This window comes from Megalobrama amblycephala, linkage group LG7 (genome assembly GCF_018812025.1).
Source record: "Megalobrama amblycephala isolate DHTTF-2021 linkage group LG7, ASM1881202v1, whole genome shotgun sequence".
Taxonomy (NCBI): Eukaryota; Metazoa; Chordata; class Actinopteri; order Cypriniformes; family Xenocyprididae; genus Megalobrama; species Megalobrama amblycephala.
The window spans coordinates 42805518-42866465 of NC_063050.1; the positions used below are offsets into that span (position 1 = coordinate 42805518).

Consider the following 60948-nt stretch of genomic DNA (forward strand, 5'->3'; position numbering starts at 1 on the left):
ACTATGTCATGGCATCAATATGAAGAGAATATTGCTGAGCAAGTTAGTTTAGCTACACTGTGTTTAGTGTTTGCATACATTGTACTTAAATTTATAGCAACTTACCTGAACAATAACATATCCAATTTCATGTTAGACATTTGAGGTTTGTTACTGCCAGACCAACGCAAGACTCCACGTCAAGTAGCTATTCAAACGAACCGCGAGATTTGGCCAAGTTTCGGTCGTAACGCATCCAGTTTAATGTCAGTGTCATTTCAATTTAAAGGTACAATATGTAATAATTTTGTCCGCTAGAGGTCGCTAGAGGTGTATTCAAAACAAAGGCGTAGCTTGATGATGCCAAGTTTGAGCGTGGAATCTTGGGACATGTGGTCTCCATCTCAACGGACGGTGCAAAAGAATAGGGATTGGAATCGGGAAGAAATCATGTTCATGGATGCGATTATTAACGTTACTGTAGTATGAAGCAGAGCAGGACCGAGTGTTGTGGGAGCTGAACGAGGCCGCTGGAGCGATTGCGCAACACACGCCTCACAAGCAGCGTAACTTTTATTATGCCACAGTCGTCGGCGCCACTTCCGCTTTTCCGGTCATGAGTATGAGGTAACACAGCTCTGTTTATCATATTAGATACATTTGAGTGTGTTGAAAATGTTCTAACGTTACTTTGTGTGTTCGCTCAGCGGCTGCTGTGAGACACTGTTGCACACTGCAGTAAGATAGATTGATTTTAGAATATCATATTAAATACTGGATGGCTTGTGTTGATAAATGGCATACAATTAATTTTAAAACATATTGTATGATGGATAAAATTATGTATAACTGTTAATAAAAATAAAGCTGCATCTGATTATTCTATGTTAGCTATTTGACAAAATAGTGTTTTTCTCTGAGGCATGGTAGTAAAGCATGGTAAATCGAAAAAAAAAGACTAAACGTTGAGCTACATAACAATAATTAGTTTTCTGTTTATAAACATAACCAAACAGTTGTTCCCTTGTCTATTAAAACATGTAAATATTAAAGTGTCTTTGGTGTTTCCATGGTTTCTACTAAATAAAACCGGAAACCGAGGGTAACGCGGGTATGACGCAATTAACAGGCGACTCCTCACACGTCCTGGAGCCTTGGGCTGCGTCCGAAAACTGGAAAATGCTGCCTTCTGAGGACACATTTCAAGGTAGTAAGGCATCAAGGCACGTCCGAATCCAATGTTAGCTTCACTTCCTGTCTCATGAGATACCTTCCTCAGATCGATTTTTGAAGGAAGCATAGATGTATCCTTAGCTGCCTTTGATATCCCACAATCCTGTGCTTTCCATTCTGTGACAGTTGAGCTAGAAAAATAAAGATGGCGTCCGAAAGTTGCGTTTGCTGCTCAGTTTGTGTATAAATGTACGATTTTGACCAAAATATTAAAATTTTGATATCATTTCTATCGAGAAATTACTACTGTAATAATTAAATATTTGTTTAGTTCTCACCAAAGCTCGCGCTATATTGCTGTAGATCATTAAACTGTTAGGCTGCCTCAGAAGTCTGTCCGAAATTAATTTCGTGAGGTACCTTCATGCACAAACGCTGCCGTACAAGTCATTTTCTTATAAGACAGCGAGGCAGCAAGACAGCTACCTAGGTTTTCGGACGCAGCCTTGGATAAAATGGCAATTATCTCACGATTTACAAATAGTTGGAAACATTTGGGATATTGTAAGTACTCAAATGAACAAAATATATAACACTGGCTTAGTGGGTTTTGGATATTTTACTGCAAAAATATTACATATTGCACCTTTAACTCTATCGCCCCCCTGAGCAATGAGGTTTGTTTGCCGCTAGATCAACACAAAAGGACACGTCAAATATTCAACCAGAGTCCCGGGCCAAACTCTGTATGCATTGCACTTGCATTCAAGTGTTTATGTGAAGCATGTTTACATTTATATTTTCATTTAGGTACATGACTTTGGCCTTAGGGGTTAGGGAATAGAAAATATAATTAGCTCATTATAAAAAAAAAACAATAGCAAATGTCATAGACCTCACCAAGATTGAATTAACAAACATGCATGTTACAACTGAGGGACAGTTTTATCATTGTGATGTCTTTGCCACTATATTGTGTAAAAAAATAAAAATTATATGGTGTATAATTGATAGTGAGAGCAATTTCGTGTGCATGCGTGTTGCATATTTTATTAACTCTCCCCCCCTCCTGTAGGCTGTTTGACTCAACCTTGAGTCACTGGTGTAATCACAGGGTGACTCTTTTAGATGATAACAGCAAATGGTCTATCAGCTGAAATAAAGCAGTGTCATCTAAATGCACAGCAAAATAGTAGTAGTATTTTTTTTCCACGCACTCATTCTCAGTATTGCTGAGGTTTACATCAGAAAGGCTGCCCTTCAATAATTCATGAGCGTGGACATGAGATACAGTTATGAGAGTTAATGAATGGAGAACAGGGCACCAGAACTGAAACAGAAGATAAGCGCCTGGCTTCATCGGACTGTACAGTACACCGTGTTATGCGGGTGAGTTTTACTGTAGATCTGATGGTCTGTTGCATTTATAAATCAACAGTGCCACCTGCTGTTTGCAATGAAATACTACTACCACATAGAGTTCCTATAGGACCCGGACCCCCACTCCCCTAATAACAGAAATGTACAAACACTAGGAGTCACTCCTAATAAATAAGTATATATATATATATATATATATATATATATATATATATATATATATATATATATATATATATATATATATATATATGCTGTAATCATCTAAATAGTCACTAGGATTTTCTAATCAGATTATATTAAAGGAGCTGTAATCAATGTCAGCTGTTTTGTTAATGTTTATTATTTTTCTAAAAGGTCAGCTATAACCTGAACATAAAAGACAGAGCACATTCTGTATTTTGGATATTTTCTGACTGGCTTAAACTCTTTTTTTGGTATTTACAGCAAAGGGTCTAGGTTTGGCATGTCAGCATGTCCCCATTAGCCATTGATGTAATTATACCATCTGGCTGCAAAAACATAATTCTCTATTGCCATTCAAAACTGGCCATGTATTCTGACAATCAGTTTTGTTGTTTTTGCAAGCAACATATTAACAGTAAATATGACACTAAATTGTAATTTGATCATTTTTGAAGAGCTCATTGAAAGTGCAAAGTTCACATATTTTCCGCTGTCTTTGACATCACAGCTCAGAATAGTTGCTAGGGCTTTTGGGCTCTGAACTCTTGTGGTGCCATCAGCCAATCAGTGATGTCATGGCACCTGCAGCTCCAGAGTGATCAGTCACATGGCATTTATGATCAGTCACATGGCATTTACAGCTCTGGTATAGGGTCCTGCCAGCCAAGCAACTGTAATCAAGAGGAATGGAAATGCTAATGAATAGCTTTTCTCTGTTATAGGACTTCTTGTTTTACAGAGCATATAGATTCACTCTAGGTCTGTTAACATAGGACCAAAAAAGTCTGTAAACATAGGACCAATTTACTGTGTTAAAACGAAGGAATTTTCAGTATTTATTTTTCAGGGCTTTTTCCTATATTTTAAAATTATGCAATGCACTGTGTACTATATACACACACACACACACACACACACACACACACTGATGAGCCGACTTTGACAAGGACCAAATAGTTATGGCAAGGCAACTGGGTCAGAATATCTCTTTAATGGCAAGACTTGTGGATTGCTTCTGTCAGCAGTTGTGAGAATTTACCTTAGACTCATCGAAGCACGAGTGCAATGAAAGCTATCCCGTCTGGTCTGAGCCAACAGAAGGTCTACTGTGGCACAAGTCACAAATTTTTAATGATGGTTATGGGAGGAATGAGTCTCACAATGCATCTCATAGCCGCAGACCAAGCAGAGTGCTTATGATGACCCCTGACCATTGTCGAAAGTGAATAAGCACGCGAGCATCGGTACTGGACCTTGGAGCAGTGGAAGAAGGTTGCCTGGTCCTAAGAGTCCCATTTTCTTTTACATCACATAGACGGCCGTGTACTTGTGTGCCATTTACCTGCAGAATGATGGCACCACAATGCACTATGGGATGATGACATGGCAGGTGAGGGCAATGTTCTGTTGGGAAACAATGGGTCTAGCCATTCGTGTGGATGTAAATTTGATATGTGTTGCTGACCAGATGCACCACTTCTTGACAATGGTGTTCCCTGGTGGAAGTGGCCTCTTTCAGCAGGATAATGTACCCTGCACTGCACATACTGTATAGGAATGGTTTGAGTTCAAGGTGTTGCCCTGGAATCCAAATTGACTAGATCTGTGAGATGTGGTGGATCAAGTAGTTCGATCCACAGCAGCTCCACCTCGCAACCTACACGATTTTAAGGATCTGCTGCTAGCATCTTGGTGCCAGATATGTAACACAGGACACCTTCAGGGGTCTTGTACATGTATAGTCCATGCCTATATATAATTTATCAAAAAAAAAAAAAACTGTATTAAAATACTGTATTTTAAAGATCCAAATAAGCTTTACATATCTAAAAGGATTATTGGGAAGGGTTTAAACAATGTTTTTCATGCTTGTTCAGTGAACTATAAACAACTTGCATCTGTGGAACAGTCCTAAAATCACTTTACAGGCAGTAGACAATTAAGGTCACAGTTGCAATAACTTACGACACTAAAGAGACATTTCTACTGACTTAAAAGAAAGATGCTCAAGGTCCCTGCTTTGTTGTTGTTTTTTTATAAAAGCAATATCAGACTCACAGTCTGTTATATGGCTTTATATCAGAATGGCTGTGATTACTTGCTGTATATATAGGTAATATTTGACTATTTTATAGTTTTTAGGGAGCTATGGACTTATCTTTTTACCTGCCCACTGCCTGTTAGGCTTGTCATGGTCAGTAGTGAAGGATTTGAGACTGCATGTTCTTGTGGCGCCATCAGCCAGGCAGTGTTGTCATGTCATTTCCCCTTGACTCTTTAAAGGGATAGTTCACCCAAAAATGAGAATTTGATGTTTATCTCCTTACCCTCAGGGCATCCAAGATGTAGGTGACTTTGTTTCTTCAGTAGAACACAAATGATTATTTTTAACTCCAACTGTTGCAGTCTGTCAGTCATATAATGCATGGCAATGGTACCAAAATCTATGAGAGTAAGAAAAACATGCACAGACAAATCCAAATTAAACCCTGCGGCTCATGACGACACATTGATGTCCTAGGACACGAAACGATCAGTTTGTGTGAGAAACACCTCTCACATCAGTTTGTGTGAGAGGCACCATGTTTAAACTACGCCAGAGCGCTTACACACCTCACGCACTGGATGCTGTGCACAAGGCAGTTGGACATAGTGGTGTATTAGAGGTAAAAAATGATATAAATTCTGTTCGGTTTCTCGCACAAACTGATCGTTTCGTGTCTTAGGACATCAATGTGTCGTCACGAGCCGCAGGGTTTAATTTGGATTTGTCTGTGCGTGTTTTTCTTACTCTCATAGATTTTGTTACCATTGACATGCATTATACGACTGACAGACTGCAATGGTTGGAGTTCAAAATCATCATTTGTGTTCTACTGAAGAAACAAAGTCACCAACATCTTGGATGCCCTGGGGGTAAGCAGATAAACATTAAATTTTAATTTTTGGGTGAACTATCCCTTTAAGTGGTTAGTCTCATTAAATTTACTGCTCAGTAACTGACTCAAAAAGCATGCAAGGTGCCCTGCTTTGTCCCTGACAGGCTGATCAGGTCAGGTTAGGGTTGGGGCCTCATTAGCCTGTCAGGTTAAAACCGGGGCACCTTTCTGCAATGAAGAAGGAGTGTTTCTCAGAACTCTAATTGAAGCTTGTTTCCTTGCTCCTCCGTTTTCGGCCTCTGACCTGGAAATCGATTGAAGTCTGCCACCATGAAGGACATATCAATTCTCTGAACACACTGAGGAGACAATGAGAGAGGAAGCTTCTAAAAGAGCTAAGAGTATCACATCTGAATCTTCTAATCATGCTACATGTTGCCAGAAGCACTCTCCTCTAAAACATAAAATATACAATTCCCTGCAATTTCCAGCTGAAATGAACAATAATGGCAATAAAACATCAACAAATTTTATTCCTTTTCAAAAGATTCATTGTTTCATTATGATTATAGGGGCAGAATATTGATTAATAAAAACTTAATTTTTGCACAGTTCCTTGCAAAATATTATGTTATGATCTCAAAACACTTTTCCATAGGGCATGATATGTTGTACATTTTGACATTTTCATAACATAACCAGCCATATGTATGGCTTTTCTGACTTGCTCGGTAGCTCGCCTGGTACAGCATCGTGTCCGAGTCTCATAAAACACTGTTCTGTCATGACAACTCTGAGTGTTTGGCATGGTTATGACAATGTTGATATGTTTGGTCTTGGCAGAATAGATCTACTACGCTGCTGCTGCTGCTGCTGCAGAGCAAGTATGGGACTGCTAAAACATACACCACACACTGCTGTGAGCAAGTAAGACATGCTGCTGCAGTACAATATTGCGTACATGAATTACCCATAACAGATCTATACAGGTGGAGCTGGGGAAGGTGGAGGGTTTCTGAAAGCACACTGCACTGCTAAGGCAAATGCTACCCATGTATTTAAGTTTGAGCTTACAAGCTTATTGGTTACTGATACAGCAATCAGCTGTGTCCTATAGATAATGATGTGATTACGAGCAGGTTGAGTTAAAGGACCTAGCTATTAGCCTGCTCATGTAGAGTTTCATGAACTTTGTATGTAACAATAAAAGAGCTAAAAAACTTAGCTAAGTAAGCTAAAATGGATTTTAATCTCACATTAACACTATTGGTTAGGTTTAGGGTAGGATTTAGTGCAGGTGGTACATTATCAGGGGTGCGCCAGAAAACATGGAAGGAAGCGCTTTTGAGTACCACCATTTTTGAGGACCGGTTCACAGGGATAAGTTTACTTACTGGAGTAGGATTTTTCTTCATTTCTGGTAAGATAGCAATCATGATGATAAGTGTGTTCTTTAATTATTAGGTGGGTAACAGATCGCAGTTAATCCATGGTCCAACGGTTCAACACGCATGTGATTCGCGGATTAACTGCTAAATTTAACCATCATACACTGCATTCCAAATTATTATGCAAGTGACATATCAGTAAGATTTCAGTAGAATAAACATTTAAATTTTAGTTTTTCTAAGAAAATGTTTGTTTGTTTATTTATCCATGTCTTTTTAGATAACTGTTATCAATCTCAGACAAAATAATTTGCCAGGACTATGGAAACCCTACTCAGAGGTTGTTCCACATTATTAAGCAAGTCACAATTCTCATGAAATATGGGAAGAAAGATCTTTCTGAAGATGAAAAGCATGAAATGGTCCAATGTTGTGCAAAAGGCATGAAAACAACTAATATTGTGTGAAAACTGAATGGAGATTTATCAAAACTCAAATTATCATAAGATTTGTGAGTGATTTAGAGCACAGCAGAACTCGGTCAGAAAAAGGCTTATTAATGAAAGTTCCTGTCAAAAAAAATAATTGTATTAAAAGGGCAGCTATAAAAAAGCCAGTGTTGAGCAGCAAACAGGTATTTGAAGCTTCTGCTGTCTCTGGAGTGTCAAGAAGCTTTCCATGCAGCCTGGCAGTTGTGCGTAAAGATGCATTTTAGCCACCACTAACCAAACCTCACAAAGAGAAACATTTACAGTGGGTGTAGAAATACATTTTCAAACAGTTGTATTGCTGTGGTGTTTTTTTTGCAGCATGGGATAGTCCATAGGGCATTGTATTTCAGAAGGCACTATCCTCCTTTTTATACCATAACAGAAAATGGCCAATTATGAACTCCACATATCTTGCAATAGTCATTTTAATACCCTCAGAGACCCTAAAGGGACCTTCCATCTTACTTCCCAATATTCCAGCCCAAATCATCACCCGCCAGCTCCCTGCTGACGTCTTGTTGGAACGTGGTGGCCATTCACCAATACAGAAATCCATCCATCTAGACCATCCATTGTAGTACGGCATTCGTCAGTGAATAAAACTATTTAAAAATTAGTCTTCAAGTATTTCTAAACCCACTGTAAATGTTTCTCTTTGTGAGCTTTGGCTTGGAGTGGCTGAAATGCATCTTTACGCACAACTGCCAGTCTGCATGGAGAGCTTCTTGAGACTCCAGAGACACCAGAAGCTTCAAATACCTGTTTGCTGCTCAACGCTTTTTTATAGCTGCCTTTTTAATGCAATTAAGTTTTTTGACAGGAACTTTCATTAATAAGCCTTTATCTGACCGAGTTCTGCTGTGCTCTAAATCACTCACAAATCTTATGATAATTTGAAAATCTCCATTCAGTTTTCACACAATATTAGTTGTTTTCATGCCTTTTGCACAACATTGCACCATTTCATGCTTTTCATCTTCAGAAAGATCTTTCTTCCTCCCCATATTGCATGAGAACTGTGACTTGCTTAATAAGGTGGAACAGCCTCTGAGTAGGGTTTCCATAGACCTGACAAATTATTTTGTCTGAGATTGATACCAGTTATCTAAAAAGACATGGATAAATAAACAAACAAACATTTTCTTAGAAAAACTAAAATCTGAATGTTTATTCTACTGAAATCTTACTGATATGTCACTTGCATAATAATTTGGAATGCAGTGTAGAGTGAAAGTTTATCATTTGGACGTGTTTTGTCTCACCAATTAACACATTCAAATGATTTTAAAAGCGGAAGAAGTGGCGAAAATCGGGACTTGCGAGCTGTTATCTGTGCTCACAGCCTCACACCACACTCACACAGAGAGAGAAACAGTGCTCGGACACCAAATTAATTCCTCTTTTGCGTTTACTTGCTCTTGAATGGACACAATATATATCAATGTTATATGTCAAAATACCTGTCTCAGCAAGTATTCTCTCGGTTATGTCATAAGTGTTGACAAAGAGTATAGAACCCAAGAGGCGAAACTCTTATCCTTTTTGGGCAACACCCACTAGATGGCGCTCCGGTAGGCACCTACAGTAAATAACAATATAGATCAGACCTAATGGAATAATAATAGTATCACTCCACTAGGTCTGAATTGAAATATAAATATATATATTATATATATATATATATATATATATATAGGATCACGCTACAAACATAATGATCTTATGATACATGATGCACTGTGTCCGTTATCGCTAGCGGGACTAGCGGGACTAGCGGGCTGGCAGTGGTGACGGCAATAGCGCGTAAGTGTTTTGCTTAATATCTGTTCTGGGTCAGTTGCTTCGTTTATTCTTTGCTGCTAGGAAGGATTTATTTCGTATCTGTGTTTGTCCTATTTTCTACCTTGACTATAATTGTATTTTAATTGTACTTGTTTAGAATAACAGGCTCGTTTGCAGACTTTATTGGTGTTAGTGCCCACACTTAAGCTTTAGTTAGTTTCGGTTTGCAGCCATTCACGGGTTTAGGCTTTTGCAGTGCTAATTTGCAAGGCGGGCCTAGCTCGTTTCAATCACGTGTCAATAAGCAGTATATTAATTGTGTGCGCGCGCTGTCGCGGAAGCGTCAGCGGGAGTGTTCAGCCTCCTTGTGTGAAGACCGACTCGGGTAAAGACCTTCGACTCTACCTGCGCGACTCCACCGAGCAACAACACCGGTAGGCTCTTAAATTTATTCCTTCCTTTCACACTTTTCCTTCTTCCTCAGCATGTGCTTTCAACACATTCCCGTTGTCTCTCAGCAACGCTCCACTAACCCACGTAAAAGGCAGCGCAATGTCTCTAACCTGCGCCCTGTTTACTCCTCTTCTAACACTAACACTCCTCTCTCTGTCTCTGTGGGTCTATGGAATTGTCAGTCAGCAGTTAACAAAGCTGACTTCATTCCAGCCTTTGCTACTAATTCTTCTCTTAATATCTTGACTGAGACCTGGATTCGTCCAGAGAACTCAGCAACCCCTGCTGCTCTCTCTAACAACTTCACCTTCTCTCATACCCCTCGCCAGTCTGGGAGGGGTGGGGGCACAGGTCTTCTCATTTCTGACAATTGGAAATACTCGACTCATTCCTCACTTTGCAGCTACAATTCATTCGAGTTTCATGCTATTACAATCTCAATTCCTGTCAAAATTCATATTGTAGTAATTTATCGCCCCCCCAGGCCAACTGGGTACCTTTGTAGAGGAACTGGACATGCTGCTGTCCTCATTCCCAGAGGATGGTAGCCCACTTGTAGTTTTTGGTGATTTCAACATTCATCTAGAGAAGCCTTATGCTTCAGAATTCCTCTCTCTTGTAGCCTCATTCGATCTCAATCGGCTCATCACCACAAGTACACACAAATCTGGCAACCAACTTGACCTCATTTACACATGCAACTGCATCACTGACAACATTTTGGTAAAACCTCTGCACATCTCCGATCATTTCTTTGTTACTTTTAATCTACAACTGCCCATTTGTTCACCACCAACCCCTCTACAAGTTACCTTCAGACAAAACCTGTGCTCTCTTTCTTCTTCTCATCTTTCCTCTATCGTGTCATCCTCCCTTCCCTCACCCACACAATTCTCATCTCTGGATGTGAATACAGCAACAGACACTTTATGTTCCACCTTAACTTCATCTCTTGATAGTATCTGTCCTCTGTCATCCAGGCCTGCACGTGCTACTCCTTCTAATCCATGGTTATCCGATGTTCTTCGTGAACATCGGACCAAACTCAGGGCTGCAGAGAGGAAATGGCACAAATCAAAAGACCAATCTGACCTAAGTAGCTATCAATCTCTGCTCTCATCCTTTTCTGCTGAAATTCATGCTGCTAAATCTTCCTATTTCCACAACAAAATCAACAGCGCCTCAAACACACGCACACTTTTCAAAACATTCAACTCTCTCCTCTGTCCCCCTCCACCTCCACCCACCTCATCTCTAACTGCTGATAACTTTGCTAACTTTTTCACTGACAAAACATCTACCATCAGCAGTCAGTTCACCGCTCCACACACACAGGAACTCAGACCAACCACACACACAGCTACATACATCCTCTCTTCATTCTCCCCCCTCACTGAGACAGAAGTATCCAAACTTCTCCTCTCCAGTAATCCCACCGCCTGCCCTCTAGATCCCATCCCCTCACACCTTCTACAATCCATCGCTCCTACACTTTTACCAGCACTTACACACATCATCAACATATCTCTCCACACTGGCATTTTCCCTAACACATTCAAGCAGGCTTGGGTAACCCCACTGCTTAAAAAACCCACATTAAACACGTCTCTTGTAGACAGCTACAGATCCGTTTCTCTCCTACCATTCATAGCAAAAACACTTGAACGAGTTGTTTTCAACCAGGTGTCATCTTTCCTCTCACAGAGCAACCAATTGGATGTCAGTCAGTCTGGTTTCAAGAGTGGCCACTCGACTGAGACTGCACTGCTGTCGGTCACTGAATCCTTGCGGATTGCAAAGGCTGATTCCAAATCATCAGTTCTCATTCTGCTCGATCTATCTGCTGCCTTTGACACGGTGAATCATCAGATCCTTCTGTCCACCCTCTCATCACTGGGCATCACAGGTACTCCACTTCTCTGGTTTGAATCCTATCTCACAGGAAGGTCTTTCAGGGTTGCCTGGAGAGGGGAGGTATCCAAAGCTCATCAACTGACCACAGGGGTTCCTCAGGGTTCAGTTCTTGGACCCCTCCTCTTCTCCATTTACACTACATCACTTGGTCCCATCATTCAGGCACATGGTTTCTCCTACCATTGCTATGCTGATGACACACAACTCTTCCTTTCATTCCATCCAGACGATCCCACAGTAGCTGCTCGAATCTCAAGCTGTCTGGCGGACATCTCGGCATGGATGAAAGAACATCATCTACAGCTCAACCTGGCTAAGACTGAGCTTCTCGTCTTCCCTGCCAATCCGAATCTAAATCATGACTTCAGCATCCAGCTAGGTACATCCTCAATTACCCCAGCAAATTCGGCCAGAAATCTTGGAGTAATCCTTGATGACCAACTGACCTTCAAGGACCACATTGCTAAGACAGCTCCGTCATGCAGATTTGCACTTTACAATATCAGGAAAATCAGGCCCTTCCTAACAGAGCATGCAACTCAACTTCTGGTCCAGGCCCTGGTCATTTCTAGGCTTGATTACTGCAATGCTCTTCTGGCTGGACTGCCATCATGCACAATCAAGCCTCTACAAATGATCCAGAACGCTGCAGCACGTCTCATCTTTAACGAGCCCAAAAGAGCCCACATCACACCTCTCTTCATCTCTCTGCACTGGCTACCACTTGCTGCTCGCATCAAATTCAAGGCGTTGACGCTTGCTTACAGATCTACCACAGGCTCAGCACCCTCCTACTTCCACTCACTCTTACGAGTCTACACTCCTACCAGAAGCCTGCGCTCATTAAAGGAGCGAAGGCTTGTGGTACCATCACAGAGAGGCACGAAATCACTCTCCAGAACATTCTCGTTCACTGTTCCTTGCTGGTGGAACGATCTTCCTGCCTCCATCAGGAATGCAGAATCCTTGGCAATATTCAAAAGACAGCTGAAAACTCATCTCTTTCGTGAGCACTTAACCTCATCTTAAAAAAAAAAAAAAAAAAAACACAAATCTTATTCCTATCCTTTCACTTCCTCCAATCCTTCTCTATTGTAGTTTATGATACTCTGAGCACTGCCTAAACTTGTATTGTAAGCACTTCTTGTGTCTATTTGCCTCGTCATGACGACTCGCTTGTTGTATTCCTCACTTGTAAGTCGCTTTGGATAAAAGCGTCTGCCAAATGAATAAATGTAAATGTATCGCATAATTCCCACTTTTGAACACTTTTGCTTTAACATACAACACTGCAAAAACAAGCTGTTATTTTCTATTATAGATTTATTGTCCAACATTCCCAATTTTCTGATGCATGTCCTTGATTTAATTTCATATGTTGGTATTAATTCAGTGTTTATAATGCTAATACTTGAACTTAAAAGAATTTTAGACCAAACTGACTTGGTTTCTAGAGAGCAAAGGTTTTGTGGAAAAAGTGGAAGACTTAAGCACAAAGCCTGTAAAATAAACTGTTAAAAGGATTTGATGATCACTAGTGATAGTATTTTATTCTGTGTTGTCATCATTCAGGTTGGATTTTAGCTTTAATGTACTTTTTTTTTAACAAAGCAGCTGATATTGTCACAGAAACTAGTGGACTGCCGAGTCACTTTCACGCCAAAATGGCGGAAACGAAGATAGTGAGGAGAGCAGTCAGGAGGAAAGTGATGAGGACAGCTTTTAGGATAAGTGTTGCGTAAAGTGTGAGTACCAAGCGACATCTCCAGGTGCTCCCTTGAGAACCAGACCAAAAGTTATGTGCGCCCCTATACATTACTTTCAAGCGTGATAGCATTTAATATATGAACTGCCGTGATAGTATAACAACCAACGTAATAAATGTTGTTAGTTTCACATTAATTTTTAAAATAAAACTGGACATGCTTTTAGCACCACTCATCGGACATTCACTTTGAAAATGTTCCGAAATGTGCAAGAAGCAGTGTAATATGCAGAAATGTCACCACAGGCATGATTTTTCAATGAATTGTGAAACCAGAAAGAGTTTGATTAGGACTAAACAGTCATATAAGACACACACACAATGTATGCTAAACTCTCAGTGAATAATTAAGAGAAAGATGGGATAAAGTGTCAGTTTATCTCTTAATCAACACACACACACACATACACACACACACACACACACACACACACACAGAGTATTTTCAGGATACACACCCATCTAGTGTGACAGTGCTGAAAACATAAGGACAACACCTGATACCTGCCGACCAACTGGCGTGTACTTTTACACTCCCTCATCTCCCACCGCAGTCATCTGTTAACTAAGAAATCAGAAAAATACCCTGCTGTCTTTTTATTGCAAAATGTATTGTTGAAAAAAAAAATATGTTATGTAATATGTATACATTATGAAAAACAATGGGAGAACAAAACACCAGTTTGAAATAAAATCAAAGTGCTTTACCATTTTCACAGGATAGCAGTAGCGAGTTAGCAAAGCATATCAACCTGATAGCACCAAACACACATGCAAGAACATTTTGCATTACGAGGATCATCATTTAGACACAAGTATCAATGAGGTCATGGGAAAAACCGAGACTTCAGGACAGTGGAACTTAACACCACGTATGTGCCCTGTGACTTTCAGACCTGCTCGCTGAATTTCCATTGGTGTTACGGGTGGCAACATCTTTTCTTATCCGTTTACATCACAATCGAGAGAGAATCATCAGATGACAAGAATAAGCAAACAAAATTTTTAATGTTTATTTAGCATTAGTATTTTTGTTTGTCTTTTTATGTACATGATAACACAGACACACGTGAAGTCATTATGAAAAAAAAAAAAAAAAATGGAAAAAAAAGACAACTCCTGCAAGCAGCTTTTAACAACTAATTCTACAAGGACTTAATCAGGAAACAGACTACAAGTGACAAAGAAAGGCATTGATGTACTCAAAGTGAACTGGAACATTGGTTTTAAATTATCAGTATATAAAGTGAAAGCTGGGCACAAATAGGCTCCATTCAAATGTACATGCATACGTTTCACATATGAAATCACAATCTATAACCACTCACACATACACACACAGCCTTTAGTATTAGAGCCCTTCTGCAGCTTTCCTCTGTTGTTAACCATCTAATATTAATACTGAAAATCATACAAAACAAACAACTACAAAATAATTATAATGTTCAAAGTGTGCGAGAGTGCGTCACTGTTTTACCAGTCATAGCTCTGATGCATTTGCAGCCCGTGTATTTTCAAGTATGGACAGTCTAAAACAGTGCTTGGCTGAAGAAATGCTTTAAACCTCATGGTAAAAACAGTTTCCAATTTTTATAACTCCAGTAATTTTTCATTTCAGTTATTTTGATTTGGATTCTTAGAGTTCTTAGGGTGATTTGCCGGTGATGGTGTTTGGTGATCTGGGAAAAATATGGTTTATCTGAACAGTGGTAGAACATGACAGTGCAGTTCTAATGTATTATACAACACTTTTCAAGAACTGACAACCTTTATAATCTCCACATAATGCAAATAACTATGCCTACTGGCTTAAATATGTCCACAATTTCATAGTCATTCATAAAAGCTTCACTGTAACGTATGTACCACTTTGTATTTTGATAAATCAAGTGCGTTTCAAATGTTGCGGTGCATTTAAAACAATTATACATTTCTAAAACAAGACTATTACTGGCAACAGTTCAGTCTATCATTGAGTTGTAAAACCAGCATGTGATTTTATAACAAGTTGTCCAGTGGCATTAAAAAAAAAAAAAAAACTCTGAGGGTGAGAATGCACTTTAACGCACAAATAATTTGCAGAAGTTCTGTTTATTGCCACTTTAAAAACATTTTTTTAAAAGTTGCACAACTAAATGTTAGATTGAAATGTTACCAAAAAAATATTTTGCCTTTCACAGAACGTCCGTTGATGAAAAGAAGCAGTAGAGCACCATGGGATATGTTAATTACAGTACCAAAATCCTCCAGGTCACTCTAGGCCTATTGATCTGTGGGAACATACAAGCAAACAGTCTTTTGCTTCGATAACAACACTAGCCTGATACGCGTTCTAATAAAAATTTAGTTTGTTTGGGACATTTTGAGACACACAGGCACTCACACATAAAAACTACTGTATAACCCTTCCCCTGTTTAAGCATGATTTGCTTAATGAAAGAAACTATACAGTAAAGATGAACTGAGTGCATGACTTAAAAACCTAAACATCCATGAAGCAACAGAATAGTATGGTTAAATGGCTTAATTGAAATAAAATGCATCATTTTGCTCATTTGAACCCAACAAGAGGACTGTGTGAAGGGGTGTTACACATGATCTGCACCCTTCTGAAGAAACTAAAGTTGTGCTATCAATTCATTAAATGACACTAGATGAGAACAACAAAACAAAAGGGGAAAAGTGGTAAAGTAGTGATGTTCTAAGAATGTTAGTATACCAGTATACTGGCTCCAAATCCCAAATTATTGTAAATGGAAGCAAGATTTGAAGTTCAACTATCCTCAACAAAGACTCTATGCATTTTGCATAGCTAGCTAGCAATGTAGCAACTAGCAGCATTAGCTGAGGTTGTAAGTTAGCAAAGCATGCTAGACATAATTAAAGATTAAGGCAAGACTGGCAACATAAACATTAGCAAATATGCTAGCTTGCTAATGTCCAAGAATTAACATTGCTAAAGAAATGAAAATGAAGTAGGGACGGAGTGCGTGAGACATAAATATAGAACATAAATTAAATTCAATGCACAACAGTCAACAGTGCTCTGTGTGCAAAAAGTATGAAATTTCTATAAATAGATAGAGATCTTTGATGTATTTGGATGTAGTGAAACCTGATGCCCCATAATAGCTTCTTGTTAAAACCACAAATTTCTAAACTTCAGAACCATTGCTTTTTCCACAAGGATAAAATCAACATTCAGGACCATTGAACAACTGAACATTAACTCCATTCAATGGGAAAAAAACATCCTCAGGAGTTTTCCATTTATGTTTTCTGGTTTCCTTCCATTCTTCCTTACTTTGGCTTCCTACTTACAGTACATTGTTATAATGGTTGGTTTGTTTCTTTATTGACCCATGTATTTATTTCCTGGATAGGCCCTGCTCTGAGTGAAGAGTAGTTAATTCCTCTCTTTAGTAAAGCGTTAGTGTTGACTTCTCCTAGTGCTTTACTTTAGTTTCTTCTCTGTACTTCTAACATGGCCATTTTTTTTGTGCTTGCCATTTGGAATCCCATTATGACAGTGTCCGTTCACCTTCTCCACTGCAGATGAACCGCGCCCCATGCGTGATTTGATGCACTTGCTTATTCGGTATAGGCAGTAACCAAGGAGAAGCAGGCACGCTCCTATCACCACGGCGACGTCTAATAAGAAATACTGATAGGTGGGGATCTCGTAGACTGCAGAGCGGAGGTGATCGCCGCCACGGTGACGGAGTATATAGCTAATCCAGTAAACTGCCCGACTCACTGGATGACCAGGCTGATCTTTATGAATCTGAGACAGCAACTGTGCTCGCTCACGATACCTTAACAGAAAGAGATGGAGAGGTTTCAGAACAAGTACATCACCAACAGGATGTTGATCTTGGCCACAAGATGGCACTGTACCATAGTTTCTCTTCCTAAACATACATAATTCTTCAGGTTTGAAGTTCTATGAACACCATCAGCAAGCAACTTGAACAAATCTGATCTTCACCTTTTGTGAATCCAGTTCAAATCTATTAGTTAGTAATAAATCCTATAAAAAAAAGGTATTTCCATACAATGAAAGTAAATGGTGCAGTCGCCATCCTCTTTCATTTTATGGAAAAAACATCTTGGAAATTCTGCTAAATCTATTTCGCTATTTGCTAATTATCTATTTTTTGTGTTTCAAGCAAGAAAGAAAGTCATACAGATTTTGAACAATATAAGGGTGAGTAAATAATGACAAAGTTTTCATTTTGGGGTGAACTATCTCTTTAAAGGTGCAATATGTAATATTTTTGCAGTAAAATATCCAAAAACCACTAGGCCAGTGTTATATATTTTGTTCACTTGCGTACTTACAATATCCCAAATGTTTCCAACTATTTGTAAATCATGAGAAAATTGCAATTTTAACCAAGGCTCTGGGACGTGTGAGGAGTCGCCTGTCAACTGCGTCATACCCGCGTTACTTTCGGTTTATGGTTTTATTTTGTAGAAATCATGGAAACACCAAAGACGCTTTAATATTTACATGTTTTAATAGACAAGGGAACAACTGTTTTGATACATTTATAGACAGAAAACTAATTATTATTATATAGCTCAACACGTTTAGTCTTATTGTCTAAATCTAATTTTCTTGATTTTTTTGCGAGTAACGTTACCATGCTTTACCATGCCTCAGAGAAAAACACTATTTTGTGAAGTAGCTAACATAGCATAATCAGATGCATCTTTATTTTTAGTAAGAGTAATACAGCATTTTCTCCATCATACATTACGTTTTAAAATTAATTGCATGCCATTTATCAACACAAGCCATCCAGCATTTAATATGATACTCTAAAATCGATCTATCTTACTGCAGCGTGTCTCAAAGTGTCTCACAGCAGCCGCCGAGCAAATGCACAGAGTAACGTTATAACATCATTTTCAACACAGTCAAATGTATCTAATATGATAAACAGAGCTGCTTTACCTCATACTCATGACCAGAAAAGTGGAAGCAGCGCCGGCGACTGTGTAATAAAATAATAATAATAATAATAAAATAATAATAATAAAAGTTCCGCTGCTCACGGCGTTGCATTCATGTCTCGTTAACAATCGCTCCAGCGGCCTCGTTCAGCTCCCACAACACTCGGCCCTGCTCTGCTTCATGCTACAGTAATCTCTATCCCGGTTATATTCTATCGGCTGTGAGGTGAAGACCACATGTCCCAAGTTTCCACACTCATACTTGGCGTCATCTAGCTACGCCTTTGTTTTGAATAGGTGACCTCTAGCAGCAAAAATATATTTTGAATAGACCTCTAGCGGACAGAACATTCTACATATTGCACCTTTAATACAACTAAAAGCTCTAAAATTCAGTCTCTAGCACCTATTAGACTATGTTCCTCTTTGGCTCCATTGAATTTGTTAAAACACTCTGGATCTGCAAATATTGACACCATTGCGGGGTCTTCAACAGGTCTTGTTTATCGTTAAACTTGAGTAACCCCAATTCCACAGTCATTAAAGATTAACCTGGCTGTGTGTGGGTTTGGATTTGTATTACCTGTTTTTTGACCGACATTTTACAATGGCTGCAGATAGTGTGTGCGAGTGCTTAACAATGCACTTTATTCATTTTATACAGGCATTTTATACACACACGAATTACCTTTTGTCTGTAATGACATTAACCATGGCAGTATAAAGGTCATCCTCACTCATTCTTTTCCACTCAAGCATTATGCCCATGCCTTTGGCTTGAACTCGTGTCATGGTGTCATAGTGATCTCCAAACAGCGGAACACCCACCACGGGCACACCGTGATACATGGCCTCATAGATGCTGTTCAAGCCCCCGTGGCTCAAGAAGGCCCGTGTGCTTGTCTGTCCTGTGGGTGAACAAGAGATACTATGTGAGAGAAAAAAACTACAATTATATTGAAAAATGTGCAGTTTACAAGCAAATACTAAAAATCCCTCAATATTTACCATATTTTCTGCATTGTACTCATCATTTAACTGTGGTATTTTAAGTGGGATCATAGTAACAACAGGGTTACTGGATGGATGGATCCTCTTTACCATGGTAACAACATGGTTTTATACAAACTGTTATTTCCTATGAAAAATGCCATTACTAAAAGTAGATTTTACATTTTCAGAAGAAAATGCAAGTGGTCTTTGTCTTGGTGGCACAACCTAGGGTGTTCTGGGTGGTTATTGGCCCATAAAGATCTCAACTTATGATATCCTGTCTCCTTCATTTTAACTGATTTTCCCATTTTATCATCTGCCAGTCTGATTGCTTAGAAAAGTAAAGGCACACCTGTCATCGATAAGTGATTAGATGTATAAATTCACGTATAATGCATAAACAATGTGAGATGAGTTACACACCCAAAATCAATATTGAGGGTTTTGTATTCAGGAAACAGTAATAGTGATGTGTGCCTCACCAAATTCCCAAAACTATAAAGTAAAAGTCCCATAATTCTAATAAAAATAAAAGTTAACAAGCTTGATCTAATAGTAAGCAGTTTTTCATTCAGTTGATTCTGTCCGAACATGATCCAGTCCTGGCCTTTACACTCGTTCCTCCCTGTGCATGCTAACACTTCTTCCTCTGAATGAGTCACAATGAACAAAGAGTTTTATTGACCAATTCAGAGTCACTAGTTGTACATTAGCTCATCTAGTACTCGCATATCTCTTTAAAAATACATTTAAATGACACATAGGAAAATCAAAGGGACATTTGCATACTTTTTTTGTAAATTTGCCCGAGGTTTCTCACGGATAGGATGGGGTGTGTATCACTTTCTCACTGGTAATGACATGAAGCAGGACTGTTTCATTTTATGAATAAAGCTGCATACAGTGTGTGTAAGTGCATTTCAGGCTCTGATTTTAAAGGATGTTAAATTGTTGTTGTTTATATTGACAGTTTAGACCATGGGTCGCTGATCTTGAAGTTCAGCCCAGCTGAACCTCAAACAAGTAAGTGTTTGTGTTAAACTGCTGAGGGTCCTCAGAGAAGAAATGCCTTGGGTTCATCCTGTCTATCGACTTTGTGCATCAGACTTTTTTCTTGTTGTTATCTCTAGTCGAATGAGCAGACCAGACTAATGGAAGACCAAAGCACAGGATGTATCAACTAGGTCATTCAGAGAACAGGAAGTGTGGCGGACAGCAGAAAGACAGTGAGAGAAAGAGAGAAAAGACAGAATGATGGAGACAGAAAGGTCCTCTGTGACCTCAAGCCCATGGTGCACAATGAGACAGAAAATCATTCACACAAACAAACAAACACGCAGGCTTTGTGTCCTCTGATACAACAGAGACATTATCCAAAGAGATGCAGAAAAGAGCAGTGAGGAGGATGAGCTCTCTCTCTCTCCCTTACACACACACACTAATAAAAATAATTTTCTAAATAAGCTTTCCATTAAAAATCTCTAAACAGCCTTAAAACAAGGTATAATTTACGTGAGAAGCAAAACTGCATAAAAGTTTGGTAAGATTTTTGAAGATGGTTATGAAATCCTTTGATTTGGACTTCCTGATTTACAGAAAAAAACAGGGATATTTTGCAATATTATTACTGTTAATAAAAAAAAATGTAATTTAGTCCTGTGATGGCAAAGCTGAATTTTCAGCAGCCATTACTCCAGTCTTCAGTGTCACGTGATCCTTCAGAAATCATTCTAATGTGCATATTTGGTGGTCAAGAAACATTTCTTTACAAATATTTGAATATTAAATAATAATTATTAAGGATTCTTTAATGAACAGAAGCACAGCATTTATTTGAAATACAATACTTTGTGAAATGAAAAAGAAAATGTATCCTAGCTGAATTTATTTATAGTATTAATGTCTTTTAAAAAACAGTAGTGTATGGAGGACTGGAACAAAAATTCCTTTGTTTTTACAGTGCAGAGGGAACATGCAATGTAATTCAAATGTAATTTTATTAAGTGAGAGATAGGATGTATACTTACCCAACAGGTCGTTCTGTGGCATCCAGTCCACTAGTTTAGTATTGTTGCCAAGATTGGGGGGAGGAACTCCGGAGAACCTACAGAGAGATTAAATTCGGTAAGATACAGGTAGCTCATTTTTTAAAACATTAAAAACCTTTTAGGTCACTTAGGGCTAGTGAATGAGACAATCGTCAGCTGACAAGAATGAAGAATTTGTTAGTTATTCAAAGCATCATAGATACACTGTGAGATCAGGGGAGTGAGGTATACTGGAAAAAAGTACATTAGAGACATAGAGTATGAGAGAGACAGAGACCAAATATTTTGCATGCATAGATTAGTTTAATAACAAAGCTTACATTCAGAAGGCAAATAAAAAGTAAAAGATGAAAGATGATCAACCAGCACCAATCAACCCCACAGCTTCCTTCAGAGCTTATAAAGGCTACAAAGTGCAGTAATGCATGCCATATTTAAACATATTTAAACAAGAGCAATAACCATTATACTTTTGAGCATGTCACTGAATGCAACATGAAACTGTATTCAAAACCCATTTGACTATGTAAAGTGACAGATTTCCAAATAAAACAGAATATTCAAAGAGCAAAAACTATGTAGGATGGGACCTGGAAGTTGAAGTCAATTACTGTGGTAACAATTGGTATAGAAGTGTAGAAAGGCTGCTTTTCCTACAACAGTCGCCTAAAACAATGGCAAAAATATCTACAGTATAATACTATTGGTTAGCAGTTTTTGCTGACCACACGGCCTAGGTGACATCAGCGGAAAAGGAAATTAATTTCAGATTACGACGACAAACATTTATTCTTTAGAACAACATGCACTGATGAATTGTGCTCAAGAACATCAGGAACACACTACTGTTCAAAATTTGGGGTCAGTAAGGTTTTTTTTAAAAAGACATTAAATACCTTTTTTCAGCAAGGATGCATTTAATTGATGAAAAGTGACAGTAAAGACATTTATAATGTTACAAAAGATTTATATTTAAAACAAAGGATTTTTTCCTATTTTCTATTCATCAAAGAATCTTGAAAAAAAAGTATCATGGTTTCCACAAAAATATAAAGCAGCACAACTGTTTTCAACACTGATAATAATAAGAAATGTTTGTGATAAGAAATGTTATGCCGAAAGTCACATGAACAAAAAGAAAAACCAGTCTCATTGCATTCGCTTAACGGAGAAAGTGGCAGTACGAACTGATGACAATCTATGGACTTCTAAGGTAATCAGCTAACCTAGATAGTATTGTTGGCATTTTTTCGATTTAAATCTCTAAATGTTAGTGAGAAGAATTTTTAAAAAAAACTTTTACACATCAAACTGCATATGCGATGGACACTGTTTATGATCATCTTTGCTCGCTCCTTTGAAGGTATGTTGAATAAAACAATATATATTTTACAAAGCACATGCAAAAGACCTGAACTGGAAGCGATGCAGCCTGTTTTACAGAATATGGAAGTTTGTTGCATAAAGACTGGAGTAATGATGCAGAAAATTCAGCTTTGCTATCACATTAAAAAGTTACATGACAATATACAAAAAATTGTTATTTTAAATTGTGATATTTCACAATATTACTGTATTTTTGATTAAATAAATGCACCCTTGGTGAGCATAAAGAATTCTTTCAAAACCATTAAAAAAATCTTACAGACCCCAAATTAACTTTTGAAAGGTATGTGTTTTGAGAAATTAAATAGCCTGGTCAACTGTAATTTCACGTTGACTTTAAGAAATAAATACTGTAAGTCTTTGGATATCTGCTAAATGACTAATTAAACCAACAACAATAGTTCTTCAGTGAAGATTACATGAAGCCTTTGCTTTAAAGGTGCCCAAGAACGTTCTTTCACAAGATGTAATATAAGTCTAAGGTGTCTCCTGAATGTGTCTGTGAAGTTTCAGCTCAAAATACTCCATAGATTTTTTTAAATTAATTTTTTAACTGCCTATTTTGGGGCATCATTAACAATGCACTGATTTACAAAGTTCACACAGCTAATATAACCCTCAAATGGATCTTTACAAGATGTTCGTCATGCATGCTGCATGCATGCTTCGAATTATGTGAGTAAAGTATTTATTTGGATGTTAAAGTTTTATTCTGAGTGAATTTGAGGCTGTCCTCCGTGGCTAATGGCTAATGCTACACTGTTGGAGAGATTTATAAAGAATGAAGTTGTGTTTATGCATTATACAGACTGCAAGTGTTTAAAAAATGAAAATAGCGATGGCTCTTGTCTCCGTGAATACAGTAAGAAACGATGGTAACTTTAACCTCATTTAACAGTACATTAGCAACATGCTAATGAAACTTTTAGAAAGACAATTTACAAATATTAGTAAAAATATCATGCTATCATGGATTATGTCAGTTATTATTGCGCCATCTGCCATTTTTCGCTGTTGTTATTGCTTACCTAGTCTGATGATTCGGCTGTGTGCAGCTCCAGACGTTAATTGGCTGCCCTTGTCTAATGCCTTTTATAATGTTGGGAACATCATGGGCTGGCATTATGCAAATATTGGGGCGTACACCCCGACTGTTACGTAATAGTCGGTGTTATGTTGAGATTCGCCTGTTCTTCGGAGGTCGTTTAAACAAATGAGATTTATATAAGAAGAAGGAAACAATGGGGTTTGAGACTAACTGTATGTCTTTTCCATGTACTAAACTCTTGTTATTTAACTATGCCAAGGTAAATTCAATTTTTGAATCAAGAGCACCTTTAAAATCTGGCTTAAGACTTAGTAAAGGTCCGGGATATGTCTTCTCTGTCACTAGTAGGCAAACGCACATAGGGCCATTATGTGCCAAACCTAATGACAAACATTCTACAGTTACTAAGAAACCTGACAGCAGTCAGTGACTCTAATTACCATTACTAAAACGTATGCACATGTCAGAGAGAAAGAGTTCAGACCATATGTTCATGACGTAACAAAATGGTATATTTTTGTGGATTACTGGAGCGTGTTTGTCTATCTGTACATTGTATTTAGCTGATATGTGTGCGTTCCCTGGGCATTTCTACTCCCAACAGCATCCTCGTTAGTAAAGTCTTGCCATGGCACATTTGCATGAACACAAGAAAGCAACTGAGATTATATGGCATGACTACAGGAGTCATGACAATATGAATGCCTATGGCAACAAAAGGTGCTGCTATTTATAAACATGCAGCTGCAATTAGGAAAATATAAAGAGGAAAGAACTATTTTTTTATTTAATTTTTTTTAATGTGGGCATAAAGAAACAAAATTCCATCAATGAGATATTGAAAGTTTACTTGCCCTTGTGACATATTTTTCACTATATCTAATATGAGCATCACCTCTCAAATCCTAAACTGTTATATAAATGTTGCTATATATATATATATATATATATATATACATACATACAGGGATGGGCAGTATTTATGACACATGTATTTCAAATACAAAATAGTATTTTGTAATTTGTATTTGATAGGGTTAATATTTTGTATCACAAATGTTTTGTATTTTTGTATTTTTAAAATACTTTGTAAGAAGTCTACATGATGACATCATAAAAATGCGGCCTCTGATTCATGCTTACTCAATAGTTTGCCCAGACTTTTGGTGTTCATTTTAGTAGTCTAGGCTAAATAGTTTACCAATTTACATAATGTTCTTGAAAACTATTATACCGAGCAGCAGCCCCCTATATTTATGATTAACAATCAATTGATTAATTAGTTATAAACTAGTTGCTATGAATACAGGTCCCATCAGTTGTCTTCTTATGAATGACTTGTTTGTCATTGAGTCAGTGTTGCTGATGCAAAGTAGGCCCTTCGTTACCAAACACAAAATAACTAAATTAGGATACAATTATGAGTCATTCGCAAACTGTTAAAAATTAAACTGTTGGTTACTTTAAAACTAACCTTCATCTGGGAGATCACAGGGCCGCTGGAGCGATTGCTAATGAGAGACGAGCGCGACACGTCTCGAGAGCAGTGGAACTTTTATTATGCCACAGTCGCCGTTTCTGCTTTTTTTGGTTTAGCGCATGTGGGGTAATGCGGCGCTGTTTATCATATTAGATACATTTGTGTGTTGAAAGTTGTTATAATGCTACTCAGTGCATTCGCTTGGCAGCTGCTATGAGACAATTGTTGCACACTGCAGTAAGCTTGATCGATATGAGTCATGGTAAAACATGGTACTTGTGGTAAATCAAGAAAACGAGATTTAATCAAGAAGCTATATAACATGATTAGTTTTCAGTCGATGAATGAATCCAAACAGTTTCTCATATTTAATGCAAATATAATATAATGCGTCTTTGGTGTTTCCATGGTGTGTTTCCGGAAATCGAGGGTAACACGGGTATGATGTCATCGATAGGCGACGCACAGACACAGCCCGTGTCCTGGTTAAAATTGCATATTTCTCTGGATTTTAACATTCTTGGAAACATTTGGGATAATGTAAGTACACAAAATAAATAACGTTGTTCTAGTGGATTTGGATATTTTAATCCAAAAATCCTACTGTACATATTGTGCCTTTAACTGGTTGCATATGTCAGATTTATTGCATGACTCGGGCAGAGAAAAGCTGGTGCTATCAAACATTGTTTACTTAATCAACTGAGTCAGTGTAATATATATACAACATTTCTTTCATGGCAGGAAATTTGTGCTGGTTGCTCTTTTCCATGCCATTATTATTCATGGGGACTGAGGCTTTCAAGCTTCAAAAAGGTTACAAAATTATCATAATTACAGTATTAGTAATGTTATTCTATATTCATAGCAAAGTTACATTTTGGTCAATTCCTCACACAAAACTATCATATGGCTTCAGATGACTTGGAACATAGCACATAATATGAACTACTTTTAGATAGTCCGCCTTCATTGTAATTAAAAAAGGAACCAGTACAAATCTTTAAAAATTCCAAGTCATATAAGTTCATAACATGAGTAAATAATGATAGAAGTGTGATTTTTGGGTGAACTACTCCTATTATACACAATTCCTATATAATTTAAGGTGAGAGTATCAAAGGCAATTTGTATACCATTTTAGAGATCATTTGTCTCTGAGCACATTGTAATTAAAGTGTATTTCTGAAAGTCTTAAACACAACATACCACAGTACCAAATTATGATCAGAGTAATGATTACATAATCTTTTATAGATTGTCTTTTTAAAATTTTAATTTCCCTGGATTATGACCTGTGAACTACCATTACATCTCGAAGGATTAAGTGTCCCTCCACCTCCAAATAAGGAAGAAGATTTGTTAGGATTTATTGGGGTCTCCAATTTGGCGATAAAGTTGGCCTACATTTGTTGGCAACAAACACTGACATCATTTCTAATTATTGACAACTCTCTCAGTATAACAAGTGAGTCTGTACATGCTATATGACAATCTTTTAGTCCGAAATGTATTCATGAAGTTTTGCATTTAGAAACCATTAGAAAGTCCAACAAACCATCAGATCATTTTGAATGAGGGTTTAATGGTTTGGAAATGGAAAACAAAATAGATAGTTGTAGCCACAGGCTTATCAGTGGCCCACCACCATATCGGTTGCCAATGGATACTTTGTGATAGAAAAAACTTTAATGGAATGATACGCAGGTGATCTGATCTGTTGGTAAAATGGTTCACCGATCTCATGAATGAAAGAATGAATGGCAGTACCTCCAGATGACTCTCTGGGGTAGACGGCTCAAGGCTCCTGCAAGTTTCTGAGCAATGTCATCTGACAGATACTTGACTCCTGCACCAAACGACACCACCACGAAACCATGTTCATCTGTATCCTTCACCCAGGCCTCAAAGTCCTGTACACACAGATCGAATACAATACAGTTCAACAGTCCACCAAATTTGTGCTGACTATATTCGCAAGACACAGCAATTCAACATTATATGGAAATCAAAAGCCAGACCAAACATTTCAAAGGATTGCATATGTTTCATGGTAGATGTTCATGTGGTAGCATATAAATTAAATCAACAAAACTAATTTCCTGATTGGTAGAAATTCAGTATCAGTGTTCACCAGCACATTGAAACCTAGTTTGTCCAAGGCTTGAAGGCATTACTTACAACTGTCAATTATAAACAAGTGAAAACATTTTGTTCATATGGTTTTAAGGTGTGGACGTGTATCAAGCTACTTTACCTCTGTCATAGACATACTGCATGTTTAGGAATCCCTCAACCTGAAACATTCATTATCAAGATTTCTCAAAACCAGTTTTTCCTATTTTGTCAACCACAGAGAAATGGCATTTTCAAATAGCACCAATGGTTATGTCACTACTATGGAAAATAGAATAAACATGGTGTACAAATGTCAGTGTCTTTTTTTAAGCTAGACTTTAGACCAGGTGTGTCAAACACACTTTAGATTTATTAAACCTTGGCACATCCACAGAGAGCAATCTGGAGCATATAAAGTGCAGAATGACTTTATTCTGCCTTAATAACCAACACTGGGTAAAAACTTAGATTACATATACATGTAGTTAACATACACATTAACCAAAAAAAAAAAAGAAAAAAAAAAAACACAGAATATTGACCAAACAACACTGATAACACAAGATAACCGTCATATAAACCACCTAAAGCAGAACATTACCACAAAGTTAAGCCTAAAAGAAGACACTGTGTGGTTAATATTAAACGCCAAAGTGGAAAAATGACAAAAAAAGACAAGTTTTGTGACAGTGGTGTCACCCAAAGATATTTTGTTATTTAAAGACGTGTTCTGTCATCACATTCAACACATCTCCAACGTCACCTGATTAATTAAAAAAAAAAAAAAAAAAACTTCATATGATGAATGCTTAAGAGTTCTGATAATAATTTAATAATGGGAATATTTACTGAGACTGTTTATGAACAGATGTATTCAGTCTTTTAACTTTGTGAACCTAATGTTGATATCATGTCAGTAACCTAGTAACTTTCACACAATATGTGCCATAGGTTGCCATAAAAAGGACATGGAGTTACTATGTGTAAAGCACTGTTTACATGGAGCAAACATAACCAGAAGTTCATCCACTTAGAAAACCTATTCTCAAACACACACACACACACACACACAAAGATTATTTAAACAGATTTACAGCTCAAATTATAAAGTTAAATTATTATGAGTAACATGTAAGTGCTGTAAAAGTGTTGGTTCATATTTTGGGATTTAGCTTTTGATTTTTATATTAAACATTGCTTTAATATCAGATTTTTATCTGGCATTTTTTGAATGGGTAAGGCTTTGTGTTAGCATGTTAGCATCTATGAAAGCTTGACTGAGGCCTATTACAATATTAGCAATGCAATTTTCAAACTGAAAGTGCATTATGGTAAGCAAAAAGTGCATTGTTGTGTCTGTAGTGCAATTTTTAGCAGAAAAAAATATAGGACTAATGAAAGTGTTAGCCTTTTGTGTTAGCAGTTAGCATAGCATCAGAATGAGTGGGGTTTTGTGTAAGAACTGCTTTCTTGCTGTCTGAAGCAGTCCAGCTGCAGCTGAACAGCCTGCATTGGCCTGGCACTGACTGTCCGCTCCTCACACACTGGTCTCAGTGTCCTTCATACACACCCCACAATGGGCACATTTACACACACACACACACTCTGCACTGACAAACACACTATTTGCATTATGGCTCCACAGCATACAATGAGGCCATTTGGGCGCTTGGTATTCCAAAAGTGCAAGCTTAGGCTCAGAACCCCCCACTCCTATTCAATGGACAGCTCCGCGCAATCACCCGCATTGATAAGAATGGCCTTTGTGAGCATAACGCCCTTATGGCAAAATCAAAACTTCATATCATTCTGGGTGAAATCAGACTGAACACAGAGATAATAATGACTTAAATACACTGGATATTTTCTTAATGTAAATATCACTTGGTAAATATCACATAGCCACTTGCATATTGCACATTTTCACCACATCAGGCCTAATGAATATTAAAGTGGAAGGTGGACCTAGGTCACTTGTTAGTAGAGAGAGTGGGTTGTGGCATTTGTGAGGCTGAAGATCAAATGAAAATGAGGTTCCTGCGTCAGTTGATCCCCATTTCATGACGTAATTTTCTTGGCATTCATGAACACAAGAGTCAAAAGAACTGCATGTGTGCACAATGCATTTACTGAAAGAACAAGGAAACTTTGGAACAGTAATTGTAACTGTATCCTAACAGTCGATTGTTGAGCAGACAAACACATGTTGGTATTTAAATTGATCCAAATGTACTGTTTATAAGCTTGCCATTTAGAATGTGCACTAGTAGACAACAAAAAGAGTGATTAGGGATGCATCGGTATTAAAATTCTATTTTGAAATTAATGAACAATAAAACACTGTAAATGCTGAATTTAGGCATCACTTTATAATGTACAGTATGAAAAATAGATATTCATTATGGTATTTGCTAAAGAATACATTTTTTTAATGTTATTAAACTATTAAAGAAACACTCTCAGTAAAGTTTATCAGTCATCAGCTTATATTAAAGTTCAGGGCAGTACCCTTGGCCCCCTCATTTACATGTCCGCCCCCCATATTTCTGATTGTTTAAAATAAAAAATGAAAGGTTCGTTGAATTTTTTTTACTGAGGATGCCATGTGAACACTATGGTGTTTCATTTGAAGAAGCAGGAACAACGCATTTTCTTTCTACTTCTGCGTAGGAAAGTAGAAGATGGTCACTGTTCTGTCTTTTCCCTCATAGAAGTTTTGGACACCGGATGTCTTCCCAAACGTGAGTCTCAAGACTGTAAAAGATAATGATCACACTGCCTGACATCTTGATGTGTTGAAAGAATTTTCTCAAGAGTCAAATCAACTTTGAGATCATCCACAACAACTTTGTGTTTAAATAATCTTTCCCTGTTGTCTTTCGAACAGGAATTGTTGGATCATTTTTAGTAATCGCTCTCAAAGTCTCTGCCTTGTCATGTAAATGGTATAGCCGCTGAGCTAGAGTAGTTTAGGTGTTTTATTAATTAAGTTATTTATTATTAATATTTGTATGTTATTGTTTTCAGTGACCCATGTAACTCTAATCAATAAGTTAATCTAATAAATAAGCTCATGACACAAACATTTTTGAGACCAGTGAAATCACAATTTATGCTTCCAATTTCGTTACCACAGCAAAAACTACTAGCTTATTATAAAGTTCAAACATTATTAAAGACAAGTGAGCAGTCAGTAATACAATAAGAACAAATTAACAAATTGCAAGAAATAGCACAAATAAAAACAATAAGCTAGAAAAAAGACACAAATGAATTAAACAGTGCTTTAAAGGGTTAGTTCACTCAAAAAATTACATTTCTGTCATTAATTACTGACCTTCATGTCAATCCACATCCGTAAGACCTTTGTTCATCTTCGGAAGACAGATTTAGATATTTTTGATGAAATCCGAGTGTTTTTTTATCCCCTGTAGAAAGCACCATTACCACATTCAAGGTCCAGAGAAGTAGTAAAGACATCGTTAAAATAGTTAATGTCACTACAGTGGTACAACCTTAATGTTATAAAGCAACGAGAATACTTTTTGTGCGCAAAAAACAAAACAAAAATAACACGTTTTTTCTGGACCTTGAATGTGGCAAATGTTGCTTTCTATGAGGAATTTAAAAAAAAACCTCTCGAATTTCATCAAAATATCTTAATTTGTGTTCCGAAGATGAATAAGGGTCTTAAGGGTGTGGAAAGACATGAGGGTGAGTAATTAATGACAGAAATTTCATTTTTGGGTGAACTAACCCTTTAAGGTTTCTCAGGAAATTCTAAAAGTAGTTCAGGAACAGAAATTAAAATAACACTTCATAGTCTGCACTGTATAAATTAAATATTGTCTACTCCTTATTAAAATTACAAAAGTTATTCAGTCAAGAGTAGTGAGTGATTCTTTGTCTTTTGCTGTTTGATTAACATAGACAGCAGCAGGAATATTACGCTGCTGTCACTTTAAGACTTAATGCACGGATCCAATATATTTTAGTGGCCCCCTCATTTTAGGATAGGACCCCACAAAAATAAAATAATGGTAATATAAGGTACATCTATGGACCTTTACAGGTAAATAAGATGCATATATGATCCTTTAATGGTACTGCCCCAGTGATAAGCTGTTGTAGCCTTAAAGGTACAATTTTTGCACATTTTCTCTGACAGTGAATGCTATGGTGGCTTAGCAGTGCATAACACAATGAAATAAAAAAAAGCAAACGTAAGTTAACACAGCAAAGTTAAGCCACAACACAGCAGAATCAAGCCATGACACAATGGAATCAAGCCACAACAAAACGTTCCTTTCTTAGCCATCATAGTGTTAAATGTTAAAGCTAACATTCATGCTAGCAATTCAAGTGTCCATAAAAAAGTACAGGTACAGTAAAAAAGGTTCAAAATTTGGATTTCATTTGATCATTCCCTACAGTATAAAGCCAGAATGTTAGCATTAACACATCCTCTATGGTAGCCAAGAAACATCAGTATGAAATGCGTTGACTGCACAATAGGCGGCTGTGTGTGAATTGGCCCATATGGGAAGTTCAGTATTGTGGCTTGGCTCATTCAACTCTAACAGTGCCATAGATATGGATGACTTAATTTAGCCTTGTAGTAGTAAACTAGCATTTCCATTGTGTTTTGACTTGGTTCCACTGAATGTTAACTTTGCTTTTTAAATTTTGTTATGATGTGTGCACTACTGGGCCACCCTATTATGGTACCGATAGCTTGTGCATCCCTAAAAGTGAGTAGTAGGAGTAAACATAGCAATGTTTAGAGAATGTTTTAAATATAATAGCAGTGGTTTCTTACCTGAGGCAAGGGGCTGGGGGGTTTGGTGAGGATGCCCCCTACATACACAACATGTGGCAAAGTGGGTCGTGGGAACTCCAGTGCCAGGTCAGTACACAGCATCCAGAGCCGACTGTTCTGAACCAGATCATGCATGGACACCGATGGCTGGATGTTGTACTTCCTCATGATGCGATCATACTTGGGTAGAACCAGGAACTGGACACCAAACCTGGAAACCAGGTACACTGCTGTGTTAGCTACCCGTTGCAACAATGACATACGGTCCGTTAGTAGAGAGTTAAATTCTGGGACGTAAGACAGAGGTGCTGGTGCCCCAACTTCAGCAGGGTACCACAATCCTGTGCTGAATACTGCGTACTGGACACCCAGGATGTGAGCTATGACAAATCCACACATCTCATTGGGATCAACAAGCAGGAGGTCAAAATGTTCATGTTTTAGCTGCTCCATGACAGAAGCACTCCCAACAACGGCATCACAGTTTTGAGAATAGTGGTCCAGGATGTCAAAAAGCTCCAGTGCTGTGAGACGCCCTGAAAAGATGTTGCGAACTTTTGATTGGAGGAAGTCATCGGCTGAGGTGCTGTTAAAGATTCCAGGGTAGCGCTGGAGACGATAATGGTTGGAAGGTGGGATCTCCCGACCTTCGGAGACCAGGAAAACTGTTTCGTGGCCCTCTGCGTGGAGAGCAGAAGCCAGGGTCTTAAAGATATACAGGTGGCTCTCAAACATAATTGGAGGAACTACCACTATCTTAGCTGCCCAGGAGAAATTTGTCGCTAAACACCACATTAATGTGGCAAGCAGGAGAAAGGACTTCATGACTGCAGAAAGAAAGAAAGAAAACATTATTAGTGACTCTTGTCTATTATTAACCCTACTGAGCAACTACATAAATCAGAACATCTTAGCATCCATGAAAGCATAACTGAGGCCTGTTACAATGTTAGCAATGCTAAGCAATTCTATGTCCAAACTGAAAGTGCATTATAGTCTTCTGTTAGCATTGTAGTGGAATTGTTATCACAAAACAATAAATGGAATTAATGGTACAGTATTTAGTGCTAGCCTTTTGTATTAGCTGCTAGCATACTCTCAAAAATGATTTTTTTTTATTCTGTTCACTTTATTTAAACAATTCATTTTGATTTAACACCCTTGTTTCTCATTCAAACATCATTGCATCGTGTTAAACTGACCTGAAATGGTTAATTTTTGGGTAAACTCAATGTTTCCATTTTGAAAGAACAGGTACTGTAGGTCAAAAATGAATTTTGCTGCTTGTTCAATTTACTTAAAACAAGTTAACTCAACACAATTCTTTCATCAAGTTTAACATGAATGACTACATGAATGATTTTAGTTGTTTCAATAGCATCATTGAAAATAGGAACAGGATTTCTGCTTCCCATCATGCTTTGCACGGTACTGGATAGGGAGAATATATGATGAAATAAAGTGATATTTTATGCATTTTTAATCAAGATGATAAACTGGAGAGACTTATTAATGTTCTATTATGCTATTTCTGTTTTTAGGGGGTTACCATTGTGGTGAAGTGTAGACCATGTGTTGGGACGTGCTAACAAGAACATAAATTGTTTTAATAAAGTAATTTAATAAAGCCACTGCTATGACAATGTAAAATCATTGACAGTGGTTCCATGTGATTGAAACATGTTTTTTTTTACTCTAATACTTCAGGTAGGATGAACTTGATTGAAACAAGTTATTTGGACATGTATATTTACGTTTAAGTTTACTCAATTCAATTAAGTTCATCATGCATTATTATTATTATTATTACAAGTATTTGAGTAGAGATAACATGTTTCAATTGTGTGGGACTACGATCCATAATTGAATTGAGTTAAGTATCTTTTTTTTTTAGCCTCAGAATGACCTGGAGATTGTTTACATAATTAACTATTAAAAATAACAACATCTGACTCATTAAGTACTAAAAAAAACTGTAATTGTTAATGATTGTTGCTAATTTTACTGTGTTTCAAAATTTTATGAGCTCTGACCATTCACCTGAATTACAGCTCAATAACAAAGCCTTCGCATAGTCATAAAAGTGCACATTTTCTAAATCATCAAATGGATAGCATTTAGAACCAGAGACTGATTCAACCCGCATGACCAGCACACACACTGTGTACTCTGTGTGTCATAGCAAATGTGTGTCATGACTGAGGTTGTATGTATAGGCCTATAACACTGTAGATTATTTTCTCTATTATAATGACCAAGGTTCATTGTGTAATCTGTAAGCATACATATAAGCAGTGATGGTAATAACGGCGTTATAAATAAACGGCGTTACTAACGCCGCTACTTTTTTCATTAACGAGTAATCAAACGAATTACTTTTTCTCCCGTTACAACGCCGTTACCGTTACTGACAAAAAAAATGCCGCGTTACTATAATTGAGCTCACTGAAGCCTTTTTCATCCGAGTAAGCTCTCTCTCAGCCATAGGACCTGCAAAAAATTTTTCTCTGGTGTGTGCTGCGGTAAGTCATACACAAATATAATTTTAAACTGATAATAATGTATGATGCGCTGTGTGTGTGTCTGTCAGAGCATGCGCGCGAAGCGCGAGCTCAAACCAGAATACCTTTTTTGATGCTTGATCGAAAATATGTGAAATGAGTTTTTTTTCTAGTCGACTAGTAGTTGTTCATTTAAGCTATTAGTTGACTAATCACATTTATATTAATTTAATTTCTTAAATACTGGAGAGAATAAACCATAATAAGGAGCGTTTACATAATATAGGCTATATGCACTCAAGGGCACGCATAATTGCCATAAAGAACCGGCAAAAGTAATGATTATGAGTGTGACAAAAACAGTAAGGAGACATTTGAATTGTTTATTAATAAAGTAATGTTTTCTGAATCAGTGTCGGTTGCAAAGATGAAGTTGACATTGCTGATTCTCATTGCTGATCATCTGCTCATATGGATGCGCCTAGAGAGATAATGCACATTTCATTCGGATTAGGCTACATAATCAGAGTAGCCTCTTTCTTTTCGTTTTTAATAACTTCATTTTCGTTAAAGTAGATATTTCAAGCATTCTATAGATATATTTCTCATGTCTGCGAGGCAAGCAGCCTCTGAGTTTCGGTTCATTTAGCCTATAAGACGAGCTCCAGTTCACGCGCCAGTGATCGCGCCCGCGCAAACATGTCATGATTTTATTGTCTGCTATATTTGCTTGTTATATATTAAATCAAAGCAATTGGTAGATGAAACATTGATTAAAATTAAGATACAATTTTTACAAAACGAAATTCACTTTAAAGAAAGGCTTTCTACAAAACAAAACTTAATGAAGTGTTTAAAATCTTATCTGACCCACTCCATGTCTCCCGATATATTTGCGCTTCTTATGATGCATCTTACTCATGCTGTTCACTTTTCATAATCGAACAAATGGATTTAAAACATAACATAGGACTATTTAAACATAAATATGAAACTACGTTTTCTTTAATGGCTACCAACACAGTACAGAGAAATTTCATGTCGTGAGCAAGAGCGGATCATGAGTCAGGAGTCGCATCAAGAATAATGTATTCTTAGACTTATATGTAATATTGGGGGCATTCAATTTATTTGGCATATTTTTATTTTTATTTTATTTTTTTTAAAGTAACGCAATAGTTACTTTCCCTGGTAATTAGTTACTTTTATAATGATGTAACTCAGTTACTAACTCCGTTACTATTTGTGAGAAGTAACTAGTAACTATAACTAATTACTTTTTTAAAGTAACGTGCCCAACACTGCATATAAGTCACTTTACCTTTACATACATATTTCACACAAAATAGCCTCCTTGTGCTCCCAACTATACTGAAAAATGTATGGGTTTACTGCAAGTCCTATTTGTTTTTCCAAATTTGATCTTTAGAACTGTTAAATCTTTAGAATTGTTAAATCACACTCTTTTCAACAAAATGAACACAAGGAAGAATTATATTTCATAATTTTTATTTACATGCAGAACAATATACAATAATGAACAACAATATTTACATATATATACACACTAACGTTCAAAAGTTTTTGAATCGATTGACTAAAAGAGACAGTTTTAACTGAATCACGGAACATTGTTTTTGCTATTAAAGTTTAAATCAGAGACATGAAACATCTCTGTTTTAAAGGAATAGTTCACCAAAAAATTAAAACTATCCCATAATTTACTAACCCTCAGGCCATCCGAGGTGTATATGACTTTGTTCTTTCAGCCAAACACAGTCGAAGTTATATTAAATAATATCCTGGCTCTAATTATTAAATGATATCCAGCTTTGTAATGGCATTAAATAGTGCACCGAGTTTTTCAATCTCCAAAAAGCGCATCCATTCATCATAAAAGTAATCTAACTCTAGTGGGTTAATAAATGCCTTCTGAAGCGAAGCGATGGGTTATTTTAAGAAAAATATCTTCCAGCAATGGCTGTACACACACGTTCACAAGAGAGATGTATGACGTTGCTCCTCTTCTATCAAAATCCTTCAACATTTTTCTTTAAAACTTCTCATTTTAGAATTCTAATTCGTGACCGCCATTTTGTTTTGCTCTATCCTCTGCGCTTCCGCATTCATCACTTCTCACCTAAGCTTGCGCTACTCCTACAATCTACGTCGGGTCAGAGGTCACCCTTCTGCTGGAACTCGACAATCTCATGAACATGAAAAAAGATAGTCCTGGGAAGATTTGAGGGTGAGTAAATTATGGGATAACGTGAACTATCCCTTTAAAAATGTCATACCTCTAAGTCTATTCTAATTACTGTACATGTTTCTCAAGAATAATTAATGGCCAAATAAAATGATTCACAATTTTCCTAAATGTTATATGACCAAAAAATTACTGTAAAGTATATTTATATATATATATATATATATATATGCATATATATATATATATATATATATATATATATATATACACACACACACACACACACACACACACACACACACACACACACTACCATTCAAAAGTTTGGGATCGGTAAGATTTTTAATGTTTTTAAAATAAGTTTCATCTGCTCACCAAGGCTGCATTTAATTAAAATGACAGTAAAAACAGTAATATTGTGAAACAATTTACAATTTAAAATAACTGTTTTCTATTTGAATATATTTTACAAAGTAATTTATTCCTGTGATGGCAAAGCTGAATTGTCAGCATCATTACTCCAGTCTTCAGTGTCACATGATCCTTCAGAAATCATTCTAATATGCTGATTTGCTGCTCAAGAAACACTTCTTATTATTATAAATGTTGAAAACCGTTGTGTACTTTTTTTCAGGTTTCCTTGATGAATATAAAGTTCAAAAGAACAGCATTTATCTGAAACACAAAGCTTTTGTAAAATTATACACTACTGTTCAAAAGTTTGGGGTCAGTAAGAATTTTTATTTTTATTTTATTTTTTTAAAAAGAAATTAATACTTTTATTCAGCAAAGATACATTAAATTGATCAAAAGTGACAGTAAAGACATGTATAATGTTACAAAAGATTATATTTCAAATAAACTCTACACAAATATTTTGTACAATTGTACACAGTACATTTTTCTTGAGCTGCAAATCAGCATATTAGAATGATTTCTGAAGGATCATGTGACACTGAAGACTGGAGTAATGATGCTGAAAATTCAGGTTTACCAACACAAGAATAAATTACATTTTAAAAAATTTTCAAATAGAAAACAGTTATTTTAAATTGTAATAATATTTCACAATATTACTATTTTTACTGTATTTTTAATTAAATAAATGAAGCCTTGGTGAGCAGACAAAACTTTTTTAAAAAAACATTAAAAATCTTACCGATCCCAAACTTTTGAACGGTAGTGTATATAATTTTTGGACACATCAAAAATTCTGTTTTTGTTGCCTGTCAGAACAAAGTCATTTGAGCCTTAGAAATACAATAAATCAATAAAAATGACCAATTTAGCACTGGTTCTCAGGAAATGTCTGCATGCCTTAACAGCCCCAGACTTTAATAATAGGTTTAAACAATCCCTAAGACGGTTCTCATCTGTCATCGTTAGCCTCTCTTTAGTCTCACACCTTAATTAAAGAACAGATCCTACAGCAGGTCATGAGCCTGGGGATCCAATAAACAGGTGCATGTGATTGTGTGAGGGAAGAAAGGTAAAGATACACACAAAGGTAAATCAAGAGGCGAGAACCAAAAGGTAATGAGAAAGAGGGCTTTTTATTCTGTTAATGAAGTCTCCACACTGTCTCTGTGGACAGGACCCTCTGTGATCTGGGTTTATAAACTGCATCCTTTCAAACTATTGTACCTTTATTTTGGGTGTTCCTTCAAATGATGTTCGCCAAAAGTCTCTATCCTCAGATAGTTAAATCAACAGTGTGCTGCACGAAAAAATCTTCTCTAAAAACAAAAGCAACGTCCCTGTCAGTAACAGTGTAAGCTATGAATATTGCTGCTGTGTTTAAGATTTACAAACCGCTCTGTTCCCAAATTATACAGAATGATTGTCCTTAAAAGGATAATTCTGTCATCATTTACTCTCCCTCCAAACCAAAGTTGTTCCAAACCTGTATAAATTTCTTTGTTCTGCTGAACACAAAGGAAGATATAATGACTATGGTAGTCAATGGAGGGCGAGATCTGGTTGGTTACAAACATTCTTCCAAATATCTTCCTTTGTGTTCAGCAGAACAAAGAAATTTATACAGGTTTGGAACAACTTGAGGGGGAGTAAATGATGACAGAATTTTGTGTGGTGAAATATACCTTTAGATAATAAGACAAGTAAAGTATGGTGAAATAAATCTATGAAACTCCTACCTGTAAGCAAGAAACAGGTGTTTAGTGGTTTTCAGACACAGTAAAGCTTCAGTGCGACGGAGACTTCAGAGGGTATGTTTCCCCGGCCATATAAGCCAGCTGTTCGGGTATATTTCCCATTTCTCTAGCTTTAAATGACAGCTGTTGTTACTACCGTGACCCTTCCACCATTTGGCTCTCTCAGTTTCAGGTGGGCTATCACTATTACAACTTTTTTATACCAGACTGTTGATGGTTGCCATGGCAACCCTGCCAGAGTCAAGCTGTACCCTAGCAACGTCATAGCTTGTATTACTAATGGATGGTTCAGGTTTCCTGCCCATAAGAAAGGAGAATCATTTGCTATTAAACACATGGAAAACGTTGAGATGAACGATAAATCTGATAATGTGATCACATTGTCTAGGCTGCCAAATTAAAAAAAAAAACTCGATAAAAGTGTATTTTCTTGATTACACTACCGATTATTAAACTGGATTCAAAATCAACCAGTATTCCCTTTGATGACAAATACGATACTGCTTTATGACATAATAATAACTGCATGATCATTAGACTACAACAATAAAAACATTATATGCGCTAATATGTATTGGTTAATATTGTTGTTATTACATTATAATTTTTGTGACCTAAATGGTCAAAAAAATTAAGAAAATAAAAAAGTAATTAAATTAAATATTGGTTATCGATCTATCTCAAAATTGCCTTTCAAAGTCCTTAATAACAAGTGAAAAACACCCAGGTTTTGAAGTCACTGCCAAAATTTGGACTAATATGAATTTGTTTGTCATGTACAGCACTACTTTTATGAAAACATTATTTAACTGAAGAGGGTATTTGTGATTTAGAACAAACCGTTTCCAACTCCGTCTTTATTCATTACACAGAAACAGTAAAATTTCTGAGAGAAACACTGCATTTTACATTTAAATAGTGTATGTGTCATATTTATGCATTTAAACATGAACTTTCTAGGAGTAGGGGAAAGGTTATTTACACAAGCAGGCATGGCTTGATGATATCATCATGCCATTTTATATGCCTTCAAGACCTGAAGTCACATTAACACACGTGCGTTACAGTCAGGTGACACATTATGACAACTATGCTACCTGATAAGGGGTAATGAATACCCAGACAATCAATCAAAGAACAAATCCATGCATGGGGTGATCAGTGTGAATACGTCTTTGGAGTTATCTGGGTTTCTTTAACCATAAATGGGGGTTTTCCCCGCTCATGAAAAAAAAGCTTATTTTATTTATCAAACAAGGCTTAAAAAAAAAAATCATATTTTATGTGCTTTTTATTTTGTTTTATTTTTGATACAATACAACTGGACAAAAGGTACAGGACTCACAAAATAAACAGTGGTGAATAACCGTGACAAGGCCTTTTTTTCTGGTAAATTAGGCAACAAATGAACTTGATCGAAATCTCTAATGTTCCACTAGGGTGACACAACTGACACACCACACACCAGTAACAACCTCATTCCAGGACCTCACGTGGTAAAAAAGACCATGCAAATTAACAATTCACTTCAGAGCTTAATGCTGACAACAAAACCCCACTAAAGACCCCACTAAAGACACTACATACCTGGAAAGAATGACGTTAGTGAGAATAAGTGATTGGCTAATGGATGCTTTGCGTGTGGTCAACGAGTTCGAATGGACTTTCAATATGCAAAGAAATTCAAAACCCGCCACATCCTTTTCAAGGAAAAGATGTCCTCTATTCATACAAGAGGACAAAACAGCTGATTTTATCTTACAGTAAATCCAAGTATCACGGAAATCAGATAAAATTGGTGTATATTCAAATAATATCTCACACAGAGACTCAGAAATCTCTGCCCAAAACAAAAAAACTTCTGCGATCACGCCATTTCTGATCAATCCTAGTGGTTGTCACTAGAATTGCACAATGCACACAAAGGTATCAGGACAGCAGACTGTAAGGTAAAGTCCAAACAACAGACGCTCATAGCAACAGACCTAAACTGGCCTAACAGGATCTTCCCTCCCCCCACTGCACACATTTACTATGCCCTTTAAATGATACTCCTTTGACAAGATGGAAAAATGAATGAGAATGAATGTTGTATAAGTGCTGGGAGTTTTTCATACTATTATTATGCATTACATTACATGGGGCACTCCCCCAGCACTGAAGTGGGGACAATGTAAATCACATATTATGTTTAGAGAGAAACTGTAAACTGTGCAAGGCAGAATATTAGCACAATTATAATTGCATTCACCAAGTTGGTCATGCTCTCTTTTTTGGTCTGTAACTATTAAATTATTTAAAATAAATACATGATTTGAATACACATGTTTTATAATGAATTGATTTCTCGGGGGGGGTGAGATAGGAAAGTGATTTAGTATTTTTTTATTGGTTACACGATTTGACATCTTTAGGACCAATTATTTTGTGTGTGTATCTCACCTTGGACATCCTTCTTTGTCATTGACCCCGATAGGCTAACTTTATTTTGTTTCTTTAGGCTATATAAACTAGTCTTTTTGTGAATGTCATTAGGCATCTCACAGGTTATAAGACATGTCATTTAGAAACCATAAATAACCTTTATCCAGAAACATTATTTTATTAGTAGTAGGCTAGTAGTAATAGTAGCATTTTACAACAAAACAGTAATAAAAACACATTGAAGACTAGAATATTTATTTCATCTTAAACTATCTCTTTATTGTAGTTTTTTTTTTTTTTTTGGATCTATGTTAAGCAGGAGTTGAATGTCAGTCTTACTGCAAGATGCCCCCTGCCAAACTATCGCTCGCCAGTTAAATATTGATGAAGTGGGCCGGTAAAAGTGAGCAGGTAAATCTTTAGATCACGTCCCAAATGCTCATTTGTTTCTCAATCTTCAGGAAACGATTTTAAAGACATCATGTGACTTGTAATCGATCATATCATGATACAGTATCATGGAGGAAAAAAAAAACTAATTTCGATTCAACACCGAGACTTCAAAACACGTCACATGCAGAGGCAGCGCGAGCACTTTTAAATGTAGTCTAACTCCACAAAACAACACAAAACACAAAGGACATACCTAAATGTAAGCTTCCTGTAAATAGTGAAGGCTAATTTACCCGCACTGAATGCAGCGCGATAACACCTGTTTCTAAACGGAAACGCCGCCCTTCGCCGCTTACCTGTACAGGTGAACCCGGTAAATTCGGTGTCCTAAATGTATGTGAAATTCACGTCCCCTCGATCTCCTTAGCCTCTGACGCTTTTACATAAATCCACAAACGGTGTTGGCCGGTTAAAACTGCCCGTTTGCCACAACAGGCGAGGTGGTTTTCCCAATGGCTATGAGATGAGGCGTTGTGTATCAAGGCTCCAGGGAGGGCGGGATATACGAAACCTCAATTCACAGTGACTGGAGGGAGTGGTCGAGTCATGGCACTGTAAACGCAAGAACAATATGAGACTTCGGCCTTCCAGGTCCCATGGGAAGCGTCAGGTGCGTCGTTTGCTCTTTCGACACAGGTATATTTGCATTTGAGGAGCGTTATCAAAGCGCTTCCGTTTAGGCAGAGCTGTGTTATAAATATGATGATAAAGACTTACAGAGATCATTGACCACTTATGAAGATAATAACATCACTCTACCTTTAACGTCAATTTGACAATAAACACTAATAATAATAAACCTGTTGAATGCGTAATAGTTGTTTAAAGTTAATAATAATCATAATAATTGCGAGGACTGCTTAAGTGTTCTGTTGTAAGGATGAAGTAGGCTACTTGTTAAAAGTTAACTGGTAACATTTTACAATAAGAACACATTAGTTAATGCATTAACTAACATTTTTACAGTTATTTTTACTTTTTTTAAATGTTAGTTAATAAAAATGTTAATGTAGCTCACAATGTATTAACTAATGTTACCAGAACTTTTGATCTTAAAAATGTAGCCTATTAGTAAATGTTGAGATTAACTACTGTAAGAATAAATGCTGTAAAAGTAACTAGCCTATTGTTAACAAATTAAACCTTATTGTAAAACAGTTAACAGTTATATGTCACTAGTTCATAACAACAACATCTAAATGGAATCTCAAACACATAAAGTGTTACATAAAAACAAAGTTTCTAGAGCACAAAAATAAAACTTTTCTTCAAATAAACAGAATAATTTTCTACTAAACGTTCATAGTTCTTATGAAGATGGGCACAGGACAATGTCCCCTTTGTGTTCATGTGCATGTGTTAGTGAGAGAGAGAAAGAGACAGAGAGAAATAGAACAGCCATGATGATTGTGTTTGAATCATTGATGATTCTCTTCAGTTGGTGCCGCTCATGTTTCTATGGTGTTTCTCTGGGTGTTATACAGACCCCAACCCATCAGACATACATAAAATTTAAAAAGTGACTGAAAGTGGAAAAAAACAAAAAAATGCTACAGGTATTTGAAATGTGCAACAGATTCTTGGAAGGCACCAGCAGACAAATGTTCTAATGCAAGGAGTTGCTGGTTATCTTGAATTCACTATCATAAAGCAGTGGTTGTTTAAAGTGTAGCTAATATAAATATACACCACAAAATACTAGAAAACACCACAGTATTTATTTTAAATTAAATGAAGAAAAAAAGTTTGTTACAACGTAATAATACACCCTGATAATGAAGTCTTTAACTCGATAAACTCCCTGGCTTATAAAATAAATCCAGACTGGAATTTCCAGTGTTCTTTTTGTACTCAGTAGAGGGTGTGGCATTCAAGGAAATCTCTAATACCAAAAGACTGTCAGCATTTCCATTCATCTTAGTGTCATGATATCATGAAATGACAAAATTTATATGGATAATTTTGAATATTCAAGTTTTCCCCTAGAATAGTGTAGTTACTGCATCTGCTAACTGGCTCATGGTAACCAGACAAATTCTTTGAGTTAAGTGTCTTTTACCTAATTGCCTTGCATGCCATGGCTCAGTGTCATCAATGATGTTCAAACTCTTTGTGCCCTACTTACAGTATTCACAATGTTTTTACCCAAGTTAGATTAGCAAGATGAGTCAGATATAGTAGGTGTTTACTACAAGGAACAGTAATTCATAGACAATTGCATCCAGAGTTGCTCAAGGTTTCCTGGGATTGTCTCGCCAACACCTAGAAAGCAAAGTACTGTAATCTCTACTTGTCCATACAACGATAATTCCAGGTTGGCTTAGTAAATGCTGATCCACTTTTATCTTCTTCTAAATCTGTCCAAACACAAATTTCTTCAAACAAACATTTACTTTACTACTGCCTAAGAAAGAAAGAGAAGAAGACAAGAAAGAGGGAAATTAACTGAAACAAGCCTGACATACAAAGAGAGAGAGAATGAGACAGAAAGACAGACTTTCAGTGCCACGACTGCCGGGTACCAAGTGGTATTTAGGATTTAGAATGAGCAAATGAGAACTGAAACAAACAATTTCATATGTATGGTAGTAGTATATGGTAGTAATATAAAATATACACACACTTACATACAGGGATGAGCAGTATTTATGATACATGTATCATACACATATTTTTGTAGTTTTAAAATACTGTAAAATACTTTGTAAGAAGTCTACATGATGACATCATAAAAATGCAGCCTCTGATTGTGTTACAACACAGGAGGGACAGAGACAGTCTTTCACAGGAGATGGAGCTTTATTGAGTACCAGTATGAGTTGTGGCAGAAGTGCAGGTGAGTAATACGTGATACAGAGAAGATACTTGAGGTGCTGGGTGATGATGGGTTCCTTTGTGGTTGCAGGTGAAGTCGAACTTGGAGTTGGAGACGAAGGAGACGCTGGAGACGAGGAGCACTCACACAGAGAGGAGATAACACACGAGGAGAATTCAGGAGACAGATAAGTCGATCACTGGGAGTCCTTAAGGTAAGCATACAGGTAAGTTAATGCAAACGAGACCGGACATCGAGTGGTGTGTGTGAGTGTTCTTTATGCTGGCTGTGATGAGGTGCTTGATGAGGTGCAGGTGTCTGTGATCAGTACTCTGGTGACTGGGTGCGCTGCGATAGGTGAGCGGTGGAGCCTGACATGTCTGTGACAGTACCCCCCCCCCTCCACGGCCCGCTCCTGAGGGCCGAGGACCCCGGCGTCGAGGTGGCCGTCCTCTTGCATATGGGGCTGGTCTGTCGGGGTGATTGGTGTGAAAGGTGAGCAGTAGGTTGGGATCAAGGATGTCGTTCCTGGGGACCCAAGAGCGTTCTTCAGGGCCATATCCCTCCCAGTCAACCAGGTATTCCAGCTGGCCACCACGGCGCCGGGAGTCCAAGATGTCATGTACCTCGTAGGCAGCTCCATCTTCCACGATGAGTGGAAGGGGGGGTTTGGCGGCTGCCACGTGGAGAGAGGAACAGAGGGATGGTGAGGCTTAAGGAGAGATACGTGGAAGGTGGGGTGTATGCGATACTGTGAGGGTAGTTGAAGCTGGTAGGTGACCGGGTTGATCTGCTTGGTGATCGTGAATGGGCCAATGAACCTGGGACTCAGCTTCTTGCAGGGCAGACGCAGTCGGATGTCTCGTGTGGACAGCCAGACCTTCTGTCCAGGTTGGTAGGTGGGTGCGTGGGAGCGACGAAGGTCGGCCGTCATCCTGCGTCTGTGCAGGGCTCGCTGCAGGTGGTGGTGTGCTGAGTCCCAGACCCTCTCGCTCTCTCGGAACCAGTAATCCACAGCTGGGACGTCCGATGGTTCCCCGGTCCATGGGAACAGTGGGGGTTGGTAGCCGAGCACGCACTGGAATGGAGTGAGTCCGGTGGATGGCTGACGCAGGGAGTTCTGTGCATACTCGGCCCAACCCAAATACTGGTTCCAAGAGTCCTGGTGGTCATGACAGAAGGTACGAAGGAAGCGGCCGATCTCCTGGATCTTCCTTTCTGTCTGCCCATTCGACTGTGGATGGTAGCCAGACGATAGACTGACGGTCACACCTAGGAGCGAGTGGAAGGCCTTCCAAACCCGGGAGATGAACTGGGGTCCTCTGTCCGAGACGATATCCTCCGGTAATCCGAAGTACCTGAACACGTGATTGAACATTAGTTCTGCTGTCTCCATGGCAGTGGGCAAACCTCTTAGTGGAATTAGGCGGCATGACTTGGAGAATCGATCAATGATGACTAGGATGCAGTTACAACCCTCGGATGTGGGCAGGTCAGTGACGAAGTCCACTCCTAGGTGTGACCATGGTCGGTTAGGAACGGGCAGAGGATGGAGCTTGCCGGATGGAAGATGGCGTGGGCTCTTGGAAATGGCACACTCCCTGCAGCCCTGCACGTACCTTCTGACGTCGGATGCCATACTCCACCACCAGAAGCGTTCCCTTACCAACGAGAGGGTTTCATTGACCCCCGGGTGGCCAGTGCCAAGCGACGAGTGGGCTGAGTGAATCAGTGGAGTGCGTCGTGCACGAGTGATGTATAGCAAGCCAGGTGAGCAACCCGGCGGAGGGTTAGTGGAGGCATTGGAGGAGGGGATGGTCTCCTCTGACCAGGAGATGGGACTCACGATGATGGAGCTTGGAAGGATGGCTTCTGGCTCAGTGGTGTTTTCTTCGGGAGAATGAAGACGAGGCACTCACACAGAGAGGAGATAACACACGAGGAGAATTCAGGAGACAGATAAGTCGATCACTGGGAGTCCTTAAGGTAAGCATACAGGTAAGTTAATGCAAACGAGACCGGACATCGAGTGGTGTGTGTGAGTGTTCTTTATGCTGGCTGTGATGAGGTGCTTGATGAGGTGCAGGTGTCTGTGATCAGTACTCTGGTGACTGGGTGCGCTGCGATAGGTGAGCGGTGGAGCCTGACATGTCTGTGACAGTACCCCCCCCCTCCACGGCCCGCTCCTGAGGGCCGAGGACCCCGGCGTCGAGGTGGCCGTCCTCTTGCATATGGGGCTGGTCTGTCGGGGTGATTGGTGTGAAAGGTGAGCAGTAGGTTGGGATCAAGGATGTCGTTCCTGGGGACCCAAGAGCGTTCTTCAGGGCCATATCCCTCCCAGTCAACCAGGTATTCCAGCTGGCCACCACGGCGCCGGGAGTCCAAGATGTCATGTACCTCGTAGGCAGCTCCATCTTCCACGATGAGTGGAAGGGGGGGTTTGGCGGCTGCCACGTGGAGAGAGGAACAGAGGGATGGTGAGGCTTAAGGAGAGATACGTGGAAGGTGGGGTGTATGCGATACTGTGAGGGTAGTTGAAGCTGGTAGGTGACCGGGTTGATCTGCTTGGTGATCGTGAATGGGCCAATGAACCTGGGACTCAGCTTCTTGCAGGGCAGACGCAGTCGGATGTCTCGTGTGGACAGCCAGACCTTCTGTCCAGGTTGGTAGGTGGGTGCGTGGGAGCGACGAAGGTCGGCCGTCATCCTGCGTCTGTGCAGGGCTCGCTGCAGGTGGTGGTGTGCTGAGTCCCAGACCCTCTCGCTCTCTCGGAACCAGTAATCCACAGCTGGGACGTCCGATGGTTCCCCGGTCCATGGGAACAGTGGGGGTTGGTAGCCGAGCACGCACTGGAATGGAGTGAGTCCGGTGGATGGCTGACGCAGGGAGTTCTGTGCATACTCGGCCCAACCCAAATACTGGTTCCAAGAGTCCTGGTGGTCATGACAGAAGGTACGAAGGAAGCGGCCGATCTCCTGGATCTTCCTTTCTGTCTGCCCATTCGACTGTGGATGGTAGCCAGACGATAGACTGACGGTCACACCTAGGAGCGAGTGGAAGGCCTTCCAAACCCGGGAGATGAACTGGGGTCCTCTGTCCGAGACGATATCCTCCGGTAATCCGAAGTACCTGAACACGTGATTGAACATTAGTTCTGCTGTCTCCATGGCAGTGGGCAAACCTCTTAGTGGAATTAGGCGGCATGACTTGGAGAATCGATCAATGATGGCTAGGATGCAGGTACAACCCTCGGATGTGGGCAGGTCAGTGACGAAGTCCACTCCTAGGTGTGACCATGGTCGGTTAGGAACGGGCAGAGGATGGAGCTTGCCGGATGGAAGATGGCGTGGGCTCTTGGAAATGGCACACTCCCTGCAGCCCTGCACGTACCTTCTGACGTCGGATGCCATACTCCACCACCAGAAGCGTTCCCTTACCAACGAGAGGGTTTCATTGACCCCCGGGTGGCCAGTGCCAAGCGACGAGTGGGCTGAGTGAATCAGTAGAGTGCGTCGTGCACGAGTGATGTATAGCAAGCCAGGTGAGCAACCCGGCGGAGGGTTAGTGGAGGCATTGGAGGAGGGGATGGTCTCCTCTGACCAGGAGATGGGACTCACGATGATGGAGCTTGGAAGGATGGCTTCTGGCTCAGTGGTGTTTTCTTCGGGAGAATGAAGACGAGGGAGGGCATCTGCCTTTACGTTTTTTGACCCAGGGCGATAGGAGATAGTAAAATCAAACTGGGAGAAGAACAGGGCCCAGCATGCTTGTCTGGGGTTTAACCTCTTGGCAGCTCGTAAATACTCAAGGTTCTTATGGTCTGTTAGCACGAGGAACTGATGTTTGGCTCCCTCCAGCCAATGCCTCCACTCTTCTAGAGCCAACTTCACGGCTAGGAGTTCTCTGTTTCCAATGTCGTAGTTGACCTCCGCCGGGTTTAGCTTGCGGGAGAAGAAGGCACATGGATGGAGCCTACTTGGTGTCCCCTGCTGCTGAGACAGTACGGCTCCCACTCCTGAGGTGGAGGCGTCCACCTCCACGACGAAAGGGAGCTCAGGAGTGGGGTGGACGAGGAGGGGAGCGGTGGTGAAGGCTTCTTTGAGGCTTTCAAAGGCGTTGGTGGCAGCTGGAGTCCAGGACAGAGACCTGGGCTGGTTACGGAGCAGGTTGGTGAGTGGATGGGTCATGGAACTGTAATTCTTGATAAACCGTTGATAAAAGTTTGCAAAGCCAAGGAAGCGTTGGAGTTCTTTGATTGATGTTGGAGTGGGCCAGGTCTTGATGGCGACTGGAAGGTCAGAGAAGCAGTTGGAGAAACAAGTTTCGCCCCACTTCAGTGAGTCTGGAGGTGAGTCTGGAATTGTCGATGTTCATGGCTTCGTTGGCTGGTTCTGGAGGGCTGCCGGGTTCAGGCCGGCGGAGGAGGTGATGGAAGAGTGACTGGTCCTGGTGTTCTTCAATACACGACTGCATACGGGAGGCGAAGCGGATGGAAATCTGGATGAAGCGCTCGAGGCCGATGGAATCCTCGTATGCAGCGAGATGCAACCGCACCCGAGGATCCAGCCCTTGTTGGTAGGTGGTGATGAGAGCCTGTTCATTCCATCCACTTGAAGTGGCTAGCATTCTGAATTGCAAAGCGTAATCGTTAATGGTCATGGAACCTTGCTTGAGATTGCATAATTTCTCACCAACAGAGGAGTCGAAGGAGGGCTCGCCGAACACTTCCCGGAAGTGGGACACGAAGGAGGCATATGAATGTGTGACGGGACCATTTTGAGACCAGATGGATTCAGCTCACTGTAACGCTTTGCCTTGCAACTGGGAAATAATGAACGCTACCTTGGATGTGTCGGTGGGGTAGAGGTGCGGTTGCATCTCCAGGACCAGTGCACACTGCAGGAGGAAGCCGCTGCAGTCCTGCACTGGCGGAGAGGGAGAGGTGACTGTGTTTGCGGAAGTGATGGCTGGTGACGGTGGAGATGCGCTGGAGGTGAGAGCTCGTCGGAGAATATCAACGAGCTCTTGGAATGGGTCCGGGGAACTCATACTGGCCTCGCGCTGTTATGGTCCGGTCTTCTGTTACAACACAGGAGGGACAGAGACAGTCTTTCACAGGAGATGGAGCTTTATTGAGTACCAGTATGAGTTGTGGCAGAAGTGCAGGTGAGTAATACATGATACAGAGAAGATACTTGAGGTGCTGGGTGATGATGGGTTCCTTTGTGGTTGCAGGTGGAGTCGAACTTGGAGTTGGAGACGAAGGAGACGCTGGAGATGAGGAGCACTCACACAGAGAGGAGATAACACACGAGGAGAATTCAGGAGACAGATAAGTCGATCACTGGGAGTCCTTAAAGGTAAGCATACAGGTAAGTTCATGCAAACGAGACCGGACATCGAGTGGTGTGTGTGAGTGCTCTTTACGCTGGCTGTGATGAGGTGCTTGATGAGGTGCAGGTGTCTGTGATCAGTACTCTGGTGACTGGGTGTGCTGTGATTGGTGCTTACTCAATAGTTTGCCCAGACTTGTTGAGTTCAGAACTGATGTTAAGTTTTGGTGTTCGTTTTAATAGCCTTGGCTAAATAGTTTACTAATTTACATAATGTTCTTGAAAACTATTAGACCGAGCAGCAGCCCCCTATATTTATGATTAACAATCAAATGATTAATTAGTGCTATGTATACAGGCGCCATCAGTTGTCTTCTTATGAATGACTTGTTTGTCATTGAGTCAGTGTTGCTGATGCAAAGTAGACCCTTCGTTACCAAACACCAAATAACTAAATTAGGATACAATTATGAGTCATTTGCAAACTTTTAAACATTAAACTGTGGTTTACTTTAAAACTAACCTTCATCTGGGAGATCACAGGGATATGTGAATATTTGTTCTGTTAAAGCCACAATATGTAAATTTTCACCACTAGATGGTCGCTTATTCGGTGACTTATCCTTGTTTTTGTGGAATCATGGGATGTGTTGTCTTCACGTCTACAGCCAGTGGAAAAGAATCGGGATGGGACTCAGTCAGAAATCATGTTTATGGATGAGATTATTAACGTTACTGTAGTATGAATCAGAGCATGGCCGAGTGATGTTGGAGCTGATCGAGACCGCTGGAGCGATTGCTAATGAGAGACGAATGCGACATGTCTCGAGAGCAGTGGAACTTTTATTATGCCACAGTTGCCGGTCTAGGGTATGTGGGGTAACACAGCGCTGTTTATCATATTAGATACATTTGTGTTGAAGAATGTCCAAACTGTTCTTTTACATACAGTCTTGGCTTTCCTTTTCTTTCCTCACTGCAGTATTAAGTGTTGTTATGTTATGTTATCTTGTCTGGTAGGGACAAGATACCTTATAATCAACTGCATTATATTATATTAATATTCAAATAAAATGTAGTATTGTACCACTATAGTATTAGCACTTTAGTATTAGTCTTATGTGTCAGTACAGTAGCACAATGTATAAAGGCTAATCTTTTTCTGGAATCAATTTTTAGATATTCTAGAATTAGAGTTACTTGAAATTACAAAGATTAAAAATTACAAAGATTAAAAAGACATCTTTTTGTATTTTTAAATGTTTAATTTTAAAAATCTGTTAGTTTTAATAAATGTACACTACCAATCATTAAAAAATATATATTTTTGAAAAAAGTCTCTTATGCTCATCAGTGCTGCATATAAACATTTTTTTTCACAATTTGAGCCTAATGAATCTTGACATTGTCATCCTGGAATATGGCCATGAAACATCTTAATACATGGTTGTTTAAGAAATGAAAAGCTACACACTCCATCTTTCAGGGTTAAAAGAACCGTTGCCAAACATATAACAGGCTAGAAACATAATAATCACAGCAATAATGATCCAGTCATAGACTCTTAAATATTTGCCTATTTCAATCCAAACAGTGACTTTTTTTTTTTTTTTTTGGCCAGGCAGTGTATTTTAATTTAACATGAAATGTATTCCTGTGATGAATTTTCAGCATCACATGGTCCTTCATCATACTAATATGCTGATCTGGTGCTCAAGAAGCATTTATTATTATTATCAATGTTGAAAACAGTTGTGCTGTACATAATCTATTTGTGGAAACCATGATACATATTTTATAAGGATTCTTTGATAAATAGAATGTTTAAAAGTACATAATTTATTTGAAATGCCATTTTTGTGTTCTGTCACTTTTGATCAATTTAATGTATTGCTGAATAAGAGTATTAATTTAAAAAACGATGGTGTATGCTATCCACTTTAATTTTTATTTCATTTGTTTAACATCAGGAATAAGGAAGTGAATGATGCACATCCATGTTGTGGAACATGACTTATAGTTAACGTAATGAACTACACCTGTAGTGACTCTGCTAGGGCACCTGTGTGAACTTGAAGGCAACTGACTTCATACACAGAATAATTAATTGATCACATTTACAAATAGAAATAAGTGTAATGTACATCATATACCTGTACTCTCGTGCATGTAGTAGAACCTTTACCGGGACTTATTTACTGTCTGTCACTTGTTTAAAATTCAAAATGTACTTCTAATTTTAGGGTAGTATTGTGTGTGTGTGTGTGTGTGTGTGTGTGTGTGTGTGTGTGTGTGTGTGTGTGTGTGTGTGTGTGTTGTCACTTGGCTGGTATCATATGAGACACTTGAGACTGATATCAATACTTAATCACCAACTGATACTGAGAGATAGAGAGAGGAGGGCTGGCTGGCAAAGTACAGTGTAGTACAGGGGAGAGAAAAACAGAGAGAGATCAAATATGATCAGTTTAGTATGTAAATAAAAGTCTAATAAAGAACTATAAAACAAAAGTGGATAATGTAAGAAGAAAATGGGTAGGAGAGAATATTCAAGAGAGAGAAATAGACAGAGAGAGAGAGAGAGAGTGGTTTACACAAGCTGCTTAATCATTCACAGCCACCACAGAGGATAACGTTTCGCTGTTATCACATTTAGAGGCAGCTTTGTACAAAGTCCAGTTTGAGGTCCAGAGAATGTAAAAGAAAGGGAGATAAATTTATCTGCGTTGCTAGTTTTGGTGTGTTCACGCCTTGTCCGAACTACCATAATTAAATGTTTCCACTTGTAAAAAGCATTCAGGTCCACGCAGAACGCGTAATTAGGCCTGTCATGATTATTGATTAATTGTATGATCATGGCTAATCAATTTAAATACAGTTATTTGGGATAACCCTAATAACTGTGCAGTTTAAATTCCAATTTAATTGGAAAATTGGACAAATTTTGTCATCCAAATAAGGGAAATTTAAATGCTTAAAGAAATGAAATCAAATGTGGTAGGGAGAAGCAAGGGAATCGTAATCTGGTAGGGAGTAAAGAATAAAGATTATTTAAAAAACTAAATATAAAGTTATACATTGCACGAAGATAGTCAAAGTCAAATTATGATATATTATATTATATTATATTATATTATATTATATTATATTATATTATATTATATTATATTATATTATATTATATTACATTATATTTGTCCCACACTGGCTTGACTTTGATAATCCCAAACAATAAGGCTTGATGCAGTTGAACAATTAAATAACATTTAATAAGCACAGGAAACATAAGAGATAAACACCAGCACAAAACATTATGACAAAGAACTGAAGATAACTGAGGGTATAAATACACAGGATGATCAGTACCAGGTAAGACAATGATCAATGAAACAATGAATAACTATGGAAACTAGCAAGATTACAATGAAAACAAGGAAACAGGAACTAAACCACAGGAAATGAACACGGTTGAAGGCATACAGCAATGGCCAGAAGTGAGGCATAATTTCACGATAAAATAACAGTAAATTAATTTTTCTTATCAAATTGTGTTTTATTAACATCTACAACTACTCCAACCCTAAACATACCCTTACAATAATGCAAATACAGTAATTAAATAACGCAATATTGGTGTGCTCATGCCCAGTGTCCTTAACTGTATCCCTTCTAGTCTTTACCAATGAACACAAGCATATCAAGACAAAAGAATATCAAAATAAAAGTCCAGGAACGCAGAGGCACAGGGAATCGTGACAATTATATTATATTATATTATATTATATTATATTATATTATATTATATTATATTATATTATATTATATTATGGTTATAATTATATTATTAATTTTCACAGCATTAATGTAAATCATATGGTTATGTATTTGCATTATTTTATTATTATATTAAATACAATTTAAAAAAAGATAACATATATTAGGCTTACACTGTAAGTGAACACAACAGAATTAAATCATCAGCATAAAATTCATGCAATATTAGTCAAATAATATACAATATTAGTCTAAAAAAAGAAAAAAAAGAAAAACAATACAGTTCAATAGCACCCAGAGTTGGATAAGTAATGTGTAAAGTCCTGCTAAATAAGATAAATAACATTTATTAATTACGAACTAAAGATTATTGATGATGCATTTACATAACGACTGTTACTTCTTGTATTGTGGGTTTGACTAACGAAATTACAAATTACTTAGATTCATTTTGGCATTAATAGTGTTGCCATAACTTCTGTGCCATAACTCAGAGTTCGAGGACATGAACAGCACTAAGTAGAAGGCTTAGTTGTCATCTAATATTTACAGTAATTATGACATGGCACCTTTAATCGGTCACCTGATATTCGGTACAACAGTTAAGTCAAGTCAGATTTATTTGTATAGCATTTCACAATACACATGGTTTCAAAGCATCTTTACAGAAAAACATGTTATTAATGTTTACACTATCTTAATATCGTCATGCCTTATACAGTAGTCACATTTATCAGATTAGAGCTGGGCGATGATATAGTTTACGTTTTGTGAGAAATCAAGCAGTTGAGATTCACTCTCTCTTTACATGAGTGCACTGTATGTATAGATGCTGATAAAGTTGCATATAAACTGCAGCAATGACATTTTTCAGTGAACAGTTCTTAAACATTTTTTTCAAATTATATAAACAATCATGCAGCTGAGATTTGCTATAGAGTATATGTTGTTTTACATGTGTATATATGCAGGTAAATATACTTGTATTTACTATATAGGCCTTTATCTTAACTTTTAATATATCATGTCCGATAGTTTACATTTTGCAACAAATAATAGAAATTATTAATCATAACAATCACTAATCATAACAATCACTCAACTGTCAACAGCATTACTGAATATGATAAAATAAATAAAACAAGTGAGCAAGAGAAATGTAAATAGATTATTTTGCCGTAATGCAGTCCGGGCTCCCATTAAGCCTGGATCCAGGACAAGGTCCTATTGTACCTTTTGGCCTTGATTTTAGGTACATAGGTATATGTATATAGAGTTTTTTTCTTAGAGGAAGCTTTAAGACAATAAACAGATAAAATTATGAACTCAAACCAGATTTCAAGTCCACATATTTATTTGTTGAGTAGCCATTTATTAAGTGGTGCAGTCAGCTAGTTATTATAATTAATAATGACTAGCTGACCGTGAATTATGTCAAATTTTAGACAAAGAATCAGCCTATGCATGTCGCTAAGCAACACAAATACTGCAGCCTTTCTGGAACAAACACAGCCAAGCAGAGTGATATAAATGTTGAAGTGTACCAGTGCTGTTTTGCTAAATTACCACTTTTAAAATGCCATTGTCACACTAACTGTTATATTAATGGACAATTTTCTACCTTTTTATGGTCAGCCCTTTTCTCTCTCTCTCTCTCTCTCTCTCTCTCTCTCTCTCTCTTTCTCTTTTCATAAAAAAAACTTTCACTGTTTACCCACAAGCAAACATACTTGTAGGTTCTCTACCAAGAAAGGGAAAGGAGGACACACTGACACAACCAGAAAAATGGCACAATAAACCTACTATTACTGTTTTCATTTCACATATCACAATCTTACACACTCCTGGACATCTCAACTGATCCTCTTAACAGTGTGTTCATTTTCAGGGTAAACATAAATTCAGAAAAACAGACCCACAATCTCAGGATCATCAGTGCTTGCTCACCTTGTCACTGTTGTTGGATAAATACCAAACTCGTGATTTTGGATGCAAGGGGGGAAAAGTTTGAGTGATTTCAGAGTCAAAGATTGCTATCAAAATACACACTCTGACTTCACTTTTGATGTTGCTTGACAACTGTATTATCGGTGAAGTGGATTGAAGGTATAGTAATCTCTATTACGTCCATGACTATGTCATTTTACATTTTCTTCCATATATGTTCTGTATGATACAGGGCCACCCCCTATTTTAGCATGTAAAGCATCCCATAATCAAAAGTTTTCTACACTACAGTAAGTGCATCCTGTTCTTTATTTCCCATTTTTTATTGCTTACTTCATTATGAAACCACAAAATCATAATTAAACCACTATGAAACCAGTATCTTGAAATTATATATACAGTGTATATACAAACCCAATTCCAAAAAAGTTGGGACACTGTACAAATTGTGAATAAAAAAGGAATGCAATAATTTACAAATCTCATAAACTTTTATTCACAATAGAATATAGATAACATATCAAATGTTGAAAGTGAGACATTTTGAAATGTCATGCCAAATATTGGCTCATTTTGGATTTCATGAGAGCTACACATTCCAAAAAAGTTGGGACAGGTAGCAATAAGAGGCCGGAAAAGTTAAATTTACATATAAGGAACAGCTGGAGGACCAATTTGCAACTTGTTAGGTCAATTGGCAACATGATTGGGTATAAAAAGAGCCTCTCAGAGTGGCAGTGTCTCTCAGAAGTCAAGATGGGCAGAGGATCACCAATTCCCCCAATGCTGCGGAGAAAAATAGTGGAGCAATATCAGAAAGGAGTTTCTCAGAGAAAAGTTGCAAAGAGTTTGAAGTTATCATCATCTAGAGTGCATAATATCATCCAAAGATTCAGAGAATCTGGAACAATCTCTGTGCGTAAGGGTCAAGGCCGGAAAACCATACTGGATGCCCGTGATCTTCGGGCCCTTAGACGGCACTGCATCACATACAGGAATGCTACTGTAATGGAAATCACAACATGGGCTCAGGAATACTTCCAGAAAACATTGTCGGTGAACACAATCCACCGCGCCATTCGACGTTGCCGGCTAAAACTCTATAGGTCAAAAAAGAAGCCATATCTAAACATGATCCAAAACCGCAGGCGTTTTCTCTGGGCCAAGGCTCATTTAAAATGGACTGTGGCAAAGTGGAAAACTGTTCTGTGGTCAGACAAATCAAAATTTGAAGGGTTTTTTTGGAAAACTGGGACGCCATGTCATCCGGACTAAAGAGGACAAGGACAACCCAAGTTGTTATCAACGCTCAGTTCAGAAGCCTGCATCTCTGATGGTATGGGGTTGCATGAGTGCGTGTGGCATGGGCAGCTTACACATCTGGAAAGGCACCATCAATGCTGAAAGGTATATCCAAGTTCTAGAACAACATATGCTCCCATCCAGACGTCGTCTCTTTCAGGGAAGACCTTGCATTTTCCAACATGACAATGCCAGACCACATACTGCATCAATTACAACATCATGGCTGCGTAGAAGAAGGATCCGGGTACTGAAATGGCCAGTCTGCAGTCCAGATATTTCACCCATAGAAAACATTTGGTGCATCATAAAGAGGAAGATGTGACAAAGAAGACCTAAGACAGTTGAGCAACTAGAAGCCTGTATTAGACAAGAATGGGACAACATTCCTATTCCTAAACTTGAGCAACTTGTCTCCTCAATCCCCAGATGTTTGCAGACTGTTATAAAAAGAAGAGGGGATGTCACACAGTGGTAAACATGGCCTTGTCCCAACTTTTTTGAGATGTGTTGATGCCATGAAATTTAAAATCAACTTATTTTTCCCTTAAAATGATACATTTTCTCAGTTTAAACATTTGATATGTCATCTATGTTGTATTCTGAATAAAATATTGAAATTTGAAATTTCCACATCATTGCATTCTGTTTTTATTCACAATTTGTACAGTGTCCCAACAATATTTACTATATTTTGTGGTTATCAAAAGAACTTTTCATTACATTCCTGTAATGTCTATCCTGTTACCTTTCAGTATGCCATAATTTACTCCCTAAAAAAAATTCTACAAATATTACCATTATTCCATTAGAAAACAATGTAAATAATACTTTTAAAAAAATACAAATAAAAAACATAACATTATTATTATTTTTTTTTTAATCTCATTTTTGTTTATATCATGTAAGTAATTGTGTCTGAGTAAGGAATGGGCAACAAGACAACATAACTTATTACTTATAGTTGCGCATATGTCCCTTAACAGTGTGGATGTTTTTATGGTTAATGTCTGACAAATGAACAGCATTATTAGGATGTAATGACCTGTGCTGTTATGCATGTCCTTTGTAGTAAAGCCTTGATAAAAAAAAATAATAATAAAAAATAAAAATACTAATTGTAAGAAATGGGAACTTTTAAACATTTTAAAAATTATTTGAAATAATTCTAGACCAAAAGGCACCAGAGGCCTTGTCTGCAGTCAATTACAGTGCAGTATTTAAAATTACTTTGTAATGAACCATTTTAAGAGCAGATTTGAGAACAGACAGTTCTTTGTATCAAAGAGAGAGAGACTGAGAAACTCAGTCTAATAGATGAATTATCCAGTTGCATTTGATTTAACATAAAAGGAAGTCCAGACAAATGATGGTATCTGAATGTTTTAAAATTGCATTTGGAAAGTGCAAGACTTGAATGTCCTTCCACTAGTTACAGCTCCTACATAAATAATGAGACTACTGAGGGTCCATTTTCACTGAGCTCAGACATTAAGTGGAAAAAGTAGATTATTTGAAGAGTATCATACACATGTATACAGCGTTCTTTTGATAATTATATATAAGCTTATAAAGCTGAATCAGGTTTAGTTGGTTGCCATACAATACTGTCATCCAGAGGTACATTTGAAAACTGCACTGCGCTGTACTGTCCATGACAAACCAGCAGAGGGAAACATATTCATAAAGATTACTAAGCAGTTTAATTTTCCAAGCTAGTACATCCAATTTCATTGTTGAATTTGTTTTATTTAAATTTCTATTTAGTGTATTATCAGAATAACTATGCTTTAAATATAAAATCATACTACTGCTAAAATGGTTTCAAAGCTGCTTGTCCTGTTTTTATTATTGACACTTTGAAACACACTTGGTAGATTAGTAGTCCATTACTGAATTTAAATTACATGGGGGAAACTGTAGTTAATAATCTATTACAGTTAGTAATTAGTAATCTATTACATTATACATTTTTGTTAATATAATCTGTTCAAATGAACAGCATTTATTTGGAATAGAAACCCTGGTAACACTTTATTTTATTGTGTCCTTGTTACACAAATTACATGTATTTACTATATTATTAACTATAAATTAGGCATAATTACATGTAACTGACCATAAACCAACCCCTAATCGTACTCTAACTCTATAGTAAGTACATGTAGTTAATTATTATTACTCAGTACTTAAATGTTTAACACATTAAAATAAAGTGTAACCGAAATCCTTTGTAAAATTATAAATGTCTTTACTGTCAATTTTGATCAATTTAAAGGATTAGTTCACTTTCAAATAAAAATGACCCCAAGCTTTACTCACCCTCAAGCTAGGTGTATATGACTTTCTTCTTTCTGATGAACACAATCTGAGAAATATTAATACATTTCCTGACACATCCAAGCTTTATGGCAGTGAGCGGGATCAACGAGTATGAGTTGAAGAAAGTGCCTCCATCCACATCCATCCATCATAAACGTACTCCACACGGCTCCGGGGGGTTAATAAAGGCCTTCTGAAGCAAAGCGATGTGTTTGTGTAAAAGAAAAAAAAAAAATCCATATTTAACAAGTTATGAAGTAAAATATCTAGCTTCCGCCAGACTGCCTTCTTTATTAAACTTACGAAAAAAAACAGTTTTTTGAACTGTGAGAGTTTTACACTTTCTTCATAAATTGAATACGGAAGGCGGTCTGGTGGAAGCTAGATATTTTACTTCATAACTTTACTTCAATTTTTTTTTTTACACAAACACATCGCTTCGCTTCAGAAGGCCTTTATTAACCCCCCGGAGCCGTGTGGAATATGTTTATGATGGATGGATGTGGATGGAGACACTTTCTTCAGCTTCATACTCGTTGATCCCGCTCACTGCCATTATAAAGCTTGTATGGATCAGGATATTTATTAATATAACTTCAATTGTGTTCACCAGAAAGAAGAAAGTCATAAGGCCAAAACACACCAAGCTAAAGTTCTAAAGTTGCCCTGACACACCAAACCGACGCTAAACAGCCGACGGCCAAGTAGCACGTCAGTTCTGCGCCTGCGTGAGATGAAATGCCTTTCCGAACAGCAGACGGCAGTATCTGAACAGCCAATCAGAATGATCAGATGGCCCGACGGACCGACGAGCTCCAACGCCGATTCAACATGTCGAATCGGCCGAAAAAAAGCAGACGAGGACCAACTTCTGCCGACAGTGCAGAACACACTGAGAAAACTTAGTCGGCCGACCGTCGGCTTGGTGTGTTCCTGCCTATATACACCTAGGATGGCTTGAGGGTGAGTAAAGCTTACTGACCCCAAACTTTGAATGGTAGTGTATTTTGCAACAGTTACAAATTAAGCTTTCATCTCAAATTAGTAAGCACTTACTGAGTGGTAGCTTATTTCAAACTAAGTTTGCAATCCTGTTACTTAGGTACATTTCAACTACATTTCACAGGCCTAACATCAAAGTAGTTATAAGAAACAGCCAAAAGTTTCATGTATGCCTTTCAGCATGGACTGACCATAATCTCTTTTGCGTGAGAACAACCACTACTCGTACACAAACATACACACTCCTCCACTCACACACACTTGAGAACAATGAGTGTTGATAATAACTTAACTAAAGTGCATAGTTGCTAAAAGATTCTTTTTTCCCTTCATGTTGTTCACATAATGAGGGACACAGGCACACACAGGCGTCCTGAGATTTCACTCTTTTTAATCTGATCTCTCACCTTCCTGTTTCCGTGTTAGAACGTATTTGTTTTCAATCATTTCT

The 60948-nt window shown here is 38.1% G+C and overlaps 1 protein-coding gene across 2 annotated transcripts; it reads right to left on the reverse strand.

The window, feature by feature from the left end:
• Positions 1 to 14381: 14381 nt before the first annotated feature.
• On the reverse strand, positions 14382 to 42638 carry ugt8 (UDP glycosyltransferase 8). 2 transcript variants are annotated; one of them, XM_048197586.1, is made up of 6 exons: positions 42299 to 42638; positions 32242 to 33068; positions 27075 to 27217; positions 21370 to 21446; positions 19038 to 19257; positions 14382 to 17205 (listed from the first exon to the last, which is right to left on the reverse strand). In XM_048197586.1, exons 2-6 carry the CDS (start codon positions 33064 to 33066, stop codon positions 16845 to 16847), a joined length of 1626 nt encoding a protein of 541 aa, XP_048053543.1. In that variant the 5' UTR covers positions 33067 to 33068; positions 42299 to 42638; the 3' UTR covers positions 14382 to 16844. The 2 variants fall into 2 exon arrangements, with proteins under 2 accessions (XP_048053543.1, XP_048053544.1); XM_048197587.1 differs by lacking the exon at positions 42299 to 42638 and adding an exon at positions 39108 to 40224.
• Positions 42639 to 60948: the final 18310 nt, after the last annotated feature.

Excerpts from the sequence above, each read along its gene's own strand:
- ugt8 (XM_048197586.1), bottom strand. The coding sequence starts at position 33,066 with ATGAAGTCCTTTCTCCTGCTTGCCACATTAATGTGGTGTTTAGCGACA. Across the intron at positions 27,218-32,241 it reads CCCCCAGCCCCTTGCCTCAG|GACTTTGAGGCCTGGGTGAA; the intron begins GTAAGAAACCAC and ends CTGTGTGTACAG. Across the intron at positions 17,206-19,037 it reads AATGTCATTACAGACAAAAG|GTATCGTGAGCGAGCACAGT; the intron begins GTAATTCGTGTG and ends CTTTCTGTTAAG.